Source organism: Paramisgurnus dabryanus, chromosome 10 (assembly GCF_030506205.2).
Source record: "Paramisgurnus dabryanus chromosome 10, PD_genome_1.1, whole genome shotgun sequence".
NCBI classification, from domain to species: domain Eukaryota; kingdom Metazoa; phylum Chordata; class Actinopteri; order Cypriniformes; family Cobitidae; genus Paramisgurnus; species Paramisgurnus dabryanus.
This window is the reverse complement of record NC_133346.1, coordinates 14,905,958-14,978,046: the sequence shown is the minus strand read 5'-3', so window position 1 is coordinate 14,978,046 and position 72,089 is coordinate 14,905,958. Positions and strand designations below refer to the sequence as shown.

The 72,089-nt window shown below is 37.1% G+C and overlaps 3 protein-coding genes across 3 annotated transcripts; all 3 read left to right on the top strand.

Annotated features, from left to right (window-relative positions):
* The first annotated feature begins 14,128 nt into the window (after positions 1–14,128).
* On the top strand, positions 14,129–15,864 carry LOC135779474 (uncharacterized). Its single transcript, XM_065290187.1, has 6 exons — positions 14,129–14,603; positions 14,711–14,831; positions 14,910–15,190; positions 15,310–15,437; positions 15,529–15,632; positions 15,744–15,864. The coding sequence occupies exons 1-6, from the start codon at positions 14,474–14,476 to the stop codon at positions 15,862–15,864; spliced, it is 885 nt and encodes a 294-aa protein (XP_065146259.1). The 5' UTR covers positions 14,129–14,473.
* An 11,005-nt stretch (positions 15,865–26,869) lies between these two features.
* LOC135779475 (uncharacterized) lies at positions 26,870–35,153 on the top strand. Its single transcript, XM_065290188.1, has 7 exons — positions 26,870–27,068; positions 28,012–28,260; positions 28,373–28,500; positions 31,369–31,386; positions 31,712–31,922; positions 34,606–34,887; positions 34,996–35,153. The coding sequence occupies exons 1-7, from the start codon at positions 26,987–26,989 to the stop codon at positions 35,151–35,153; spliced, it is 1,128 nt and encodes a 375-aa protein (XP_065146260.1). The 5' UTR covers positions 26,870–26,986.
* Positions 35,154–53,094: 17,941 nt separating this feature from the next.
* Positions 53,095–69,814, top strand: LOC135779476 (C-type mannose receptor 2-like). Its single transcript, XM_073816109.1, has 8 exons — positions 53,095–53,101; positions 54,529–54,689; positions 59,906–60,012; positions 60,123–60,244; positions 66,492–66,716; positions 66,837–66,964; positions 69,481–69,587; positions 69,677–69,814. The coding sequence occupies exons 1-8, from the start codon at positions 53,095–53,097 to the stop codon at positions 69,801–69,803; spliced, it is 984 nt and encodes a 327-aa protein (XP_073672210.1). The 3' UTR covers positions 69,804–69,814.
* The last annotated feature ends 2,275 nt before the right edge of the window (positions 69,815–72,089 follow it).

Genomic DNA, 72,089 nt, shown 5'->3' with positions numbered 1-72,089 from the left:
GTTATTAATAAAAGTATTTTTGGTTAAGAGCTGCCTGCAGTTGGGTTCTGCTCTCCTTCATACATGACATCATACAGTATATCAGAGCTCAAGATTTTTTTTTTACCATTTTCTCTCATTTCCATTGGTTGGTCTGACAGAGGGCACTTGTGATCATATAAGGACTCTTTTAAAAATACAAATTTAAATACTGGGTGTAAATGGGGTCTGAAATAATGTGTGAACTTCACACCTCTTGCTAAGTGATAACTAAGCTAGTAGCAAAATGCTTCTGCTTAAAAATGCTACTGCAGTTTAACATAACTAATAACTTTTGAAGTTGACTTGCCAAGTCAAGTGGCCTCAAAACAAAGCAAAGTTTTTCATTAGATAAAATCTCAAGAGATTTTTTTCATGATTATTACATTCAAATTATAATCATGGTATTCAAAGGTCACATGATTTCACACAAATCAGATTTAGAGGAGCATTTATCATTATCATAGTTTGGTGTTTGACTGCACCACGTCTTGTTCAAGACAACATAATCAGTCCCAATCAATAAATGATGATGATGATGATGATGATTTTTTTATAAAAGTAGATTCTTATAACCAACTTCATTAACTTTATTATATTGGAAGATTATACTGTAAGAACTAACATGAAAACCAGTCAAAGGGAACATTATCAATTATATTGCTACTACAGGTCATTTGGACAGAAGAGCTGGAGTGAGAGCAGAAGTTACTGTAGAGAGGAGCAGATCTGATCATAACCACAGACAGGAACAAGTGAGTGAAAGATACTGATGGTGAATATACAATGCCCTCACAAATATAGCAAAGCACTTCAAAAAACAACATGACATTTAAAGGACACTTTAAGTTGTCTTCACTGTAATGGTCATACATCTGTGAAACGTTACATTAAAGCTGCAGTCTGTAACTCTGCACATGCGATGAAGCGGACATAACCTCTTCTTTGTTTACAGATGTGAAGTCATCACGCAAAGATGAATGACTTTTTCAAACTTTTTACCAGAAAAACTGGTACTTTTTAAACACAGATTTTTTTCTACATTGTCAATAACTGATTTTGGTGTGCCACTTTAAACTATTGTTTCATGGTTTATGACTAAGCATGTGTTAAATTGTATTAACGCCCCTCCTCCAGAAATGCCTCTGCTTCACACTGACCTCCGATCATTTCCGTTATGTTTCACTGAAACATGTTAAACTTACAATCATAACACCAAGCTACACAGGAAGAACATTTGCCATTAGAAGAGTTTAATAGTGCTAGAATATAAAAGACTAGATAAACCTGAGATCATTAACCGTAAGTCAACATGGTCGGGACTGAGTTACAGGGATTGAATGAAGCGGAGATAACGGTGATAATTTATCAGGGTGTAGATTCTGTGAGTGATCACAATATTGAGACACATAGAAGCACACAGCAATCACTGCAGCATACAGGTAATGACATTCATTTTTTGTGTTAAAACATGAATATTAACAGACATATTGTTCAAAAACTATATCAGATACTATTCATGTTTAAATTGGTCTGTTCTGTGAAGAAAAATAGCACTTTTGAGAAAGGAAAACATAACATCGTGGCCGTTTTTCAATCCAAAGGTTGCAGCCAGCAGAGTGCATGCTGTATGTCATCAAGCCTGGTTTATTTAAGTTAACTGACCATTACATTCGCAAGTCATAAGTATATTAAACAATTTATTATTAACTAAGAATAACAGTTGTTAATATTCTGAAACGAGACAGTCTTGATAATGTATGCAGCCTAGAAATGCGACCTCCGGAGGCTGCAGCCTTCGCATTGAGACACAGCCCTTCTTTTGTCATCTTCAGGAAGTGAGTGTGTGATGAACAGCAGTTACAGATCGGTTACAGTGTGTTTGGTGCTGCTGTGTGTTCTTCTACTGACTGCAGTCATAGTGTCGTGTGTCCTCATCAATACAAACAATCACCAGTTTAACATCAAGACCAAAAACCTCACAGAAGAGAGAGACCAGCTAGTAACTAAATATACCAACATAACAGAAGAGAGAGACCAGCTACTAACCAAATATACCAACATCACAGAAGTGAAATGTCTGAATACAACAGGTAATTTTGGACTACACTACAATTTTTAAAAAACCAAGCAATCTTATACAACCTGTAAAATTTAGCTTGTGTCATTAAGTGAAGGACTGTGATAGATGATAGTTGAACTGTTTGTGTTTACAGATGGATGGATTTATTATCAATCCAGTTTGTACTTCATTTCTTCTGAGGTGAAGAACTGGAATGAGAGCAGAAGATACTGTAGAGAGAGAGGAGCAGATCTGATCATCATTAACAACAAACAGGAACAAGTGAGTGAAAGAGATTATGTATCTACTGCAGGTGTAAGGAAGTTAAAACTGCTGTCTGTTATAATATAAATGTGTTATTTCATTGTTACAGGATATTACTAAGATTTCTGGCAGAGAAAACTTCTGGGTTGGTCTGACTGACAGTAATGAGGAGGGCAGATGGAAATGGGTTGATAACAGCACACTGACCTCTAGGTGAGAAATCACAAAATTTAACTGATTATTATCCAATAAATGATTATCACAGTATCATATCACACAGAAAACAACACTGAAGATCTAATGATGATCTATTGTTTCAGATTCTGGGCACCTGGAGAACCCAGAAATGATAAAGGTAATGAAGACTGTGTTAAGTCAAATTCATCAGTATGGGTTACTTACGCTTGCGATGCCAGGTTTAACTGGATCTGTGAGAAGACTTGTTTGTAATGAGCTTTTGAACTATGCAGTGTTGATTAAAAAAAGCTGATTTGAAAAATGTATAGAGATATTTTATTATTTTGTCTGTTAGTAAATATAGTTGTCAATCTCAGCTACAGTATATGAACAGTTTATTGTCATCTATTTTGGGTAATATTTGTTTTAACTCCAGGTATTGGAAAATTTCTCACTTGTAATTTAGAATTGTTATCTGAATAATTCTAATCAGACTTCACAATTATTTGGAATTAAAGTACAATAGACTTAAAGATACTTATATTTAAAGTACAGTTACTCTATATTATTACAGATTCCTTTTCAGAATTCTACTTTCTTATTTTTTATATAAAGCATTGTAAAGATCCAAGAATGGAGAATTTGAAGTTACATGGAGTTAATTCTTATTAAATAATGTAATAAGTAGTAGTGTTACAGTTGTAGTTTATTGTCTTAAAGGAACAGGATTGTGGTCAAAACTGGTACTGCAATCACAAAACTTGTGGCTAAAACAACTGGGGCCCGTTTCAATAAGGAGGTTCAACCAACTCTGAGTTTAAACTTGAACTCTGAGTTGACTTACTCTGAGATAGGAAAATCTGAGTTTTCGGTTACAGAACAGCTGATCTAAGTTAGTTCAATCGACTCTGAGTAGGTTGACTCTGAGTTATGCGCGTGCACAGCCACAATGAAAAGCCATCATCAATTTAGCTCAGATATTACAATTTACCATGGCAACAGCACATGACAAAGAGGTCTTAATCATTTTTACTACTAAAGCTGAAAGTTACTGCAAGTGTACAGCAACTACGAGCATATATTTTTAAGAAAAGAGTTGTTTTTGTAAATTGCTACTCTAGTAAATGCGTACATTTAATTTTTCATCACAGTTAAAATATCCGAAGTAAATAAACTGAGGACTGTACGTTATTATATTAATTTACATGCAGATGCAATCCCATGGACAAAAAGATGACAGGTGCTCAGCTAAAAATGAAATCAAGCATAATACTTTGTAATATGAGGCTAATGTTTGTCATGAATAAAAAAAATTTGCCGAGCTGGGATTCGAACTTCAATCACCAACAGCACATCTGCCCAAACCACAGCGCACAGCACTACCCCCTGGACCAGCGATAATGACTAGTGGATTTGTAAGAAATGTCAAGACAACTGAATAGATGTAAGAGCACCACAAAGACTGATATTAGTCATATCTAAGGATATTTATATATCTAAAATGACTGCAAAAAAAATTATAATTTCGCTCACATAAATGTAAGTGGATATGACAAAAAAACACTCGGGGTCTCAAAATCCTCTCGTGACATAAATCTAACTTTCTACAAATGAATACAACATCATCATCTACAGGATTCTCTATAAAAGTACTTGACATTTTAGTCACTAAGACGATCTATGCACCTAAGTATATCATATTAGCTTTACAAATCATTTCAATTTACTGTTTTAATTACTTAGTTGAAAGTTTAGTGTAATATGTAAAAATATAAAGTAGTAAGTTAAAATGGTTTGCACTGGCAATTTAATTATAACTTAAAGACAGCTAAAAATATTTTACAGTGTACATAATAAAAATGTGCGCAATGAATGAATGCACTAAAGCAACTAACAAACACCGCTACTCCTTTAAAAAAGGGGAGGAGACCACAAGAAACTCAGAGTTTACAGGATAAAACCTGCTCCCGACCAGGTTAGGTTCACAGAGTAAGTTACCCCGGAAACAGACTCTGAGTATAAGTTACCTCTCCTTCTGAAACAGGTTTGACTAACCCGCTGTCTCAGGTTTAACCTACCTCCCTTTTTGAAACAGAAAACTCAGAGTTTCCCTCATTTCAGGGTTAACAAACTCAGAGTTTTCACTTAACCACCTTTCTGAAACGAGCCCCAGGTGGCCAATACACAACATGACAACATAAACATCAGTTGAGGGCTGCAACTCCATTTTTTAAATGATAATATCCTGGCCAGACCACTGTTATCAGTGATATAAGTATTTGAAATGAAAATTATTTCTTAATGTCGACATATCAGGGCCATTTTATGATTAATTGATATATGTCACGAGTGACTTCAGTAGGGCTGAACCTAATGAGAGTGTAGTGGTTCCGCCCGGACCTATTTGCAGTAAACACCAGCGCTTCCGGGTTTCCCGGGAATCCCCCAAATCACCGCAATGGGCTACAGCTGTGCCGATGACGTGGCGGATAGCGATTGGTCAGGATACGCTGGAAGGACGAGCATAAAAAGAGGAGTTAGAAGAGGCACAGGGCGTGTGTGTTATTATTGAACTGCTGAGTGTGTCGGGCAGACGCTGGGCCATCTCTGCTGGGATTACTCTGGGACTGCAGGAAAGGAAGATTAGAAAATCGTTGGGCATCTACAAAGCAAGAGAGAGAGAGATCGTGAGAATTAACGAAGGGTGAGCAACAGAGTATAGGGACGTATAAACGCTTGGATTGTTGCTGTGTGTACAGAGGTCGGGAACCGCTTCCCCACACGAAGCCACGTGAAGCTGGAAGAGACACCACGGAGCTGTGAGTAATTGCACACATTGTTGTTGGCAGACCTAAACATTAAAGGAGTGTGTGCTTTACCTTTCTAGCGGCCCCACCAAGGGAAGTTAGTGGGTGAGCCGGACACTGAGTGAGCTGGAGAGGAATTACGGAACTGTGAGTAACTGCCTATATTGTTGTTGTTAAACCTAAGTGTTAAAGGAGTGTGTGCTTTACCTTTTTAGCGGCCCCACCATGGGAAGTCAGTGGGTGAGCCGGACACTGAGTGAGCTGGAGAGAAATTACGGACCTGTGAGTAATTGCATACATTGTTGTTGGTAAATCTAAGTGTTAAAGGAGTGTGTGCTTTACCTTTCTAGCGGCCCCACCAAAGGAAGTCAGTGGGAGAACTGGATACCGAGTGAGCTGGAGAGAAACTACGGAGCTGTGAGTAATTGCATGCATCGTTGTTGGCAAACCTAAACGTTAAAGGCATGGGCGAGGCTAGCCCCTTTTTAGGGGTGCTTCAGCACCCCTAAAAAGGAGCTCAGCACCCCTAAAACTTGGGGCAAGAAATGTAATTATTCTAAAATGTTCGTTCGGGTTTGACCAGGTTAAATAATGTCCAAAACATACTCCGTAGTTTGTGGTTTAAAATGTATAATAAGGTAGAAAATGAAAACCTCCCCCCTTAGCAAATGGTGTCATCCTCTTCTACTTCTCTGTACCTGCATCGGCCCGTCCGTCATTCAGCGCGAAACACACGCAGAGTGAGAATCAGTTAAAAGTGTTGTGATGGAACTTTTTTGTTAAAATCTTACAAAATGTTTACGTTATGTTTATAATGAGCGAGTACATCACGAATCAATCTTTCAAGCCGTGTTTTTGTCTTAAAATGAATCACCATGGTACACGTATAATAAGTGTTTATTTTCGGATTATTTTAGTCCGGCGGGTACCCGCGCGCTGCGGAGTAGCAAAGTACCTGGGTGACTCGTCCATAGACTTAAACGGAGAGAAGTAGCGCCGGTTACAATGTTCTTCCGCAAGACGCATGCAGTTTTGCGTGTCTCAGTGGGAAAGTTGCATACGTGTGTCTCCGTTGTTAAAGTTTATTGTATGATTTATCGTTAATTTGAGACTCATTTTAACAATCGGGAGTCATGTAAACATGACATCACGTGCGTCTTTTCTGGTCAGTCGTCATGAAAACATGGCGTTTGGAAAAGAGTGAAAACAAACTACATATCACTGTATACCACCAGTAGGCTACCGGTAAGTTGTGTGAAATCTCTAACTGTCTGACTATCAAACTAGACAATAAATATTTTTTAGTTTGTCACATGTAGACTAATATGAAGGGGATAACGTTTTTAACCCTTAGTGCAGGAGTCACAAGTGTTTTGTTTTAGACATATAGTAAAGGTAATGGTTCAATTAAAGGACTGTTAAAAGAAAAGCTGCAAATTAACAAACTATTAATAAACCTACCATATGTTGTAGGCATAAAAGTTATAAATTAGGAGATTTGACATTTTGATAAAGGCTTAAAACGATACACTGTATATTCACATAAAACCATACCCACACTGCTGCTGTAGCCCACCTTTTGTCCTGAGACTTTAATATGGCATTAATGGCAAAAATGTGCTAGATCACCATTAATTAGAAATAAAAAGGTTGGCAAAAAATGCATCTGAAAACTCATCAGATTGATGCTTTAAAATATGTTATTTTAAAAAAAGTTCTAAGGGGGAGCATGCTCCCGGACCCTAGAGGGGTAATATTCTTCTCATCTTTTTCACCCCTGACCCATTTTCATGCCTGAAAGGTCTCCAAAAAAATCTTTATTTTGGAGTTAGTAGAACCAATGTTAAAATGATAGCTATTTAACAATAGACATATTATTGGTTTCTGTAGGAAAAAAGAGCGGGTGGTGGCAGCGGAGCTCATTGGGTGCTCCGCACCCCTAAAGCTCTAACCCTAGAATCGCCTCTGGTTAAAGGAGTGTGTGCTTTACCTTTCTAGCGGCCCCACCAAGGGAAGTCAGTGGGTGAGCCGGACGTCGAGCGAGTTAGAGAGAGAGACCACCGAACCATGAGTAATTGGATGTCCTGTTGTGCAAGGAATTTAAACTATTAAAGGAGTGTGTGTGCTTTACCTTCTAGCGGCCCCAACTGGTGTGGAGCCGGTGGGCGAGCCGGGGACTAAGTGTGCCTACAGGCAGCGGGCACTGAAGCTTTTGAGTTGATTGGTGTTTCACCAGTGCGACATCAGCGGCTGCCTTCCTCGTCCACGAGCTGGTTTTGCCTAGAGAGGGGCCCAGACCTTAATTATTCACCGGAGTGTGTGGAGTGCAGTGTGAAGAGTGATCGACTGACGTGAGTACACTAGGTTGCAGTGTGGTGCCGTGCCTTATTGTCTGTGTTCCCCCCCTCAGGGAAACGGAGCTCCTTGTGAGTACCATCGTTAGCAGCCGCGTCGACGAACACCCAGTCCACCCTACACACGCCAGGATATAAGCCCTGTAGGGACCCTCGGACGCGGTAAGAAAAGCACTGAGAGGGATGTGGTAGTCTGTTTGAGAACCACTGACGGAGGAGCCGCCAGGAGGAGGGCTGGGGGGCCCAGGAGCCGTGATTACGCTGTGTGTGGCTAGAGCACCGGAAAACAACTGCTATCGTAACGGCTATCTTCGCCTGCCCTAGGAGAAAGGGAAGAGGACGTGTGGATCCCGTTAGCTGGAATTCACGGGTAGCGAGGCGCTGCCGCGCCGGCCACAGCATCAGGAGGGACCCCCCGCTCCCGTGTCGGGCTCCATTGGTGATGTGGTGACGTATATCTTTTCCCCACTTCCTCCAGTGCCACTCTTACTGTACAACGTCTTGAATGCCTGTAGAGAGAACATACCTACTGCACCACGAGCTAAAGCTATACTTACCCAGCACGTCTTGAATGCCCTATAGAGAAACCATACTTACCGTACAACGAGCGAGAGCTAAACTTACCCAGCACGTCCTGAAGGCCCTGTAGAGAGAACACACCCATTGGATAACGAGCTAAAGCTATACTTACCCAGCACGTCCTGAAGGCACTGTAAAGAAAAAAACACACCCATTGGATAACGAGCTAAAGCTATATTTACTGCACGTCTTGAACGCCTGTAGAAATAACATACCTACCGCACCACGAGCTAAAGCTATACTTACCCAGCACGTCTTGCATGCCCCATAGAGAAAACATACTTACCGTACAACAAGTGAAAGTTAAACTTACCCCGCACGTCTCGAAGGCCCCGAGTTATCTGCGAAAGAATACTTACCGTGTGGTGAGGTGAAGGGACACATTCCCAGCTCGGCCCAAGGAATCTGAAACGGAGAAACGGAGGAAGGATTCAGAAACGATGAAGTGAGTTAGCCAGTGTAATATAACACTCACCTTGTGTTTTATTCTGTCCTCAGGAGGACGAAGCGGGCCGTGAGGAGACTGTCCACATAGGAGGTGGGTCGAGGACGAAGGAGCTCCGCCCGACCCTTGCCCTGTGATTCCTTGGCCCTACAGTGTTGACCTCTCCCCTCCAACGTCCCAGGCCCGTAGTATTCCCCCTGAGGGCGAGAGGCTATTTTAGATTCCCTTCCCCATTCCCTTGATTCTTTTAATTAAATTAAATAAAGTTGTTCATTATTTTACTTATCTTTCGTTTGTCTGGTCATTGGGGTGCTTTGGGGACCTCCTCGAGGCGGAACTTTGGTAAGAGCGTGACACATGTAGTCCGTGGTCCGCTTGGGCCGTGACATATACATTTCTTACATACTGTTCCTTTCAGCTAGGGCCACACCAAAAATGACGATTTAACACGTTTTTTCCTATAGTGTGTGGAGTGCCGCTATGTGTTCATGAACTTCACAAACAACACGAGTCTCAGTTGAGAACACAGGAAATCTCGCAGAGATCTTGCAATGTTTCTCGCGTCCAAACATGACTTTACAGTAAACAAACATGGTGAACAACGGGCATAAAGAAATGGCATTAACACAATTAACTGCTCCAATGTCCATCTCACTTTAGACTGTGCCTGCTATGCCGTGACTGTAGTTGTTATGGTTTCTTCTTTAATCATGGTTTCATTTATGTTCTGTCATTTATGTATTGAAACTTTTGGCCGCCAGTCTTGGCCAGGACTCCCTGGGAAAAGAGTAACTGTAACTCAATGGGACATTTACTGGTTAAAGGTTAAATAAATAAAAGAATCAGCTCGCTTTCTGATTGGGTATCGTTTCGTTTAACGTGATCATCTACGTGTGTGTGTGCATTTGTCCTCATGGTTTACCCCACACAACAAGATTTCTGATCGTAAATATTCAACATGCTTCCAAGCAGATTCAGACGCTCTTAACACACTGCGCACCACAGGAAAATCTGATAAGATAATCGGTGCAACCACGAAAACAATCAGGACCTTAAAGGAGACATATCATGCTAAATCCACTTTCTTAGCTCTTATATGCATTTTGTTGTATATTTGTAGTGTTTATAAGTACATAAAAGTTGAAATTAGTCTCTTCAGGTGCTTTGTTGATATCTTTATATTCTTTTTGGTCATATTTTCCAACCTGTTCTGATTTTTCTATTATCTATTACGTTTTTTGAACAGTTACGTCATAGTATTTGCAGCGGAACTGCCAAATAAGGATATCGATTCCCAGCCCACACTTCGAGCAATCCGCCATTTTTTATTTCTCGCTGCGATATTGTAGTCCAAGCTCAAGGATGTAGAAGTTACGAGAGCGTAAGAAATTTACCCATATCTGTGGGTAAAGTCATTTTTGTGTGCCGGAAGCACTTCAAGGATAACTAATTCACCAATCTCCGCCAGTATAAAGAAGGATTTGCCGATAGACTTCGTCTGATTGAGGGGTCAATTACTTCTATCTTTGGAGACGACGAGCAGAGCACTTCGGTAAGCTGTAAATAACTTTAAAAAAAGTAAAGTACATGGTGGTCATGGTTTAGCAGTGCCGTTTCTCAATCCGAAGGCTGCAGCCTGCGGAGATCGCTTTTTGGTCGTCAAGCCTGGTTTAACTAAGTTAACTGAGCATTAAATTTGCAAGTCATGAGCACATTACAACAACTTACGATTAACTAAGAATAATAGTCAACTTTATAATTGTAAATATTCTGAAATAAGACCGTCTTGATGACGTATGCAGCCAAGAAATGCGACCTCCGGAGGCTGGAGCCTCACACCATTGCGATACCTCCATATGAAGAAGTTGTTCTGCAGGTTCGTCATCTTCATTTTCATCTCGCTCCATTTCTGACTCTGGCTCGAACATGTACGGCTGGATGGACAAGTCTTCCGTGGTTGACATTTTGTGAATAACGAGTGAATAAAAAGTTTCTGGGCCGCTAGATAATCGTATCTCTGCTATAAAACTACAAAAATGTCCGAACGGGGTGGAGTTTAACCGAGTGTCACCTCTGCAACCTGGAGAGGGGGCAGGGTATGACGTGCATTTAAAAAGACAGCACCAAAATGAGTTGCTCTCAGATGCACATCAGAAAAGGGGTAAAAAGGGGGCCTGTGGAGCTATAATAATGAGGAATTCAGACCCAAGCATTGCAGTTCTGCTTTATATAGACCACAAATAGATGATTTATATGTAAAAAGGACAGATTTAAAAGCATGATATGTCTGCTTTAACTATGATTGTCGTAAGGGGGACAATCGGCCCAAATTCAGCACGATTATTTTGTAGTGGGATCCCGCCTTTAGTTTTCATTCTTGTCCTTGTTTGCATGTCATTGTTTTAATTAGTCATCAGCCTCACTCATATGTTTGATTAATGATGTGTTTATGGTCTCTGTATCAGTATTTCTGTTTGTTGTTTTTATTAAAGTTTATATGTTTTTGGAAATTCCTTGCCTCCTTGTCTCTCTCCACACATACTGTAACAAGCATAAACATTTCAAGATATATTATTATGAATATGGTCTAGGCTGGGGTACATATGGAGGTATTTAATTTTGTTAGTAATAGAACATATAGTATATGTAATACTCCAGATCCAAACTATATTCTAGTATTAACATAATTAACTAGTTAGTTATTAGGTTAAGGAATATTAGCAGGATGCACCGAATCCAGGATTCGGATTTGGCCGAATACTGTGCTTTTTGACGAGGTTCGGGTTCGGCCGAATCCTAGATTTTTTTCCACCGAACCGAACCCTAGGCTTGCGCTACGCTGGTCGACGTGACGCGGCCGTTGATTACACACATCGGGTGCTGATGTGGAGATGAGCTTTTTCTTTCGGTGAGCCTTGGGGGCTGGACACACCAAAACTTTTAAACACGGCTGAAAACACCTTGAGGACGCCGCATGCCAGCTGTTTTTCAGCCGAGCGCTTGGTAGCTGTGATGCTTCAGCTGTGAGCCGGTTGGTTGCTGTGGTAATGTCCCGCCCCTCCTCCACTGTAATTGGACGGCCGTGTGAAAACTAACATTGACGAGCGGAGCTTTTCACTCAAAGTTGAATATTTGTGAACTCTCTGCGCTCAGCGCGGAAAAAACCCGCTAGCTGCTTGCTTATTGGAAAAACGAGCGTGTCGCAACGCATCGCTTTCATTATGCATAGGCTTATGGTAATTTTCAAAATAGTTTTTCCAACTTGTCATCCTGGCATAATGTTGCCTATCCTTTTTTACAGTTAAAATTAAATAAAATGAAAAATACACTGCTGTGGACGTTGTTTAGTTCATTAATGTGTTTTACTGTGTTAATGGAATAAGGATGCGAGTAGGATTCGGTATTCGGTTTTCGGCCGAATCTTAAACAGTGGATTCGGTATTTGGCCGAACCCAAAAAATCTGGATTTGGTGCATCCCTATTAGCAGTCTCATAGTAAGCAAGCACATGGTGACAGCGGTTAAGAGAAATTGTTAATTTTTTTTTATTAATATTGTATAAAAATGTAATCTTTAGGATGTGGGTGTATGAGGATGATCTGTGTGCTTTTTGTTAAAAAATTCTGGTACAGAAGACAACCGATTTGATATCTGATTTGGTCTGAAAATGGTATAAAGGACCTGTTCCCAAGATGGCCGCCATGCCAGAGCCATTTCACAAGATAGTCGCCACACCAATGCCAGTTTCAAAAATGGGCACCTCACCAGCATCTCCAGTGAATATCATGAGCAGGCGGTTGATGTCTAGTCTGGTGGATACCCCTCTGGTATCTGTGGGGCCTGAAGTATGTCCTCTATCCATTACCTCCTGTGGTGGCAACAGTGTTATAGTGTGTGTGGGCTACGCTCTTTTCTTCAGTTTCCACAGAAGATGACCCTAAGTCCCCTGTCAAGGTGAAGGGTCTGAACCTGAATTCCCTCAGCTTCATGTTGCTGCTGCAGAGTATGAACCTGTATCTTCTGAACTTCCTGTCATGACTGAAGGGCCAGGCAATATGGTAACTTCCTAGACCCTCTACCCTTGCATGGCCATGAATGAGCTCCGTGGATGTTCTGCCCTTTCCAGGATGATTGTTCCTGAGCTCTCTAGTCTCCCTGTGAAAGTGACTGTTTCTGATTTCTCCTGTCTCTCTTTATTGTCCAAGATGGCCTTTCTCTCCTCTTTCCCTCGACCCAGGTTCCTGTCCCCACTGGCACAATAGTGGTTTCCAGTTCCACCCTGGTTCCTGTCACCACCTGTGCCACCCTGGTTTCCAGTTCCTCCCTGGTTTCTGGTTCACCCGGCGCCACTGTGGGTTCCAGTTCCTCCCTGGCCTCTAGTTCCACCGGCTCCGCTATGATCCTAGTCTATGCCCTACGGCTCAGATCTGTTCTGAGTCTCTGTCTCTGGTTCCTGCTCTGCAGCTCTTTACCCTGGCCTCCTGGTCCCAGCCTTATCCATGTGATTTCACAAACTTTTCTAAACAATTACAGAATGACTAAAATGTATTGACTAGTTTTGTTCTCTATTTGGTTGACACATTTATCCATTACAACTTGTACATTAAATGTATACATTTTTCATCAGTATGTGTGTGTTCCCTGGGATTTAACCCCAAAACCTTTGCAGTACTAACACAATGCTTAAAAATAAGCTAGAGAAGCACTGTCTAGGAAGGCTAACTAGTAAACAGTGTAAACTCTGATCACGTGACCTTCAAGTGCAGGAAATGTTTAGATCACACACTTAATCACACTTGAAACTGGTTTCATTTTGCTCTAATCTAAAGTTAAAAATACAATCAAGGAACTGAGAGCAGAAAGCAAAATACAAAAAAAAAATTACCATTGTGTCTGATCTCTATTGGTTAGTCTGACAGAGGGCACTTGTGTTCATATCAGGCAAAACTCATTTAAATATCACGTGTAAATGGGGCCTGAAAGGCAAAAATAATGTGTGAACTCCACACCTCTTGCTTAGAGATAACTGAGCTATAGCATCTCATGCTTCTGCTTAAAAATGCTACTGCAGTTCAACATAATCAAAACAAAGTCATACTGTACTGAATGTTGTTTCAGGTCTTGCAAATCTAAGTAACCTTCACAAAATGGATCCTATTGTGTTTGTACTATAATGATTACAAAAACACAAATAAGAGTCAGGACAACGATGGACAGTTCTTTTTTCCTTTTACATTTTACAATGGCCAAACAGTACTTTTACTAGAGTTTAATAACAACTCAATACACTACAGACCCAAACCATAATCTATTGACTTCATACTTGTTTAGAGACCCAATCATTCTTAATTAAATCTTTGTGTTATGCAAATGTTCACACACCACCATGTTAATCAACATATGGATAAACGCATGCATGATAGAGTAACATTTTGCTGTCATGGTTTTAAGAGTAACCTCACAATATAGTAAAGCACTTTAAACACCAGCACGACATTTGAAGGGCACTTTAAGTTGTCTTTACTATAAGGGTCATGCATCTGCAAAATCTGACATTAAAGTATTTGTGGTTTATAGCCAAGCACGTGTTAGCTTCTATTAACACCCTTGTACTTCCGTTATGTTTCATTAAAGCGTGTTAAACTTAGAGCATAAAGCAACCAACATAAACAGAGCTACACAAGACAAGAATATCATTCACCATTAGCAGAGTTGGTGCTATAATATAAAAGACTAGATACACCTGATATCATTAACCGTAAATCAACATGATCAGGACTGAATCACAGGGAATGAATGAGAGAGTGGAGATGATGGTGGATATTTACGAGAGCGCAGCTTCTGTGAGAGGTCATGACTTAACAGATACAAACACACAACAACCATTACAGCATACAGGTAATGATATTTATTTCAGTGTTAAAATATAAACATGATTCAAACTATCAGACACCACTCGTGCTCTGTGGAGAAAAAGAGCACATAACAATTTCTGTCATCTTCAGGAAGTGAGTGTGTGATGAACAGAAGTTACAGATCAGTTACAGTGTGTTTGGTGCTGCTGTGTGTTCTTCTACTGACTGCAGTCATAGTGCTGTGTGTCCTCATCAATACAAACAATCAACAGTTTAAAATCAAGACCAAAAACATCACAGAAGATAGAGACCAACTATTAACCAAATATATCAACATAACAGGAGAGAGAGACCAGCTACTAACCAAATATACCAACATCACAGAAGAGAGAGACCAGCTACTAACCAAATACAACATCACAGAAGAGAGAGACCAGCTACTAACCAAATATACCAACATCACAGAAGAGAGAGACCAGCTACTAACCAAATATACCAACATCACAGAAGAGAGAGACCAGTTACTTACCAAATATACCAACATCACAGAAGAGAGAAACCAACTAATTAAACAAAATGAAAAGTTAAATCAAGACATCAAAAAACTGTGGAAATGTCTGAATACAACAGGTAATTTGGACTACACTACACATTTTTAACCATATAATCTTATAAAATTTGTAAAATGTAGCTTTTGTCATTAAGTGAAGGACTGTGATAGATGATAGTTGAACTTTTTGTGTTTACAGATGGATGGTTTTACTATCAATCCAGTTTGTACTTCATTTCTTCTGAGGTGAAGAACTGGAATGAGAGCAGAAGATACTGTAGAGAGAGAGGAGCAGATCTGATCATCATTAACAACAAAGAGGAACAAGTGAGTGAAAGAGATTATGTATCTACTGCAGGTGTACGGAAGTTTAAACTGCTGTCTGTTATAATATAAATGTGTTATTTCATTGTTACAGGATATTACTAAGATTTCTGGCAGAGAAAACTTCTGGATTGGTCTGACTGACAGTGATAAGGAGGGCAGATGGAAATGGGTTGATGGCAGCACACTGACCACTAGGTGAGAAATCACAAAATGTAACTGATTATTATCTAATATATGATTCTCACAGTCAGTATCATATCACACAGAAAACAACACTGAAGATCTAATGATGATCTGTTGTTTCAGCTTCTGGGCACCTGGGGATCCCAGAAATGATAAAGACTGTGTTCAGTCAAATTCATCAGTATGGATTACTTACACTTGCGATGCCAGGTTTTACTGGATCTGTGAGAAGACTTGTTTGTAATGAGCTTTTGTACTATGCATTGTTGATTAAAAATTCGTCTGATTTAAAAAATGTACAGAGAATGTTTTTTTATTATTTTGTCTGTTAGGTAATCCACTTTCAGTCTCAGCTGTATGAACAGCACTGTCATTGTATCTATTTTGGCCTGTAGTAGGCGAAAGTAGTATCTTCTCTGTTTGACATCACATTGTGTGGCAATTTCTCCTTTGTTTGCATAAGTGTGCCATGTTGTTAGACTACTGGAATTGTTTTCCGGGTTCTGGTTGGCCAACATGCCTATACAAGTTATATCGCCACCTGTTGGTATGGCATGCTCTCGACAGTGGTCATTGTCTGTTTTTGTGTTTTCACGTGGACAGATTTGTTAAAACTGTGCTTTTGTGGACAATATTTTTTTAATGTAGGAAGAAAAACTTTTTATAAAAGTTCCGTGTACTTAATTTCAAGTAAATGTGATCTTTATTTTTTCTTTTTTATACATTTATAGTAATTTCTAAAAATTCTGTTTCCACTTTGTCATTATGAGGTACTGAGGGCAGATTTACGTATGATAAAAAACTGGATTAAAAAACATTTGATGTATCAGGCTGCATCATAACCAGTGTTGTGTGTAACGCGTTACTTTGTACTTTTGGTTAGATTTGACAGCGACACCATCTGCGTGCTTGCGCAATAGTCACAAGGTCCACACACGACAGAGGCTCGTATCAGTCTGCAAAGAAATCATGGCAAGCAAGAAGCAGCTGACGCTAACTTTTGAGGGATGGAGGCATCTTAATTTTAATCAATGTTTTATCAACCAATTGCCTGATTTGAATAAATAAGAAATAAATTAAAGAATGATGATGAGGAGGAGGATGATGCAATGGCCTTTAGTGCAGACTCGGAGGTACTAACTTGAGTACATGAAATCGGGCTTAGAGTTAGAAGTTCTCAACCGTTTCCCCCAAGTGAAAGCTGTGTTCATGAAATACCATTCAGTGCACCAGTGGAAAGGCTTTTCAGCCTGGTAGGTCTTGTGCTTACCCCCAGAAGAAACAGACTTTCAGATAAATCTATTTTAAGACATATGCCTCATTTTGAGGGTACCATGTTGTTCCTAAGGAACTTATTGATACTTTTTTATAATAAAGAGCACAAAAGAAATACCTGTTATGTCCTCCATAGTATAACTTTATTTAGGCCTACACATTTAGAAACAGATATTGGGTTCTGCCCAAAGTCAGGCAACATAAAAGTAACGTAAAAAGTAACGAGTAACGTAAAAAGTTACTTTCCAAAGGCGGTAACTAAGTAAAGTAATGGATTACTTTTAAAAAAAGTAACGAGTAACGAGCAAACACTACTTTTTTAAAGTAACTTCCCCAACACTGATCATAACAAAAGTAATAAAGTCAAATATCTTATTTTGTGTTTAACAGAAGAAGACATTTATATATTTATAATCTTTTATAAGTAAATTATGACAAAATTTTGACTTGGGTGAACTGTCCCTTTAAGGAATTATGGTAAGATGAGTTATGTTTCCATTACACATTCCAAAGTTATTATATTTATGAATTAAATGATTTCTTTGTCTCAAAGTAAATGTATTAAATCGCAGTAAATCTCATGATTTTGGGTTTTAAACCAGTTCAAAGTGCATTCTGCATTGATCCCCTCCTCCCAGACATTTGTCGGTCTATCGATTCAAGACACATTATGTAGGATTTCACCACTAGAGGTCGCTATTTCACAATAACAAAGGTGTATCTTAAAGGATTACTCAATTTTCTTAATAAATAAATTAATAAATAAAATCCTGATCATTTACTCATCCCTATCTCATCCAAAATGTTGATGTCTTTCTTTGTTCAGTCAAGAAGAAATTAAGTTTTTAAGAAAAACATTTCAGTATCTTTCTCTATTTAATAGACTTTATTGGACCCCAACAGTTTACAGTTTAAATGCGTTTTAAAATTGCAGTATAAATAAATAACTCTTTTTAAAGACTTGTATTGGTCAGACAAACAGATAGTCCAGACACAAACTCTATTGACTGAGACAATGTTCAAATGAAAGTCTGTTTGGTGTCTCTATTCTAAAGGTGACAGAGAATGAAAAAATGTTTTACCTTGTCCTAGTTGAATATCGGTAGTCTCCTGCATTCACGAACATACGAAAAGTGCCAGACATTCTGAACATCTCCATTTCATAGAAAATCCTCTTTTTAGAAATGTCCGCCAGAAAATGGCCAAATCTGAACAACGGATACATATTACTTAAATGCATCTCACTCCCCCTCACTCTCATTCAATTCCCTCCGCTACTAAATAATTAGCATACATCCGGCTAGAGGTCTACACAGAAGACCCGAGGACCCGGGACCCAACCGATTTTAAATGATCAGCTGGGTCAGTGTCGGGTCCGGGTTGGTTCAATGTAGCACATTTACAGTAAGGGTCTCTTCGGGTACAAATTTTTGGACCCGTGTAGAGCTCTACATCCGGCCTCTCGCCTCCAGTGGGAAGTAAATTGCAGCAGTGTTCACAAAGTTAAAGGCGAAATGCAAGTCATGTTCGGAGGTGTTCTCTTCTATCTGTAACATTTTGGTCTGTCCGTATTCTGAAGACGGCAAAGTTTACATTATTTTGAGTGGCAGCAAAGGCAGCCAATCAGCGTCAAGTGCTTGTATTTCATAATGGGGTTGCCAGTTTAGCCTAAAGGGATGCCAAATAGGTGTAAAACCACGCGTTTAAAATCTCCCACCCTAATAACGCTTTCTGAGAGAGGTTTTTAGGAAGCTTCTAAGACATTACAGACCCAACCAAAATTTTGTTGTCTACATGTCACATCACAGAACAAGGATAAATACCCCTTTCAATCATTCTATGTCACCTATAAGTCCATTATGAGGTTTATGTGAGAATTTGTCAGCTCAGGGTCCAGAAACATCACAGATCACTTTATGTGTCTGCAGCAGGACTCTCCTGACACATGCATGTCAAGTTATACTCAACATATAATAAAAATCTCTGATAAAAATGTACGTGCATCATTGTATCATCTCTAGACTTTTCTTGTATTTGTTGGATGTCACATAATCTCATAGTTTCATTTTTCTGTTTGAGCTGCTAGTATAGAAAATAAATGGGAAACAACAGCACTGAAATGCAGCCAATAGAAACAGAACCATAATGCATTTGTTTTACTGGTTGTATGTCACAACTGTAGCAGAAGATCTTGACATGTAGAAGTTGCTGTGTGCTGCTCATGTAGATCACAACCTTGATCTCCCATCAGTTATTTCCTGTTTGATCCACAGAGCTACACAGGAAAACCGTCACCATTAACAGATTTTATATTTGTGAGACTACAAAGACTAGAAACATTTATGATCATTTATAGCACCTTAATCAGGTCTCTGGGAATACAAATGGATCTATAGTCAGTCAGTTAATAATAATAAAAATAGCCTTTGTTAAATACATCACTGTCTATCTGTAATGAAAAATATTGTGCAGTAAAGCCTGTATGAACAGTTAACATTTAGTGTATACTTTTTGTGACTGCAAATGAGGGTCTACAATTAACACACACACATTTTATACAGTGATAAAGTGGACAAATGGTTTACGTTTTCATTCATTTGAATTTAAAAGATTGTTTTGTAGTTTGTAGACATGCAGAAACATGTTAGCTTGCAGAAACAACTCTAAACATTTCCTGTACTTGATCAGATTTCACATGCTTAACCACACTTCTTTTACTCTAAACTGGACACCATTCAAAACATAGGTTTTGGTAGCCCATATTCAAAATGTGACCTCTGCATTTAACCCATTTAGTGAGTAGTGAGCACACACACAAACACTGAGCTGTGGGCTGCTATCCCTGCAGTACCAACAGAGCTATTGGGGGAAATATAGTTCAAATAGTTTGAGTTAAAGGTCCCTTCTTTCTGTGTTTTTGAAGCTTTGATTGTGTTTAAAGTGCGCAATATAACATGTGTTCATGTTAATGAGACAAATCAGACAATTAAAAATAAGTAAACTGCTCTAAACATACAAATAGGTGCCATAGGATTTCTGAACTTTACACATTCTTCTTAGATTTTCTAGATTTAATTGGTTGTCTAAATTTGAATCATCTAAATTGATTGCTGTGTCAAATCATATAGCAGGAGATAAGCAGGCCACCTACTATTAAAGGAGCTATACAGGAAGAACATTCACCATTAAGACAGTTTAAAGCGCTGACTGCACCCCTTCTTTAGAAAACTAGAAATGTCTGAGCCTTTTCATGCCAATATGATCATCACTGAATCTCAGAAAATGAACAAGGAGTATTTAACAATGGTTATTTATGAGAGCGCAGATTCTGTGAGAGATCAGGACAGATGCAAACAGACAACAACCACTGAAGCATACTGTACAGGTAATGGCATTCATTTCTGTGTTAAAGATACATACAAAGGTTGTATATATAAAAAATAATAATGCATGTTTAATAACAAATTTTTTACTACTGAAAAATATTTCAATTTAATGTCCTGTGTCATTTTAAGGAAGTGAGCGTGTGAGGAAGATAAGTTACAGACCAGTTACAGTGTTTTTGGTTCTGCTGTGTGTTCTTCTACTGACTGCAGTCATAGTGCTGTGTGTCCTCATCAATACAAACAATCACCAGTTTAACATCAAGACCAAAAACATCACTGAAGAGAGAGACCAACTACTAACCAAATATATCAACATCACAAAAGAGAGAGACCAGATACTAACCAAATATACCGAACTCATAGAAGGGAGAGACCAGCTACTAACCAAATATACCGAACTGTTGTTCCCTGAGAAGGGAACGAGACGCATCGGCTCCTTTGCCATACTTCCTGTGCCCCCGTAACGGCGTCTTTGGCAATATTTCAGATAGCGATATACTTCCTGGCTCCCACGTCACCCTGTCTTCGTTGTTAAGCCTCACCATTGGTTGAATCTGATATACACATTCAGACGCACTTACCCTTGGAGGCGTCCCCAAAGTGTCACTGCAGTGACGCAGCGTGAATTCCCTCGAAAGGGAACTGTAACAATGTATCTTTAAAGGTAACACAATGTAACCTTGCTCTCACTTGAAATGTGTCCTCACATTTAGTCCTTGAATTCGAGGGTATTGGACATGGAAAGTCCTTGAAAGGTCATTGAAATTGAAGTAAACCAAGGTGTGGGAACCCTGTACTAACCAAATATACCAAACGGCAATATCAACATAGTGGCCAAACCTAGCATCACAAAACAAAACAAAGTATTCCAGCCAATAAACGACAAAAAGGATTTGGGGGTGAGCGTTGGGCGCATTTATGAAAGCATGGAAGGGAGGGGGAGGGCGAGGAGTTAGCTACGCTCCGTCTGTTTGAAAACAGTTCAAATGTCAACAATAACTAACGTCTCGCAGATTCGCTTAGAGAGCCTTTAATCTCTTTGATAAGTATACTCTCTAAGTGTAAGTTCAAGTATTTTTTATGCACACTTTATGCAATAAGTAATATCAATGTAATAGTAAGATACTAGGAAGTGTGGGGTATTTTAATAGTGCCTGAGACCAAATTGGCCAACTTTTAAGTATATTTTTATTGCAACATTAGTAATCTATGAGTGAACATACAGATATACCCAGACTTTACTTGTAGCACTTTTTTTTGTTTATGCAAGTACACTTTGAAGTTCACTCTCAGTAAACTAATCCTCATACCTATAGTTTACTATTAATATATTTTGCATATTCTGCTATGAGCCATCTGTATACATTTTTATAGCCTACTTAAAACATACCTTTAACTGTATCTGGGGTTAGGAGTGATGGCTGACTCAAAAGCATTACTTAGGTTGACTTTACATTTGTCTTTACCCTATAAAAAATACAATATTATGGCCTTAAAATGTCAAAGTAAGCTTAGCTGACAAAATAAGTCAAAACTTTTTTGTGGTCAGAAATAATAATTGCATCAAACATTTGTAGCAAATATATTTATTTATAAAGAGTGTTTCATTGAGAGATTTCTTGTAAATTGCACATTTAATGCATTCATACTCTCCCTGTCAGCAGCATTAAACACTGTTGCATTTTCATCTAATAAAATAAAGCATTACTTTAAATGTTGTTTGTAGTCAGCCTGGTTTGTGTACCGGTACGTGTGATATGTACATCATTTGTGAATGTAGGCACTGGATTACAGACAGCAATTTCCAATGGCACAAATGTAAACATTAAAGTCTTTTTATCATTTATAACCTTCCTACCTGAAATTTTCAGTTGCAATTCAGATAAAAGCCCACACAACATTAAGCTGAAAGTTTCTGTGGTATTACCTGCTGCCTGTAGGGGCATGTAATATTTTGTATGGGTCGTGTTTAAGAGGAGTGACAAATGACCAAGGCCAACACGAGTACTGGTTAGTTGCTATGTTCACCTGAGACCTGGTCTTGCATTTGGGTGTTAATTTCAGTTTGAGGGAAGTTCGACAGACAACCATAGATCCTAGTTTGCTTGTTAAGTGAGATATTTGTAGCTTAATTAATGATAAATATCTAAGTAATATGTATATGATCTGTCTTAGGCACTACCGTGAAGATGAGAACAGATTACCATAAAAAAGTGTAAAACCAGTATTGTGGAGTGAGGGCCTGTTTGTAGTTTTCAGTGTTGGGACCAGTGGCGGCTGGTGACCTCTTTTCTGAGGAGGCACGAATGAGAAGCACATCAAAACATCGTCGTGTGTGTGGCTCCTCATTTCAAACTACTTGCCTGCTGCAGATGCTTTGAAAGGGTTTATGATAAAAGAAATGCTTGCGTTTGCTAGATACTTGTTTAATCTCATCTGTAATCAGAGTGTCTTGTGAATGTGAACTTCTTTTTGATCATAAACCCTTTTGACACGTCTGCAGTGGAATGTATTTTGACATGATGCTTCACATAGGTTCACATGACGCACCTCCGGCTGACACTGGTTCGGACAGCTACTTTAAAAATTGTTTCGAGACTATAAACTTATTATTACGTATTATTAAAATTATTTTTAAAAGTATTTAGTTGTAGTACAAACCACTAACAAAACAAAAAAACAGCACTGAAACAAACATATACTGTCATGATCTGTCTTCAGGTCACAGTTGTCTAGTCATAGTGACAGGATCATGGCAGCCCAATGTTTTGTGTGAGAGCACTGGCTTTGTTTGTTCATTGCCATGTGCTTTCTGTCTCGTCTCCTGACCCTGCCCCCTTGTTTCCTCGTTAATTATCCCATTATTGTTTGATTCATGTCACCTGTTCCCCCCTTGATTTGCTCCCCTATTTAATGCCCTTGTGTTTGCTGTCCTGTGCTCGATCGTCTGTTTTCATGGAGTGTGTATTGTTCTTGTTTAGTTTTAGATTCAATCTAGTCAAGTCTTGTTAGTGTTTGCTCTTGTCCAACTCAGTGTTTATAGTTTAGTCTTGCCTTGTTAGTGTTCTTGTATTATCTGTTATTGTTATTTTACCCCCTCGTGGGTTTTTGTTTTCTTGTTTTGAATTAAATTTATCAGTGTATTTTCCCATCTCAGTCTGCGCTTGGGTTCTTTGCCTGCAAACCCTGACATATACTAAACTTGTCCATCATAAATAAGGGTTTTTATCATTAACTAAAACAAACTAAAAAAACAAAACTAAAACTATACTGAAATAAAATAAAATATGGTCCTAAAGTTTTTTTGAAAACTTAAAGTAAATGATAATTAGAAAACACTGAAATATGTTTAAGGTGAAGCACTAAAATAATTAACTAAAACTAAAGAACTAAACTAAAGCTTTATTTACATTTAATTTACATTTTATTCAAATAAGGAAAAATAATTTGGTGGAAAAAGCTAAAAATGACAAAATATTGAAGGTTAATAAAAATTAAAAGGAAAACTAAATATATAAAGTAAAAGCTTATTCAAAATATGAACAAAATTTCCAGCAAACTGCTTTGAGTGTTTTTAAATCTGTTGCACTGGATGTCACATGATCTTACACAAAATATATTCATCTCTGATATTTCCTGTTTGTGGTTAATTTTATGAATAAAAGCAAGATAAAAATATGCAAAAAGGCAGAGCATGTCAGGTTAAGCCAAGGAGCTCTGCAAGAACATATCACACAGTCCAGGCCACATGAAGATGATGATGGCCTGAAACAGATTGAGATTCAAGAAAGACTGGAGATGATGGAGAGGATGTATGAGAAGAGATATTGCTTCTGCACAAAAAAAACAGAAAACAACAACTACAGTGTTCAGGTAATGGCCTCTATAATCTATATTATGTAATTCTGTATTATGTAATCCTTAAACTTGCTAAAATAGTTTAAACCATTACAATGTGTACATGTTTGATAGTACTTTACAGAGTAAATCGAGCACTGACTGCACTTTTATTTTAGTTCAATCTTTTTAAATGCATTAGATCAGATCACCATTAATGTTGAATGGGATTTTAATGATAAAATGTGCTATTTAAATATCACATTTGCCTAGTAGTGTATTGTCTTCTAGAGTGAATAATAAGCTAAAATAGCAATATTTTAGTCTGTGGGGCAATGTTGCATTTTGATTGGTTGCTTGACTAGGTGTGTTCCCCCAAACTAACATTATGTACAATTTCTTGCACTACGGTAAGCAAATGCGAAGGCTACGAACATTCCATAATTTCAAGGTTGTATATTGCATTAACTAATTTTACCATGGACATTTCAATATGGATTAAAGGAAAACTCAATAAAAAAAAAAATCCAAATAATTTACTCACCCCAATGTCATCCAAAATGTTTGTCTTTCTTTTTCTTTGTCGAGAAGAAATTAAGTTTCTGTCTGTGGCCGTTTTGTCTGATTCCTTGTTGTGCGAGACCTGATGCAGTTTCGTCTGATGCCGTGTATTCTGAGGCCGTTTTGCCCAATGTCTGATTGAGTGAGACCTGATGCCTTTTTGTCCGAGGCCGTTTTACCGGATGCCTTTTAGTTTAAGGCTGTTTTGCCTGATGTCTGATGTGCAAGACTTCAGTCCTGACCATGTTTTTCTGGGAACTGATGCTTTTAAGTCTGAGGCACGATGCTGTTTCATCTGATACCTGAGTACTGACGCTAAGGTCTGAGGATGACCTAAAATGTACACCGTATGGCTGTAGATTGTCACATAGAAAGGAAACAATACCGCAAGAGACATCATACAATTTCATGTGTTCTCAGTTGAGTTATTTATTAAGATAATCTGTTGGTGTGTGAAGTGTTGTCATGACCACATAGTGGCACGCCACACACTATATAAACAAAACTTAAATTGACAATTTTTTTTAGCACCGCCTACTTTAAGATTCAAAAAAGCTCTTCACAAACCTATGGCTGACGTCACGGACACTAGTCCATATTTTTTACAGTCTATGTTCAAGAGACACAATATGTAGGATTTCACCACTACAGGTCGCTATTTCACAGCAACACAATAACAAAGGTGAAGCTTAATGATGTTATGAAGGAGAGTGGAACGGATTAGTTTATAAATTAATGTTTTAATACGTGTACATTTGACCACATTATTTTATGCCATCATAATGAATTAGCTGCAAGGCAAACAGCTGAATGTTAAATGCTGTAAAACCGCCACTCCTACACTTGTCCACACGTGCTGCTATAGTTTCTATAACCGGAAACTAAGGATAGTGCAAATATTAAGTATAAGATATAAAGGATGAGCCATTATTTAAAATAGGATTTAGAAATCCTTAAGAACTTTTGAGAGAATGTAGGTACTACATAAATATATCACACTGTGCACGTGCTTTTTGGATACACTGTAAAAAAATGCTGTAATTATGCAGCTGGTTGCCAGTAACTGTAGAAGATAAAGACTCAAAATGTTTCATGTTCATTTAACTTAGAACAAACTGTTGCCAGTAAATAACATAAATGTAAAATCTACAGTTAGTTACTGGCAGCTAGTTGCCAGTAATACCCAGTAATACTGTAATTTTTACAGATTTATTTACAGTGTATATTTACTATAAAAAGCTTACACATTGTGGCTTTAATAACTGGTTCTTTTTACTGGAAGGAGGGACTTCCGACACCAGAGCGGCCATTTTTATAGTAGCCTAATAGCAGTTTTTGTTGATTTTGTTATATCTGTTGTGTTTGACCAATCTTATCTTCTGCTGTAATTTGCTTCTACTGTTTGAGCATGACCTCCAATAAAAAATATAAAAAACCCTGCTAGGTTGTTTGTGCAAGCAGTTAAATAGTTATGTTTTATAGTTAAGCTTTTGTGCTGCTAATGTGAGGCTTTACCAACTGAGCTACAGCAATTTCCAAATGCAATTCATATGAAAACCCACACATTTATTCTGGCACCGCCTGCTGTTGGTAGGGGCACTAATGTAGTAAATGCTCTGGGTCGTGTTATGGAGAAGTTACAAATGATATGGTCATATGAGTTGGAGGACAGGTGGGTTGCTATTGTCACCGGAAGCCTGGCCCGCATCTGGGTGTTATTTTTAGTTTAGGGTTAGTTTTACAGACAACCCAGACCCTAGTTTTCTTGTTGGAAGAGGTATTTGTAACTAAATTAATACAAAATGAAGCTACATATCTAATTCATTTGTATATGATCTTTTTCAGGCACTACAGTGAAGATGAGAACTGCCTACTATAAAAAAGTAAAACCAATATTGTGAAGTAAGGGCCTGTGTGCATAGGGTTGGGAAGGCTACCTTAAAACTGCTTAAAAAGTGTTTAGTTATAGTACCACTAACAAAACAAACAAACAGCACAGAAAACAAAGGTAAACATATACTAAATAACTATTGTGTTATATCTAAAATTAAAACCTAAACTAAAATTAAAACTAATTAACTGTATAATAAACTGCTTTGAGTGTTTATGTTGCTCTGGATGTCACATGATCTTACAGGAACAGACATTCATTTATGATATTTCCTGTTTGTGGTTTTATTTTAAAGCAAGATGAAAATGCAAAAGGGCAAAGCATCAGTACAGCCAACCTAAGCAAAACATTCCAGGCCAATGTAAGATTAAATTAAGATTATTAATCACTGTCTAATAAAGACTGAGATTCAGAGAATGAACAGAGAGAGACTGGAGATGATGGAGAGGACCTACCAGAACAGACATTGCTTCAGAGGAGAACAACTGTGTCATTCAGGTAATGACCTCTATGTATAATCCTTAAACTCATTGAAATAGTTCAATGTGTACATGTTTGATAATACTACAGAGTTGAGCACTGTGTTTAAGTGTTTAATTACAATATTTTTATACAGTATGCATTTAAAAATTATTTTATAAAATCAAATCAATTTTCTTTTAATTGTTATTTTAAATTCAAATGTATCATGTTTTTTTAATCTTTGAAAAATGTATCAAATGTTTTATTTTAAAAATCTATTTTTTAATATGTTCCCTTTTTTTGTAAAGCACTTTGAATTTGCGTATAAAATGTGTTATGTACTGTACGCTGCAGGGGTTGACAAAATAATGTGAACACCATGGAAATAGTGGAAATCTCTTTGAATAATAAAGTGTTGGACCACCATTTTGTAATACAGCTGCAAATATTCTCACAATAGATTCACACAACTTCTGAACAGTGTCCATTCATCTATCAGATCATCATTTGTTTCAGAAAAGTTGGAGTAGCGAACCTGCTTCGAACTCTTCTCATAATTTCTAAAACAGTTGATCTCGGTCAAACAGTTGGGTTATAGATGCGCTTTCTAAATGAGCTCCTACGATTTTTCACCTTTGGAAAAAATCATTTCACACACACTCTTAGAAAGTATGTGTAAATTAAGCTTTTAACACATTATGTGTCACTTTGTGTTGATTTGTGTTAAAAAACTAACACAAGTTGTGTTAAAAGTAACACATGATGTGTTGTTTCAATAAAAACACAGAACACAGAGATGGGTGGATTCTGGGACAACACAATTAGTCTTACACAAAAAAATATTAGCCACTCTATCAACGGGTGTTCATATTATTTTGTCCACCCCCTGTATATAAATTTGCCTTTTTATAAATAATAAAATTAATTTAATTAAAAATTTTTTTTGGAAATAAATAAAAAATTAATCTGTCATCTTCAGGAAATGAGCAAGTTGGGATGAGAAGTTACAGATCAGTTTCAGTGTGTTTGGTGCTGCTGTGTGTTCTTCTACTGACTGCAGTCATAGCGCTGAGTGTCCTGATCTATACAAACAACCACCAGTGCCACATCAAGACCAAAAACATCACAGAAGAGAGAGACCAACTACTAACCAACAATACCAACATCACAGAAGAGAGAGATGAATTTATTGATATTAAAAGACTGTGGGAGGCTTTAAATGAAACAGGTAATCTAGAAAAAACACTAAAACTATGCACAATTTTTTGGGGGGTTAATAGCATCATTAGTCAGTGTGGGTGGGAATGATGGACTAAAAGGTGAACTTGTTGAGTTTACAGATGGATGGATTTACTATCAATCCAGTTTGTACTTCATTTCATCTGAGAAGAAGAACTGGACTGAGAGCAGAAGATACTGTAGAGAGAGAGGAGCAGATCTGATCATCATTAACAACAAAGAGGAACAAGTGAGTGAAAGATACTGGAGATAGAAAGTGATAGAGTTTGCGTTTGTTTTTGCCGGTTATGCAATGAACATAACTGTCTTCCTGGATTATTTTACTAGTTGTTTGTTCGCATGGTTACTGGATGTAATGGAGTCTGGATTGGTCTGACTGACAGTGATGAGGAGGGCGGATGGAAATGGGTTGATGGCAGCACACTGATCTCCGGGTGAGAAATCACAAAATTTAACTGATTATTATCCCACAGTCATTATTATATTACACAGAAAACAACACTGAAGATCTAATGATGATCTGTTGTTTCAGATTCTGGGAGCGTGGAGAACCCAACAGTTATGTAGGTGATGAAGACTGTGCTGTGTCTTATCCATTAGAGTGGGCAGATTTTTCATGCACTGATGCTTTTAAATGGATTTGTGAGAAAATTATTTTAAGCTAAATTATAAAGAAATATTACAGAAATGTGGGAAAGGAGATACATGTGACAACTTTAAATCATTTTAATCATAAACTTCTGTTTAATCATTTTTATATTGTGATTATGCAAATAATCTTTTTTTCACATGATTTTTCACATAATTGTGAGTGACATATGGAGCAACTGCTATGTTGTGATCATTGTTGTGCAGGCAGGCAATTAATGAAAAAACAAACAACTGGCAAAAAAAATACATGGCTGGTTGCTGGGAATCTGTGCTGGGAAATAACATTATTTTTCAAAGACATACAAACAGATCCTGACACAAACTCATGACATTGACTGAGACAATGTTCAAATGAAAGTCTGTTTTGCATCTCTATATTAAGTCCATTACAAGGTTAATGTGAGAATCTGTCGGCTCAAAGTGCAGAAACATCACAGATAATTTTATATGTGTGTGTAGCAGGACTCTCATGACACATGCATGTCAATTTACACACAACACATAATAATCATACAGTAAAAAATCTAAATTTCATTTCATGGCTAATAAACTGTTTGTGTAGCCTACGTGCATCATTGTATGCACATCTTTAAACTGTTCATGTATTTGTTGGATGTCACATAATCTCATAGTTTCATTTTGCTTGGAACTGCTAGTATAGAAAATAAACGACAGCAGAGTAATGCAACTAATAGATACTGAATGCATTTATGAGACTGGTTGCATGTCACAACTGTAGCAGAATATTTTGAAATATAGAAGTTACTGTGCTGCACACGTGTAGATCACAATCTTGATCTTCCATCGGTTATTTCCTGTCTGCTCTGCAGAGCTACACAGGTAAACCGTCACCATTAGCAGAGTTTAATAGTGTTAGACTCATGGAAACTGTGGGTGGGTGCTGAAGTAGATGTCGGCATTTTCTTGTATTCTCGTTCCTTAATTAATTGATTGCTTTCATAGCCTAAAAGCTTTGTTTAACAGCCATCACCAGAACATACAGAACTGGAGGGTTTGGGGGGTGTCCAGTCAACTACAACAAAACGTATTCCTTACGCCTATACACATTTTCACCAACAGTGCAATAATAATAACAATACATACCAGATAGCAACAAATGCATATCTGTAGCATAATAAAGTTTACTACTGAATATTTACGATCAGAAATCCTATTGTGTGGGGGGAACACAAAGAGCAAACGTGCATGCTTGCTGTAGATTGTCACATAGGAGGGAAACGATACCGCAAGAGACATCACAAACATTTCCTGTGTTCTCAGTTGAGACCCTCGTTATTTATAAAGAGAATCTGATGGTGTGTGGTGTGGTGTGCTGTCATGACCACATAGCGACACTCCACACACCATATGAACAAAACTGTTAAATTGACAATGTTGTATAGTCATGTCTGTGGTCCCTTACATTTTAAAAATCTGATAAGATTTTTAAAATCTTTTAATGTGGCCCAGGCTATAATTATGCACATAGTGTGTGAGAGTCAGACAACAAAATCAGCCCAAAAGCTTCCCAATGACCGGCCACAGGCCAAATACCAGCAACTAATCAACTAAAGGTTTTAATACATATTAACATTATAATTTCATTGTATTTGTGTGTTTTATTCATGTTTAAAAATGTGAGTAACATATGGAGTAATTGTATGTTTTTGCCTAATTTTACCATACCTTTATTGTTCTCAGATTTTTCTGTGTTTTTCTTGCTTTTAGTAATGTTAAGTCACTTTCTAATAATTATGAAACATAAAATGAAAAGCGCTATATAAATAAAATGTAATGACTGATTTATTGTTGATCAGGTTGTTGTTTAAACAGTATTAGTTTATAAAGGTGCAACTATTAACCAATAAGACTACCTTAGAAATAATAAATAATATAATATATTTATTATATAGTTTATATAATAAATAATACTGCATGATAGAACAAAGTCAAATCAGATCTTGCATTATAAACAGTTTCAGCAGCAACAACATAAACAAATGGCTTTTGTGGACTTCACTCTAAAAATTGTTGGGTTAAAAACAACCCGATTGGCAACCCAGCACTGGGTAAATATTGGACAGAACAGGTTAAAGTAACCCAGCACGTTGGGTAACACATTTTAACCCAGCAGGCTGGGTTGTTGAAAAAACCCAACATGTAGTAATTTTAATCATTTATGGGATAAATATTCTGGGTTTGGGTTATTCTTGCTGGGTTATTTTTTATCATGTGCTTTATTGTAAATCAAGACCATTGTGAACACCAAATAAAGGTTTATTTCACTGCAAAATAACTACAAACTCTAATTTTTACAGTTGGCAGTTTCAAAATCATTTAAAGGACTGCGTACTGACATCAAGTATAAACATATTTATTAAATATCATAAATTATGCACATTGAAGTAACAATAATGTTTAATAACCCATGTTCTGTCTTGTGTAGTTCCAGAAAAATATTAAGGTAAAGCACTAAAATTATTAACTGAAACAAAATAAGAACTAAACTAAAGCTTTATTTATTTAAATTTAATTAAAATTTTATTCAAATTACCAAAATGATTTGGTGGAAAAAGCTAATAAAGACAAAATATTGAAAGTTACTAAAAATTTACTAAATATATAAAATAAAAGCTTATTTAAAATATAAATAAAACTACAATAAAAACGCAACTGAATTTCCAGTAAACTGCTTTGGGTGTTTATTAATCTGTTGCACTGGATGTCACATGATCACATGATATTCATCTCTGATATTTCCTGTTTGTGGTTGATTTCATAAATTAAAGCAGGATAAAAAATGCAAAAAGGTATGCCCACCTAAGAGCACGGCAAGAACATATCACACAGTCCAGACAAGATTAAGATTAGATGAAGACCGTCTGATACAGATTGAGATTCAGATAATGAACAGAGAAAGAGTGGAGATGGAGAGGACGTATGGGAAGAGATATTGCTTCTGCACGAAAACAAACAGAAATCAACAACTACAGCGTTCAGGTAATGACCTTTATGTGTAATCCTTAAACTTGATAGTTCAGTCTACAGTATCACAATGTGTACATGTTTGATAGTACTTTACAGACGTGTAATATATTGAGCACTGTGCTGCCTCACACTGACTACACTTCTATTTTAATTTTTTTTCTTCTGTTTAATTATTTTCTATATTTTTATTTTACAATCTTTTCAAATGCATTTTAAAAGCATTAAATAAAATTGGATTTATTTTCTATTTATTGTTAATTTAAATATCTCTTTTTTACTCTAATAATTAAAGAGATAGCAGCTATTTCCAATTTCTAAATTCCAATTTTTTGTTCATATGATACGCCAGTCCTTCCAATTCACTTAAGATGGCACAAACCATTGTCGCTTTGGTTTAGGGTTAGATTTGGAATTTGCTGTAGGATGTCATTTATTAAGGGTTCACCATGTTTTTGTCTTTTTTAAACCATTGTCCCTTAGAGTTGGGGTTAGAATTGGGGTTTGGGTTGGGATGCCATTTTATGTAACAAAAAGTTGTTCTACCCCAAACCCAAGCGAAAATAGTTTAACGAACAGAAAAAATGAGAAACCAATACATAAAACAACACAAAAAGATGCGCCGTTTTAAATGAACGGGAAGGATTGGTGTATCATATGCACACAAGATTAGAATTTGCCGTGCACGACTTTTCACTTCGTGCTATTAAAACACAAATCATGAGAATGGGCTAGCTAGCACATCACAAATTCAAAGCGCTTTACATAAAATGTTTTCAAAGAGAAATAAGGATAGGCCTACATATAAAAAAAGTAAAGTGTTGGACCACCATTTGTAAGCTGCAAACATTCTCAAAAAAGATTTACAGAACTTCTGAACAGTGTCTAGTAAAATGTATGGGGGAGCGAGTATTATTTTTCAGAAAACATTTAAAAAAGATAACGTGTTAGAGATTTTTTTATGTGATCAATAATTTACAAGTGTGTGCTATCAATAACAGGTGGTATTTTGCAAAAATATAGAACGACTTCAGTATAATTTCACTTCAAACAGATGAAATCAGTTGGGTCAAAAGTAACACAAGTGCTGAATGATTCCATGAACATGAATAAATAAATAAAATATTTTGTGACTATACTAAAAAATGCCTTAAGATGGGGTTGCATATAAATTCTTGACATATTGCAAGAGTATAATCATGCTTTCTTCTAGTTGTTTTTATTCGTAAAATGTGCACAAAAACATTAGGTTTAAAATACTACAAAATCATAGGTGGAGGTAGAAAAGGTCAACCCAGTCTCACCCCATTTCGTCAATATTTGACGACACTTGACCATTCGTCAATATGTGACGCGGAGGGTATACCTTTCGCGTCATTTTTTGACGAACTGGGGACTTCAATACTATTACGTCCGTTGCATTCTCTTCTCCTATTTTCTTACCAATTTCGCGTCGGTTTAGGGTTAGATTTACATAATGACATCCCTACCCAAACCTAACTCTAACCCCAACGCCAGGTGACAACTGTTTCTAACCCCAACGCCAGGTGACAACTGTTTAATTTCGCGTACACTGTTTAATTTCGCGTACACGGTTTAATTTTGCGTAATCTAACCCTAAACCGACGCGAAATTGGTAAGAAAATAGGAGAAGAGAATGCAACGGACGTAATAGTATTGAAGTCCCCAGTTCGTCAAAAAATGACGCGAAAGGTATACCCTCCGCGTCACATATTGACGAATGGTCAAGTGTCGTCAAATATTGATGAAATGGGGTGAGACTGTGTTAAAAAGGTAAGATGTGGCTTTATGATATGTTTTAAGAAATGCTGCAACACAGAGAAAGTCGCTAAATTAGCAGCAAAAAGTAGCAATGGTTACTTTTGTCCCGACATGAACTCCTGATAATGAAACCCGATTTACTTGTATACTGAAAAACTCTGAGAAGTCAAACTTCAGAATGTGTTACAGCCAGTGGTGTAGTGCAGGGTATATGCAGGTATAGGGAGTACCTACTTGTTTATTAGATGGCATGGGGTATACCCACTTCTACTGTATTTAAAAAAAACTGGGGACATTAATAAAGAGTATACACACTTTTCCAGGCAGCACTACACCATTGGTAAAGTAAAAGTAGTCATGTCCCGTCAAGCGTTTGGGTGTGTTGTTGCAACAAGTTGACATGACATTATCAGGTTTTTTTATAATTATTGATATTCAGTGTAAGAATTATTCAACACTGGATTGGTTCTGATCCCCCAATAAACCTAGGACTATTTACAAAAGTAGATTTTTAGCATGATGCTGAATATCTTTACTTTGGAGACAGAAAGAAATAGCCAATCAATAGCATATATGAGGATGACTAGGAAGCCAAATGAGGCAATACTATAGCTATTGGGCTACAGTGTAATATGGCTGCTGCCATCTCTTTAAAAACATTGTGCTTAGTACATCACATTAGATCTATAGGCGGAGATTAGGCGGTCTTTTACACCACAAATGCATCTTTGACTACATCTAAATTTGTAAAATAAAAACGTTTCACACCCCGTTTACACCTGTATTTGCGTCATCCACTTGTGATCTGACTGAACAAAATGCATAGTGTTCACATTTTTTATCCACTCCCTGTAAAAAAAATTCCCTTGCCTAAATGGGGAAATAAAAATAATAAAATGCAATCTGTCATCTTCAGGAAGTGAGCTTGTGAGGATGAGAAGACACAGATCAGTTACAGTGTGTTTGGTCCTGCTGTGTGTTCTTCTACTGACTGCAGTCATAGTGCTGTGTGTCCTCATCAATACAAACAATCAACAGTTTAACATCAAGACCAAAAACCTCACAAAAGAGAGAGACCAGCTACTAACCAAATATACCAACATCACAGGAGAGAGAGACCAGCTACGAACCAATTATACCAAAGTCAAAGAAGAGAGAGATGAAATTAAAAGATGGTGGAAGGCTTTAAATGAAAAAGGTAATTTAGAAAACAAAACAACTAAAACTATGGAAATATAAAAATATATAATTTTTTCTCTGTGTGGGTGGGAAAAATGGACTAAAGCTGAACTGGTTGAGTTTACAGATAGTTGGATCTACCATCATTCCAGTTTGTACTACATTTCATCTGAGGAGAAGAGCTGGACTGAGAGCAGAAGATTCTGTAGAGAGAGAGGAGCAGATCTGATCATCATTAACAACAAAGAGGAACAAGTGAGTAAAGATACTGTGGACTGGAGATAGAGAGTGATAAAGTTTGCATGTCTGTTAAGCAATAGACATAACCATTTATTTTAATAGGTGTTTGTTAATATGGTTACTGGATGTAATGGAGCCTGGATCGGTCTTTCTGACAGTGATGAGGAGGACAGATGGAAATGGGTTGATGGCAGCACACTGAACTCTAGGTGAGAAATCACTAAATTTAACTGATTATTGTCCAATAAATGATTCTCACAGTCAGTATCATATCACAAAGAAAACAACACTGAAGATCTAATGAGATCTGTTGTTTTTAGCTTCTGGTTGCCTACAGAACCCAACAGTAATGGAGGTGATGAAGACTGTGTTCTGGCTGAGTCAACAGGGTGGTCTGATTACCCATGTACTGATACTTTTGAATGGATTTGTGAGAAAAAAAATTTAATTAAAAATTAAAGATATAAGTTAAATGAGATACATGTCACACCAGAACATTTAGTGTTTTTTAGTGAATTTAACAAGTGATCAAATTTAAATGGAATAAGTAATCAAAAACCAAAATGCAGTACAACAAACGTATTCCTTACGCCTATACATGATGCAAACAAGAGTTTTCAGTTCCACCAACAATGCAATATTAAAAACGTATGTCTGTAGCCATTAAAAACACAATTTTCATCTTTTCGGGTTTAAAATCACAGGTTGTGACGTGGCCCTGTGTATTATAGTATATCAATGTGACATGCTGAATATTTACAACCAGAAATTAAATTGTGTGCGGGGAACACAGAGAGCAAACACGCACGCTTGCTGTAGATTGTCACATATAAAGGAAACGATACCGCGAGAGACATCACAACATTTCCTGTGTTCTAAGTTGAGACCCTCGTTATTTATTAAGAGAATCTGATGGTGTGTGCCCTGCTAAAAAAACGATAGAAACCGTCACAGAATTTTTTTCAGCAGGGTGGTGTGCTGTCATGACCACATAGCGGCACTCCACACAATATATGAACAAAACTGTTTGATAATTTTATAGTCATGTTTGTGGTCCCTCACATTTTAAAAATCTCATTAAGTTCTTATTTTTTTAGTGTGGCCCAGGCTATAGACCATTTTGCAAGATGTAAACAACACTTGTGCAGAAACACTTTCCGGACAGAGATTAGTTTAAGCCAGGACTAGGCCTTAGTTTAATTAGGAAATATAACTAGTTTTAACAAACATGCCTTACTAAAAACATTACTTGTGTGCATTTTGAGGCAAAACAAAGGGCACCCATGTATTTTAAGATATGCCAATGCAAGTTGTTTTCAGTTTGGACAGCTCTTACATTTATTTTAGTCTAGGACTAGTCTAATCCCTGTCTGGGAAACCTCCCCTTTCTGTTTCATATTGTAACTGACAGTGATTGGAATGACGCCGTTATAAGTAATCGGCGTTACTAACAGAGTTATTTTTTTTAGTAATGAGTAATCAAATAAATTACTGTTTCCCCTGTAATAACTCTGTTATTGTTACTTACATTAAAATGATGCGCGTTACTAAAATTACTCTCACTGAAGTGATTTCCACCCATGTAGGCTCGCTCTCTCACCCAGACACTGTTTTTCTCTTGTGTGTGTGTTGGGAGAAAAATAACTGATGATGATTGGTGTGCAGGGGCGGACTGGCCACCTGGCAAACCGGGCAGTTTCCCGGTGGGCCGACGTACTTTTTGGGCCGATACATCTCATACTATATTTGTCTGAGCAGCCCAGTTAGCGTCTTTTTTTTCTAGACAGACCGGCCCACTGACATTTAAGCAGCAGCCCATTGGTTCTTTTTTTAAACGACATTAAGCTGGCCCAATGACTGACCAGTACAGTCATCATCCTTTCTTTTCCTAAACAGACCGGCCCACTCACATTTAAGCAGCAGCCCATTGGTTATTTTTTTGAATGACATTAAGCTGGCCCAATCACCACTTTGGTCTCTATGCAAGCGAGCATGAATCGTCGGTCAGTTCACGTGTCAAAATAGAGAGAGAGAAAAAACGCAAGGGAGGCGCAGAAAAACAGCGCGACAAAAAGAAGCAGGCTCTTCAGGCAGACGCTGCAAAATGTGTTAAAATAACACAAATGTTTTCTGCAGCAGCAAGACCTTCATCTCGCGTCGCTGGTGATGATGATGATGGTGGCGGTGGTGGCACTGTCAGCACCAGCACGCAAAGGGTCAGTGAGGAGAGGGAGACGAGGGAGAAGTGAGCGTAGTGCCTGCGGTAAGCAGAACTGCTTTCAAAACACAAGTTTAGATAGATGGATACCCCTTGATAAAGCTGAGTCAAAAACACAAAATATGGTGATAAAGCTGCAATAAAATAATTGCACTCTTTGCTCTGTCGCTACGAGTGTATCTGATTCGTAGATTTTTCGTTGATTGTCTGTTTCAAAACGTATCATTTCTCTTCAAGCAAAATCAAACAATCGAGGAGATCTGCTTACAGAAAAAAATTTGTTTATTGTATAACAACACACTTGACAGATAATGTTAAAAATCTCTATTACTATAATCACACTAGTTTAGTTCAGTGAATGTAGTGAATACTTTCCTGTAAGTAATAATCAGTTTTCAATATTACTGTAAGCAGCACTTGTATTTTGTAATAAGTCAGCAATCCAATGGCAAATTTTGCCAATTGCATGAAGCTTGTTTTAGGATTCATAAGTGTGGATTATACAGTTTTATTGCATTAATAAATAACACGTTCTAGAAGTGTTTGTTGTGTCAACTCTCACTCTTTTCTACCTGCTATTAATTGGGTTTAGTGCTTTTGTGGAATTGGAGTTGCTATTGCTATACATATTTAAAGGCGTGCAAAGATGGGTGGTATTTGTAATTATAAACTGCAAAAATTATTTTCAAGAAAAAAAATTCTTAGTATTTTTGTCTTGTTTTTAGTAAAAATATCTAAACATTCTTAAAATAAGATGTTTTTTCTTGATTAGCAAAATGACCCAAGAAAATAAGTCTAGTTTTTAGACCAAAATTTTAAAATTAAGTGATTTTGTGCATAAAACAAGCAAAAAAAATTCTTGCATTTAGTGTTTAAGAAAAATTTTCAAGAAATTTTTGCTTACCCCATTGGAGGATTTTTTTTGCTTGTTTTATGCACAAAATCACTTAAATTTGATATTTTTGGTCTAAAAACTAGACTTATTTTCTTGGGTCGTTTTGTTCATCAAGAAAAAGCATCTTAATTTAAGAATTTTTAGATATTTTACTGAAAACAGGACAAAAATACTAAGAAATGTTTTTCTTAAATCATTTTTTGCAGTGTATGTAGTGTGGGCCGGTTTGGGCCAAAATGCCAGGGCCGAATTTTTATCCCAGTCCAGCCCTGTTGGTGTGTGTGTGTGTGTGTGTGTGTGTGTGTTAGAGGGGGTGGGACAACCACATAGCTGATGATGATTGGCTTAATTTCCATCGTTAGCCAACCAGAGGCAGAGTTCACACACAAGCACGCACAGTACGACTCCGAGCTGGGTAAAAAAGTCTGAGCAACTTGGTCACTTAGTCGCTAGATTTAGCAACTTTCTATCACTTTAGCGATTTAATTTCAAAAAAGCGACAAGGACAAATCTAGCGATCTTTTCTGGCATGGCTGAAATGAAAACACGCGTCGTTCTCACTTCTCAACGAGCAGCGGGTGCTGCTGCTGTACCCCATTTCAAACGAAGCACTGACAGGCAGCCGAGTCATCGCACAGCAATCACTCAGAACACACCGGCGACAGTACCGGCAAATACAACGAGCTTAGAGGTAGCGGTCGCAAACACAAAGTATAATAAGCACTACTTTTCCATTGTTGAGGTGAAAGGCATGAATGTTTGTGTAATGTGCAACTTATGCCCAGGAAGAAAAAGTCTCTCCACGTCTGTGGCAGGTAATTCTGATCTAATAAAGCACCTCACATTGACCACGTTTACATGCACACCAAAAATGCGATTATTTCCAATAATGCGAGTAAGGTCTTAATCGCAGTAAGATGTTTACATGACTGGAGCTAACCTCTTCACTCCGGTTTACATGCAGTTTTTATTTTCGGATTATTCACACAAAGTTCAATGCAGAGCACAAATGATGAACTCACATATATGGTCCACTGTTTTAATTTACTTACGTTAAATGACAAACACGTTGTTATAGATGTATTTCATTATCCGGTGCCGTGATGAAGATATAAATATGACAGTGCCTGTAAAGGGCGTTCACATGATATAAAAATATAGTTTTTAAAATCGTTTTATATTAAAGATAATAGCAGAGCTCACACAACAACTATAACGATAGCGATTTTGGCACATGATGAACGATAAACCATTGACAGCCAATCAAATCTATTTGAACTTGAAGTGCACGCGCACTTAAAATGCAGCAGAAAGCTAATTCATTGCTGAGGTTTATAACATAAAATTACCTCAGGTATCCAGCGCTGATGCTGTGAAATTTTTCTACCACACTGACTACGCCAAAAGGTATGATATTATTACACAAACTACTACATTCATTCAGTTGAGGACATCTGCTGGTTTCCCGCTGTGTAAATGCAACAAGAACAGCATATGTACATATTCAGTGACATGTAAACAATTGCAAAAAAAGTTTTTATTACAAGAAATATCCAATATTAGGTAATGCCGCGCTCGTTTTATCGAATTAGCATTAAGTTATCATTATGATGTGGTCACTAATATATTTATTGTTATAATTATCGTTATAATGTCATTTAAAGGTTTTATACACTGCTGTCGTGTTATTTGAGCTGTTTCTGAATGAAGGCAGACTGCTGACAGCGAGTCGTGTTGGCAGAGTTCATGTAAAACTTCCTAATGTCAAGATTAAAACGAATTTGTGCTTAAGGTGCTTGACTAAAACACACGTGCACTTAATTAGTGCGGTATAAATGCGATTAAAGCGTTTACATGGACGCATACTGCGATTATAAACGGCGTACGCCACCTCTTTTAATGCGACTTTACTTATTGCGATTATGAGCTTAATCGCATTATTTTTATCGAATTATTGCGTTTACATGAGGTAAAGTATAATCGCAGTATTGACAAAATCCCATTATAATCGCATTATTAGGGTGCATGTAAACGCGGTCATTGTCACATGCTGCCACAAAATTAGTGGTTTCTCTTTAGTATCCATTTTATTAATTTAACATATTTAATTTTAAGGGGCATCCAAGTTATTTGAAATATTAGAATTTTTTTAAAGTAACGCAGTAATTACAAAAACAACAAAAGGAAACCAAGGCACTCTTCTAAATTATAAAACCGCTTTAATAAAGGTGCTAGTTCATAATGGAACTTAAAAATACCACCAACATGTTTCGGCCTACATCTAGGCCTTCATCAGGGCACAAGTAGCAAAAATGCTACAAACACAGTTAAAGAGCACAGTAATTAGCCAGCTGATCCACTCCAGAGTGGGTGGGGTCAACCTCTCCAAATCAAACAGGCCTAAAGTAGGCAATGTATCAGAGCAATCAAAAAACAGACAACCACAAAAAAAACAGACAACCACAAAAAAAAAAAAAAAAAAAAAAAAATTAAAAAAGAAGAAGGAAATTAAAGAAAAGTTAACATATCAATACTATCATTAAGACCCGGAAAAGTCATTGCATTAAGTCTGTGAATCCAGCGACTCTCCTTCTGATTAAGAATCCTTTGCCTATCACCTCTTCTAGAAGATAAAGGGACATGATCAATCCCCAAGGCAGAGAAAGAAGCCAAGTTACCATCATGTACCTCATTAAAATGTTTCACCATGGCATAATCACCATTCCCTACTCTGGCTGCATATCTATGCTCCGCGAGTCGGTCCTGAAAGCGACGTTTCGTCCGCCCTACATAAAAAGCATCACACATAGCACACTTCAAAATATAAATAACAAACACTGTCTTACAATTTATGAAATGTTTAGTGAGGTATGTTCGTTGTGTACCTGGGTGAGTGAACCCTTTAACCTTGGTGACTATATCACATTGTTTACAATGGCCACATTTAAAAGTACCATTCGGAACTTTAGGTAACCAAGTGGTCTGTTCTCTTGCTGGGAGGTGGCTATGTACCAACCGATCATTTAATGTGGGCGCTCTTCTAAATGAAAAAACTGGGGGTTCCTCAAAGATATCCCTCAAAATGTCATCACATCGAAAAAGATCCCAGTTTTTTCTTATTACCTGCCGTATGCGTACAGCCTCTGTACTATAACGTGTAGAAAAGTATACCCTTTCTTTCTTCAAAACAGCAGGCTTTCTTTGTAGTAGAGACCTACGCTCAAGAGAAGTGGCTCTTTCAAGTGCCCTATCCAGCGTAATCGCCTGATAACCTCTCTCCCTAAAACGACCATACATCTCTTTACTTTTCATGTTGAATTCATGATCATCATCACATATTCTCCGTAATCTCTGGAATTGACCAAAAGGAATATTTTTAATCAATGTAGAAGAATGAAAGCTTTTAGCATGAAGTAGAGTATTTTTATGTGACTCTTTCCTAAATATCGTGGTATGCAAAAAACCTTCTTCATCCTTGTAAATTTCTAAGTCCAGAAAATGGATTTTATGTACATCATATTCAAGAGATAACCTCACATTGGGATTAGCCGCATTCAAATACTCATGGAAACTCATCAGTTCTTCCTCCGTACCCTTCCACCATAAAATCACATCATCAATGTACCTTGCCCACCAGATGATCTTATCTCTGAACACATTCGTCTCATTAAAAACAAAGTCTTCCTCCCATTTGCCCATAAAGAGACCTGCATAAGATGGACTAAAGCAAGCCCCCATGGCACAACCCTTAACTTGTTTAAAAATCTTGTCCTGAAATAGAAAAACATTGTTATAAAGTGTCCATTCAGTTAGTTTGACAAGAAAATCTGTGGGGGGAAAGGAGTTTGATGGAAGAGGACGTTTGTCCAAAAAATGTCTCAGTGCATCAAGGCCTTGTGTATGTTCAATATTGGTATAAAGGGCCTCAACATCCATGGTAACAAGTAAAGACTCTGGTCCAATAAATTTGTGTTCATCAATTTTACACAAGACATCAGTGGTGTCCTGTATATAAGCCGGTAAAGTTGGAAGTAATGGCTTAATAAAATAGTCCACATATTTAGAGATCGGTTCCATGAGTGTCTCATTGCCCGAAATCACAGGCCGTCCAGGTGGATTAATCATGTCCTTATGTACTTTGGGTAAAAGGTAAAATGTCGCCATCCGAGGGTTAGGTTTAAATAAAAAATCAAATTCTTGTGTAGAAATCAAATTATCCTCTACGGCTTGAAGAAGCATTTTGTGAACATCCTGTGTTAATATTTGTATAGGGTTGCTGGTCAGAGGCATATAAAATGTAGTATCCCCCAGTTGTTTGAAAGCTTCTTGAATATATTGATCATAACCCCATACAACTGTAGCACCCCCTTTGTCTGCCTTTTTAATTACAAAGTCCTTGTTATTTGAAAGGTCTTGTAAAATCTTTCTCTCCTCTTTTGTCAAATTCTGATGATGTGTATTCTTCTGTGACAAAATGTTCTCTATTTCATAGTTAACCTTTTTCTCAAAAGTATTAAGTGTGGTGTTTTGTACCATAGGGCAAAAGGAAGATTTAGGTTTAAAAGGGGTAACTGATCTTAAAGCAGGCTGTGTAACATTCAATTTATGCCATGCCTTTAGATGAAGACTTCTGTAAAACCTAAACAAGTCTATTTTCACATCAAAATCTGAAGCATAATAAGTAGGGGAAAAGGACAAGCCCTTAGCTAGTACATTCAACTGTATATCAGAGAGAGGGGTACCTGTTAGGTTTATAACCGTGTCCGTTGGTGGTGCCGTGTGCGATAATAAGGTGGTTTTCTTACGTCCTCTTCTCGTCCTTGGTTTATTTGACCTTTGTTCTGTTGTTTGTTTGTCCCCCTTTTTCTTAGGGGGAGTTGGTCGTTTCCCGATGTATCACCTCGCCCACCATTGGAGGTGTCTTGGTCTTCTTCCTCACTAGTGAAGTTGAATGACACTGTACGAGCTCCCCTCCGATACACTGTAAAAAGTGATTTTGAGTTTTAGTCAGGTGGACAAGTAAAATCATGTCCTGTCAACTTGCAGTGTCTCACTACACAGAAGGATGAGTTATAACAACCTCAACTTGAAGGGAAATTGAAAACTTAAAATAAGGTGTTCATATAACAACAAAACATAGGTTCTTTCAATTTTTTTGCCTCATGCGCATGTGCCAGAATCTCTACGTCATAATGACGTACTACTTTAACGAATTTGAACAAGAGGCGCCATCGCCATTTTCTGCACGAGAGGACGAGATCACTACAGGAGTTGCTGACGGGAGAAAAAAGACGACGAAGGAGCTCTTATTTGAACGACTACAGATGGATTTTTATAGTAAGTATACCCCGATTTGTTCTTTCTTTCATGTAAAAAAATAGGCTTGTTTCGTTTGCGTATTAATTTAAGACAACTTGATTGGTAAGTTAACGTTAATCAGGAGCCACACACAGTGTTAGACACCGAGCTGTTGTCGAGACGTGAGCAGAAAGAGAAGTCGTCTTTGACTAGTGAAAGTTAATGTTGGTAAATAGATAAAAACATGTACAGTTACTTTTTAGCATGTTAATTGGTGTAAAATGGCCCAAAATAGCTTTTTCGCATGGTTTAAAGTTTTCAGGCACCGTGCCGGATCTCCGGCGTGCGGCGTTGGCCGCGAATTAAAACAATATATATAACGTTGATATATTAATATAATTTCGCGTTCATGCGTTCACCCACAAATAGGATGAGAGGAACACATATTTTACTCTCAACCAAACTAAACTAGCCAATCAGAAGTAGAATGGGGCGGGTCTTTAAAGGGTGGTTGAGAGATCCAGCTGCAGGTACCGTGCGGAGACCGGAGATGTCACGTAGCAAGGAATCCGCAGGATGGAAAGTAAGTTTATAAAGAACAGGAAAGATATGACCTAATTGATAAAGCACTTAAATAAGTGGCGCGCTGGGCATGGATAGAAGGAATAGGCAGAGACAGCAGCATTTTAGAAGAAATTAAGAGAAGCAGGTGCTTGCATTTCAAATGCTGTCTCACGATATCAATATAAAGTTGCATTTGTGTCAAAACGTTTTGCTTGCATCATAATATTCTCTACGCGCATGCGTTAACGCGCGCATCCACATGAATCAGATCCCACATAATCCTGACAAAAACACACATTCGCTGATGGTTTGTGAATCTAATTTTCGTGTTTGCGTTAACGCGTGCGATTACAAAATAGTAATGACACACTCGTAGATCTTGTTTGCCTGCATGTGTGTGTGAAACGCGTAGCTCTTGACTGTTATGCTTTGCCAAAAGATTAATGCAAAAAACAAATTGACTTGACTAAATTCCTGGTTGTCTGAAAAGGCAAAGTCACATCATCATTTGAATGATAAACTTTAATGTTGCAGTATCCACTTCAAATTTAGGGTGCTAAGGTTGCTTGATGTTCAGTGATAAATAATAAATCTGTATTAAATGCTACCACTTATTATTCTATAAACATGTTTTGACCAATGGTGAATCTCATTTGTGTGCCCTATTATTACCATGCATATATGCAACCAAAGATTTTTAAATTCCTCATAGATCTATGTCACTTATTTTTACTCTTAAAGTGCACTACATTGATGTAATTACCTTTAATTGTACAAAGTGACTGAATTTGTTCTGTCTGATCATGGTTTACTTTGTGGCATATAGCCCAAACGCGATTGTTCCCGGTGACCCCGCAGCGTTGGTCTGGTTTCAAACTAAAATGGATTCGATTTCGATCGAACCCTGGTGCGTTATTACGTCATCACAAACGTGCATGACACATGATAGAAAACAACACAGGTTAATATATAGCTTTTTTATTAATTCGGTGCTGTGTGTGTGTGTGTGTGTGTGTGTGTGTGTGTCATATAATGTGGGCTTCTGCTGCTTGCAAATTAACTCTTTTAAGGAGGCAGTGGATTTTTAGATTTGTTGTCCTGGTTCCACATGCTATGCACAAACACACTGAAGGCTCATTCTCACTCGTATCCAAGGTAAATCATCAACACTATCATCCCTTACATGTATTATATTTAACTAAATGCATCATAATAAGCTAAAACGGATGTGCAGGTCACATTTCTTCCTGAAACAGTGCACATCCGAGTCCACATGACAGTGTCACAGTATGATTTTGTCATGTGGACTTGGGTGTGCACTGGGGTACCGAAGCCAAGACTACCTGGAGGAAGTGGTCTTTGTTCGGTTGCACTCAAACCGTGCCGCGTGCGCACTTGTTCAGGAAGTAATGTGACCCGCGCATGCGTTTTAGCTTATTATGATGTATTTAGTTAAATATAATACATGTAAGGGATGATAGTGTTGATGATTTACCTTGGATACGAGCGATAGTGAGCCTTCAGTCTGTTCGCGCATAGCGTGTGGAATCTGTTTTCTATTATGCTTCATGCACGTTTGTGATAACGTAATAACGCACCAGTGTTTGACTGAAATCAGTTGAGTGTGAAATCAGACCAATGCTGCCGGGGTCGGGAACAATCGGGCTAGGAGTTCAGATCACAGCAAACGAGCCCAGTGTGAACCACCCTTAGACACTCCTGGTTTAAGTGACATCAGCTGGTTACATCTACTATTAAATCTTATTTTGGTGCTGAACAAAAGGTAACAAACAACTGTTGTACCACATCACTGGTAAATTATTTACAACAAAAGCATGCAAAAAGTGTACATATTTGAAATTAATGTTTTTATTTTTCAAGACAGAGGGAGGGGGTGAAAGGATAAATTAAAAGAAAAACAAAGGATTGAACCAATAAATGAGGTACTTTAACCATCATATATTTTACAGACAACAAACCCAAGGATGAGGACTGCAGCATTGCTTGGGCTGCCGTGATACATGCGAGAGACTCCTTCTAAATTCATGAAGATATGCGAGGTAAGCTGAAACCTTTAAGGCAAAACGAGGGAAAATTGAACATTAGATCTCTTAATTTGCAGGGGTCTGGGGACTTTAAATTGTTTGTGAAATTGGTTATAAGTAATAGTAATTTTGTTTTCATTCTACAAAGCCCAGTGACCGTGAAAAGGATGTGATCAAGGGCGTGGTGATCGGAGTCCTAGTGGTTGTGGAAAATGTGATGGAGCCTCTCCCAGAATTCTACAATGACGTTGCCCTGGTGATTGAGGAAGAAGTGGTGATGCTTCACCTGAGTGACATACCTAATGCTTTTCTGAACCTGATGGGCCTGGTGTACGCATTAAACATTGACTTTCCAAAGGAATTAAAATTCACTTTTGAAGTGATACAACGCCTGTTCATTGGAGTTGGATCACACTCTTGCACCGCAAGAGTTCACTCTTTGAAGAGCAAGTTGCTGAGATAAGAAACTCTTTTCTTCTCCTTGCTACTATAAGCACTTACACTGTTACACTGTTTTAAAGTTTAAGACCATTGTTATTTTAGATATTATTGTTTTAAAGGGATACTCCATCGTTTTGTCATATTAAACTGTTATTACCTTAAAGCAATAGTTCACTTTGAAATTAAGTTTTGATATGTTTTAGCTTACCTCAAGGGCATCCAAGATGTAGGTGTCTTTGTTTCCGTGGTAGTTTCACTTTTGATGTTTTTAGGTCAAACCGTTCTTGTCTGTCAGTCATATAATGCAGGTCTATGAGGTAAACATTACCTCAAAGAGCATTCACAGAGAAGTCCAAATTAAGCAACTGTCCATCGTAAGTACACATTGATGGCCTTAGACACGAAACGAGCGGTTTGTGTGAGAAAACGAACACTATTTATATTGTTTTTGCCCCTTGTACACAACCACATCTGTGCTTAGTCTGCGCATGCGCCGGAAGTGATCTCTCGCACGTGTACGTCACTCATTGTTTACACAGAACAGAGATTGTAGGTAAGACAGTTAATAGAAATTGTACTGATTTGCGCTTATCCGGGATGTTTAAACCGACGTGAAAGAAAACAATTACGTATGCTCGCGCAAACTCATCCAGGATATCTCTTCCGGCGCATGTGCAGACTAAGCACAGACGTGGTTGTGTACAAGGGGCAAAAACAATATAAATAGTGTTCGTTTTCTAACACAAACTGCTCGTTTCGTGTCTTAGGCCATCAATGTGTACTTACGATGGACAGTTGTTTAATTTGGACTTCTCTGTGCATGCTCTTTGAAGTAACGTTTAGTAAGTGACCATAGACCTGCATTATATGACTGACAGACAACAACGGTTTGACCTAAAAATATCAAAAGTGAAAGTACCGCGGAAACCAAGACACCTACATCTTGGATGCCCCTGAGGTAAGCTAAAACATATCAAAATTTAATTTCAAAGTGAACTATCCTTTTAACTAAGATGAGTCAATACATACCTCTATCATCTTAGTGCGTGCACTTAAGAACTGTGGCGTGTGGTGACACTTTGATAGCATTTAGCTTAGCCCAGTTCATTCAATGGTACCAAACAGAGATAAAGTTAGAAATGATCAAACACATCAACGTTTTCCCTATTTAATACGAGTAGATATACGATCAAATATGGTGGAACAAAATAAAATGTGGTGCTTTTAAAAGTGGGTTTAAAAGGGTAACTATAATCATTATGAGAGGGAGAAGGGGAGCAGATTTTTCAGGCTAGTCGAAGTACTCCCAAAAGTGCTATTCCACCATACAATATAGTTACCCTTTTTAACCTGCTTTTAAAAGCACCATGTTTTATTTTGTGCCAGCATATTTAATCGTATAAATACTCGTATTAAATAGGGAAAACAATGTGTTTGGTCATTTCTAACTTTATCTCTGTTTGGTACCATTGAATGAACTGGGCTAAGCTAAGTGCTATCAAAGTGTCGCCACACGCCACAGTTCTTAAGTGCACGCACTAAGATGATAGAGGTATGTATTGACTCTTCTTAAAGTTAAAGTAATAACATAGTTTAATATGACAAAACGATGGTGTATCGCTTTAAGTGTAACATTGGTATTCTTAAAATTTTTTTAAACAGACTGTTTACTTGTTACCTTGTTCTGCTTCCTCTTTCCTTGTCATGTTTGTCATTTGATTGGGAATTAAAGACACTGTTTTATTTAAAGTTGTTAAACACAGGAACAACTGTACATGAATAATTCACTATAAGCTGTTAGGAAAATATCTGATAATGACAAGGAGTTATTTGTACTATTTTGGCTCTTAAATGGTTCTGTGCATAGTAGGGCTGCACGATAAATCGCATGCGATACCACGCACATCTCGTCAGTTCCTGGATTAGTAGTAAATCGCCATCAGCTGCTTTCAGATGGAGCGGCATTTACTACACAGAGCCGTAGTTCACTGACAATCTGGGCCATATCGCAGGCGATACGTCCGCGATAATAAATGCGAAATTGCCCCAAATGTCAGTGAACTACGGCTCTGTGTAGTAAATGCCGCTCCATCTGAAAGCAGCGGATGGTGATTTACTACTAATCAAGGAACCGGCATTACTTACAAGATGCGCATGACAATCACATGCGATTTATTGTGCAGCCCTAGTGCATAGAGAAGTTTGCACGTGTTTTTGTGAGGTGTATATTTTAACATTGGTATTATAGAATTTTTTTAAACAGACTGTGTTCTTGTTACCTTGTCCTGCTTCTCTTTCCTTGTCATGTCTGCCATTTGATTGGGAATTGAAGACTTTTATTTGAAGTTGTTAAACACAGCTTATAGTGAATTCTTCATGTACAGTTGTTCCTGCAATGAAAATATCTGATACTATTCTCTAAGAATGGGTCTGTGCATAAAGAAGTTTGCATGTGCTTATGTGAGCTGAATATATGTGAGTGTTTTTCGTGTAATGTTTTCATATCTTTGCAAGGAAAAATAAATGCTGAGAGTTTCAATTTTGCAGTTGTGTTGATTTCATTTAAAAAAAATCTGGTTTCAGGCAGATATCTAGAACTTCTTGTCAAAGAAAACAATGAAGTCTAATAAACTCAAAAAGTTAAGTTGTGATGTTGAGGGAAAACTCACTATTTTATGTCAATTAGACTTTGTTAATGGTTGTGAAAACATGAAAAATTAAGTTAAACCAATATGTTTTTAAGTTTACTTAACAAAAAAATCTAATTGCTTATTAATTGATATGGTACGTTGGCCCAATTTACTGCAAGTTATTTCAACAAATACATATAAGTTGAGTTAACTTTACTCCTAATGTTGGCTAAACTTAACTGGGTCAATGCAATAAGATGACTTGACCAAGTCAAGTTGGGTCAACAAATCATTTTTTACAGTGTATGGCTCCTGATAGAAAGATTTAGTTCCTAGCCAAGAATAGACCCGATTCTCCTTGTAGTCCTTTTCATCACGCTGGAATTTACGGAGTTTATCCTGAACAAGTTGATCTTTAAATTTTTTCAGATTCTCTGTGAGTTTCGCATGTAAATCAGTCCATTGGTCACTCCTAAATTCCTCCAATTTCTTATTGATTTCTTCAATCTCTTGTTGGATAAACTCTCTATCTTTCTTAGCTTCTTCAATTAACAAAAGTATCAAATCAAATGAGCATTTGCTTAAAATGGCCTCCCATTTCTTCTTAAATTCTCCATTAACTCCTGAGCCATATGCTGGAAACTTTTTAATTCTAAGGCCACGTGGAATAAAACCCTTCCTCCAATAGTCAGAAAGGGTGATGGAATTGAGGTCCAATTTAATGTCCTTCTCTTTAAGTCGTTTGAGTTCATATGATAAACTTCTTAGATCAGAATTGTCTGGTACCTTACTAGCTGTGTTCTCTTCATCCAGCAATGATGCAGTGGTAATGATCCGTTTACCCTCTTCTTCTGAATATGCAAACGCGTCCATCTTCTTAAGCTCCAAAGAGTAAAATGGAGAAGGCTTCCGATGTAGTAAAAAATGACGCACAACACTAAGTGGAGCACCTCCAGTAAAAAACAACCACAAAAACAATCACCCACAAAGCAGGGGCTGGAGGGCTACGGCGTTCAAAACAGTATACAAAATGTCAAAAATATATGTAAATCGAAGGTGCTCTTTGGGAAATAAGCTAAATTTCAAAAACAACAAAAGGAAACCAAGGCACTCTTCTAAATTATAAAACCGCTTTAATAAAGGTGCTAGTTCATAATGGAACTTAAAAATAACGCAGTAATTACTTTCCCTGGTAATTAGTTACTTTTATAATGATGTAACGCAGTTACTAACTCAGTTACTATTTGTGAGAAGTAATTAGTAACTATAACTAATTACTTTTATTAAAGTAACGTTCCCAACACTGGTAACTGTTTTCTTTATTTTTACATTTATCTTAAAGTTAAAGTTTAACTTTGTATTTTATCCCAACGTTTATGTAATGTTAAAAAAACTGGACCAGTGTTGTTTACATCTTCAAAATAGTCTATAATTATTCATGACAGCACATACCTGTAGTGTGTGGGAGTCGGGCAACAAAATCAGCCCAAAAGCCTCCCAATGACCATTTACAGCCCAAATACCAGCAACTAATCAACAAAAGGTTTTAATACACATTTACATTATAATTACATTGTATTTGTGTTTTATTGATGTTTATAAATGTGAGTAACATATGGAGTAATTGTATCTTATGTTTTTTGCCTAATTGTATAATACCTTTGTTGTCCTCAGATTTTTCTGTGTTTCTCTTGCTTTTAGTATAGTATATAGTCACTTTCTAACAATTACTAATACACAATTGTGAAAAGTGCTATATAAATAAAATTTAATGAATGATTCATTGTTGATCAGGTTTACACAGTATTAGTTTAAAAAGGTGCAACTATTAACCAATAAAACTACCTTAAACGAACGGCTTTTGTAGACTTGACACAATGTCCGGTAGACAAAGTCCTTTAACGGTAGTTTATTTCAGATAACAACATTTGTTTATATATCATATTTAACGCGTATAAACTATTGCTAACGCTTGCTACACTAAGCTAACGTTACTGTGTAAAAAATGTATACAATGTTAGCTACAGGTCCTTAAATGCCTGGCTGCCAAACCTCTCTGCATAGTTGTGATCCAAGCTTGTCATCTCCCATTGTCTTTAGCAAACCAAAACATTTTATTTTCGACAAGGTATTTGTTTCAGTGAGTGCGTTTACATGCACAGTCTTACGCCGATTATGCTTAATAAACTGATAACACGTGGGGTCATGTAAACGCGTAAAGCGGTTTTCTTTAATCGGGGAAAGCCCATAAACAGCGTAAGCAAAAAACGATCGGCACAGGTAGTTTTTTGCTCATTACGCCGATTTCGCGTGGCATGTAAACACCTTAACCCGCTTTCTCACGGTTTTGTCTGTGTGCACATGTCTCCGCGTATGAAAGATAAACGTCACACGCGGAAGTAAGTGCAAAGCAACGCATAAAAGTCTCCGCTTGACTAAAGCAGTTGGCAGAGAAACTGTGAAAATAAAAGCTCATGTTACATTTACAGGTTCTGCAGACACGAGGAGAGATACAACAGTACAGCTTAAGACAGATATGTCGTTGACTTTTTGATCGACTATTGTGTTCTATAGGCGGTGACGTCACTGCCTGCGAGAAAACTGATAATTCTCCAAGTCCCATGTAAACGCAGTTGACTGCATAGCCGGTTATTGATTTGCATGTAAACGCATGAAAACAGTTTTCTATAATAAGCAGATTTTTAATAGTTATCCGCTTATTCTGTGCATGTAAACGCACTCAGTTATATACAGTTTAGCCACTATTCAGGCCGATAAATAAATTCAGACTGGAAGTTCAGTTCGGTTCAGACGCGGTTCAGAGTCTGACAAAACTGTCTATACAGTATTTATTTTACTACATTAACAAGCTGTAACCTCATTCTACTGCTTCTCTGATTGGTTTCATTTTTCAAGAAAATGACTATATAAGGAAGTAATGATTCTTTAGAAAAATATAAAAAAAAAACAGCCAATAGGATACCACACACTTTTGAACACAGTAGTGGTACAGTATCTTATAAGTAAAAACTCAAAAGCAGAACTCTTTTCGGCAGCGCAGAACATCTTAACATAAAACACACTGTCAAAATATTTGGCAATATGAACATTCCTGGGACACAGGATATAGACACAGAAGATGGTGAGGAGATGAGTATCTATGTCAATGTAGAAGAAATAAACAATTATGATGTCTGTAGAGGAACAGAGGACACCGTCACCAAGACAAAACCAACATCTCAACACACAGGTACTGTACATAGACTCTTTCACCACTTTTACTATTACAGCTGTGTTTGTATACTAACTTTATATGCCATTTTTTAAATGTGTATATATTTGCAAAAATGGGAACATTGTCAGATTTTGCAAAAGACAATAGAAAATTCATAATTCATAAACATTGTAGTATTTTAAAACAATATTTGTATATTTGTCATCTTCAGGAAGTGAACGTGTGATGAGAAGTTACCGATCAGTTACAGTGTGTTTGGCGCTGCTGTGTGTTCTTCTACTGACTGCAGTCATAGTGCTGTGTGTCCTCATCAATACAAACAATCAACAGTTTAACATCAAGACCAAAAACATCACAGAAGAGAGAGACCAGCTACTATTAAAGTACAAAAATTTGACAAAAGAAAATGAAAGATTTATCCAGCAGATAAAGGCAATAATGAAGACAGGTATTCTTCAAATGCACTAAAATTACACAGATGAGCCATATGACCACCTGCTTTATATCCTTTAGAACATCCCCTAGCCCACAAAACAGTGACCATGCGGCAAGGCATTGATATGATCAACAATATGGAAGTAGGTTTCCTGGGGTATATGGTACCATAATTTCAACAGCAGGTCCTCCAAATCCCATAGTTACCATAGCAAAACTAAGTCCATGTCAGGTAAATTTAGCATTAACAGAAATTCATAATTATGTTCCTCGAGCCACTTCTTAATGATTCCTTGATTTTTTTGTTGGTAATGGCCATCACTGACAGGGATTCATGCACCACTGTTGATGTACTCACTACAGTGTCATCTGAACAACCCATAGGGCGAGCTGTTCAATCTGTCCTCTTTAAAAATTTGATAAATCGTCAGCTTTTCCCATTCACATCAAACACTCTACTGAAAGCTGGTCCTTACAAAGTATACTGCTCTAGGAAACTTGGTAGTCATACTCTTAAAGGATAATTCCGGTATTTAACACTTTGAGTCTCATTTCTGGTTTGTTTTGGATGAACTACAGTGATGGACACTGAAATTTTGACAATGGGTCGTGTCTTGAGTTTTTGACTCGTTTAGAAGCGTCTCTTGACTCAGAATGGAAGTCAATGACCATGCACAAACATGTCATTAAAACAACACTTAATGTTCATTTTCAAAACTGTACTACTCACCGAGTGGTTCGTGGTGTTCGTTGATGATTAAAAACAAGTTGTGTAGCGAAATACAGTTTCTGTCGTGTTTTATTTGGCATTTTGTAAAATTCCATTGACTTCTCTTGGAAGACTCATTGCTCACTGATATATCACTCCGCCGCCGGGAAACAGAAAAGGGTCTGTTTACATGTGGTTGTAGTTTTTTCGCTCGGTTTCTCTCAGAAGAAATTTTTTCCATATTTGATGGCTCATTGACCAGCTTTAGGTTTGAAGTTGAGCTCGATTGTGACTGTCTATACGCTAGACACCGAACATACTTGTATGGCAAAGTGGTTGTCGCCATCAAGTGGTCGGGAGTGTGCTAACGCTTCACCCCGGATTTCCACCGACTGCGGAACGGCTGCGGATCCACTGCGGAACGGCGGCGGAGTCAGTCGGTTTCCATTCAAGTCAATGTGTTTATTTCCACTGACTGTGCTCCGAATCCATCACAGCTCCGGCCATCCGCAGCCCTCCGGCACAAATACGCAGAGCTTCTATTTTTGACGGATGCCGGACAGCAAATAACACGGATTGAAATCATACATTGCGCCAATATATTTGTTTTTAATCATCAACGAACACCACGAACCACTCGGTGAGTAGTATAGTTTTGAAAATGAACGTTCAGTGTTGTTTTAATGACATGTTTGTGCATGGTCATTGACTTCCATTCTGAAGCAGTCAAGAGACGCTTCTAAACGACTCAAAAACTCAAGACACGACCCATGGTCAAAATTTCTATGTCCATCACTGTAGTTCATCCAAAACAAACCAGAAATGAGACTCAAAGGGTTAAATACCGGAATTATCCTTTAACATTATGGCTTATCGGTGTATATCAAATATTTTATATCATACACAAAAGTATAAAAAGCATCATAAACGGCATAATTTTGTGTGGGTAGGAAGTGTTTCAGCTGAACTGTTTGTGTTTACAGATGGATGGATTAACTATCAATCCAGTTTGTACTTCATTTCATCTGAGAAGAAGAGCTGGACTGAGAGCAGAAGATACTGTAGAGAGAGAGGAGCAGATCTGATCATCATTAACAACAAAGAGGAACAAGTGAGTAAAACAGGATATCTGCTGCAGGTGATAGGAAGTCAGAAAAAACTATGTTTCAATACAAAAGTATATTTTTATATTTTTAGGATTTTATCCAGAATAATTCTGGTACGGACCTACTCTGGGTTGGTCTAACTCACATTAGTTACGAGGGCAGATGGAAATGGGTTGATGGCAGCACACTGAGCTCTAGGTGAGAAATCAATCAATTAAACTGTTTATTGTCCAATAATTGATTCTAACAGTCAATATATCACACAGAAAATAACACTGAAGATTTAATGATGATTTGTTGTTTCAGTTTCTGGGTGTCTAATAGACCTAGTGGCCTTAGACCAAAGAACTGTGCTGCATCCTATATACATTGGTGGTATGATCGCTCATGTGCTGAGGCTTATAAATGGATCTGTGAGAAAAACTTTTTTTTATTCTAAAATTTCTAGGGGATATTATATTGCCTTAGGGTCCAGATATGTCATAGATCACTTTTTGTGTCTGCAGCAGTGCTCTCTTGATAATAATCATACAGTATAACATCGACATATTGTTTTATTGCCAATAAATTGATTGTGCACATGCATAACTTTATATGCAGCTTTAAGCTTTTAGTACTTGCTGGATGTCACATGATCTCAGGTGGTCACACATTGACCACTAATGGTTTCATTTCATTGTTTTAACTACTATTTAAAAAATGGGGATAAAAAGAAAACACTGGTTACATGAGTTTCTCTGACTGTAAAAAATATTTGATGGTTCAACTTAAAAATGTAAGTTACATGGTTGCTTTAATTTAACTTTAATGCAAAATATTAGTTGACTGTGATTGTTACACAACTTTTTTACTCAACTCAAAATTTTAAGGCAACCAGGTAAATAACTTTGAGTTAAGTTCGCCAACCCTTGCTTCAGATAAGAGGCAGCACAGCTGCTGTGCTTCTCCTTTCAAATAAACAGGTTGTGAAACTGGCAAATCATGCAGAATAGCCAAGTGAATACAATTTTATTTTTATTTGTAATAAAATATATTTTTTCTTATTAACATGTCCTGTAATTTTGGATTCATTTTAATTTTGAAAAAAAAAATACAAATGATGGGCTGAAGCCCCCTAAAATGGACTAAAACTGAATCAAAAGAACAATACACTGTGGAAATGTTTTTATGCAAATAGTAATTTTCGATCCCAATATACTAACATTTAATATTAGACTGGCAAACCGCATTATGATTAGGTAACCTATGTGCAGTAAGGACAGATTGATACCAGAGACAAACAGTCCACTTATACCATAGGTGCCCCAACTTAAGATGTTTATTTTTTATTTTTAACATGTTTAAAATTCCTTTGTGTGTAAAAGCGTTCTTACAGTGTGAGTCAGCATTGCTAGAATGATTAAAAGCTTATTGCAAGTTTGAAAAACTCAGTCAAACTCCCATATAGAAAGTATCAAAAAAATGCTGGGTGATTTTCAACCCATCTATGGGTCAAAAAGAGACAAACCCAACCCATTAGGTTATGATTGATTAAACCTGGGTTTTTTTATCCCATTGTTGGGTGAAATCTAAACATTTTCTGGGTTAATTGAACCCAACGGCTCCATCTTTTGACCCAGCACTGGGTTAAAAATAACCCAGCAGTTTTTTATGCAATACATATACCATTTATAAATATATAAAATTCATAAAGGGGTTTTCAGTTTTTGTTTGTCTTCTATTCATTCTGTAACTCATTTTGTAATTTGTCATGATTAAACAGTGGGATACCTACAATTACTTCAGTGTTTTGCATATAAATTCTTATTGAATCATGACAAACTATATATCGTTGGAAAGCTTCAAGAGTGTAGTTTTCAATATGCCATCATAATTTTGGGAAAAGATTGACATAATGTCATTTTCTAAAAGATCATGGGGCCTCTAGTGGGCCCACATTGTTTTTAGATATTTTTAACACTAATACCCTATCCTTCACCTAAAAATCTTGACAAACTATATATAATTGAAAAGGTCTAGGAATGTAAGTACTCATATTTTAAAGATTTAGCAATAATAATAATGCAGGGACAGTAATTTATTAATTTGTGACAAGAGTATGCAGCAAACCATTGACACCTAGTGGCCGTTGTTGGTAAAACCACTAAAAGTATGACTTAAACCTTATTTTTTGTGATTTTAACTTGAAATTTGGATCCCAACTACTTGAAACTTATGGCCTCATGTTTACATTATGACTTTTGTAAAATGTTTAAATTTTTATAATTTTATTTATCAAATTAATATGTTATTTCATTTTTTTTTATTAAAATAAATTCAAACTGCTATAACAAATTTTCTGTGTAAAATGAGACCAACAATCTTATTTAGGCTTCTAGACCAAAAATGCCAGCGTTATATTAATTTGAAGGTGCACATCAACTTTTCACCACCCACTCAAAAGGGTGAAAGTAAAGTGGTTAATTATATTACAGTAGATTCAGTCACATACAGAACCTGGAAAAGTGTATATATTCATTGTAAAGCATTTTCATGTTGATGGTAGAACTAATTGTAACTAAACAAATGAGTTATTTTATTCAAAAGTCACATGCATTCACACACTGACCTTAGATCGGTTTTGGTTTTCTGATCAAAAATTTGAGTTAAAGTTGAGCAGCGAACCTACCGTAAAAAACAACACAGGAAGACCATTATCATAGTTCAGTGTTTGACTGCATCACTTTAACGTATTTCTGTAAGTTCAGAAATCTCTGAGATTTCTCTGACATTTATGACAACATGATGAAGAGTTCTCTGAATATGGTCATGGATTTTTATGAAAACATAGATTCTGTGAGAGATCACAACGTCAGGACAGATACAAACACACAACAAACACTGCAGCATACAGGTAACAACATTCCTTTCTTTGTGAAATTATAGATACTCAGTATTTATCCTGTTACTTATGAAGAAACTTCAGAATAGTAAAATGTAGCATCTTTTCATCTTCAGGAAGTGAGCGTGTGATGAACAGAAGTTACAGATCAGTTACAGTGTGTTTGGTGCTGCTGTGTGTTCTTCTACTGACTGCAGTTATAGTGCTGTGTGTCCTCATCAATACAAACAATCAACAGTTTCAGAACAAAAACATCACAGAAGAGAGAAACCAGCTACTAACCAAATATACCAACCTAATTAAGCTAAATGAAAAGTTAGGTCAAGAGAACATACACTCTAAAAAACAAACGTTGCTATATAGCACCAAAACTGTTGCTTTGGATCGTAATCATAGAAGAACCGTTTTTAGTGCCATATAGCACCGGTGAAGAACCAGTGAAGCACCTGTGTAGAACCATATAGGGGCCATATAGCACCACTATAGCACCACATATGGTTCTACAAAGCACTATTATGGTTCTACACAGGTGCTTCACCGGTGCTATACGGCACTAAAAACGGTTCTTCTATGATTACGATCCAAAGCAACAGTTTTGGTGCTATATAGCACCGTTTGTTTTTTTAGAGTGTAGAATTGTGGAAGTGTTTTAATGAAAAAGGTAATCTTGAACTACACCAAACTATGTTAAAATAAAGTAATCAACTATTGTTAAATATTTTTGTATCATTTAGCGAAGGAATGCAAAGCTGATAACTTGCTTGTTAACAGATGGTTGGAAATATTACCAGTTCAACTGCTACTTCATTTCATCTGAGGTGAAGAGCTGGAGTGAGAGCAGAAGATACTGTAGAGAGAGAGAGGAGCAGATCTGATCATCATTAACAACAGAGAAGAACAAGTGAGTGCAAGACAGACCCATTTTAAACTGGTATTAAGATTTACAATACAAATCTATAATGTAGAATGACAATCACACTCTTTAAACAGATCAGTGTACATTTTTAAGATTTGCTGTCATCCACTAGAAAGAATTCCATTGGTTGCCTGGTACTACATTATAAATAAAAAAGTATTCAATGCCATTGTCGATCTATTAAGATTTGACAGATGAATGCCCTCACGTATCACCAAGTCCAAAACGAAGTTGTGTTTGACATCATGCAATGTATAATTACAATAAACTCCATCGTTGATATTTTCCAGTTTTCTTTAAAATAATCGCATATTTTAAAGGTCCATTCTTACTGTGTTTTTGAAGCTTTGATTGTGTTTACAGTGCACAATATAACATGTTCATTTTTCATGTGTAAAAAATGCTGTATTTTTCACACAATTTACTTATCTGTATAGGGCTGTTTTCACTGTCCTAAAAACGGGCTGATGTCTTCCTTGTTCTATAAAGTCCCTCCTTCAGAAATACATAATGAGTTCTGATTGTGTAGTTTGTTTAGTGTGTTGTGATTGGACAGCAGTTTAGCTTAGCAGAATCATTTGAGTTTAGCTGGTGACTGACGTATTCAAGTGGGCGGAGTTTAGTCAACGAACTGTTTTATTGATGTCATTTAATCGGGAAGTAGAGGGCTTTAGTCCCAACCGGCCGTTCGCTGTATGCTTTGAAAGGGGAATTCTGTTAAAGAAAATATATCGCCTGGCAGTGAACTTTGAGCTTTATCATTTAGCAGGTATTATTTATGCTCTAACAGCAACATTACACACTAACTTTCTTTTTTTAACATTACACACTAACTAAAGTTTGTAAAATGGAATCAGGAAGAACGTGACCTTTAATGACTTTAGCATACTTGGGTACAGATCAGAAAGTATAGTGTGAGTGAAGAACAGCAGGGGACAATTGTAGCCTACTCTGGTACGGATCCGTATGGTTAAGTATGTGATTGCGCCCTTAGTTACAGTAACTATATTTGCCGGTGATATTCATGCTCATCTTGAAAATTGAAAGACAATTTTAGTTTGGTTATTTTTGGTTATGATTTAGCTATTGTCATACGTACGATTATACAAACAGTATGTAAACTCTTGCTGTAAGCTGTTGTATGATTGGCACAGCTGTTTAATAAATACAGTAATAAACCCCAAACACTGACTGTGTGAATGTAGCTACAGTAATGCAGATCATGTATCTGAATCTGAGGTTCACTTAATATAGGTACTAAATTTAAACTAATGATCATGAAGTAGCACATTCGACATATCAGGCATCTTTTTCGTAAAATGTGCACCTTAAACACACTTTAATAAGCTAACGGGTTTAAACAGGGCCGTAGTGTGTTAATGTGTGAGAGGAGTTATAAATGTGCTACCTTTTCAACTTCTCAGGATTTTATTAAGAAGATATCTGGTACAGCGAGATACTGGATTGGTTTGACTGACATTGAAGTGGAAGGCAGATGGAAATGGGTTGATGGCATGAAACTGACCACTGGGTGAGAAATCACTAAATTTGACTGATTATTATACAATAAATATTGTCACAGTCAGTATCATATCACACAGAAAACAACACTAAAAATCTAACGATGACCTGTTGTTTCAGATTCTGGGTGACACCACAGCCCAATGGCAAAAGGAATGAGAATTGTGTTGTGTCGACTTCATCAGGATGGTTTGATTATCAATGTTCTAATTCAATGAAATGGATCTGTAAGAAGAACAAAACATAAACACTATTATATGCAAAACATGTTTATTCAGGATATTTTAAACATCCTTTAAGGGTTTTAAAGGCCCACTGAAGTGCCTTGCAACGTGTAGAATTGTTTGATGTGGCCACGTCATATTAACTGAAACAGGAAGTCAGTGCAGAACTATCGAGAATGCCCTCCCACTTTTTTTTTAAATACCCAATAGCATTTCCTTTATGTTACAGTCCAACAAAGCTGCATTTGACAGCTTGTGAGTGCCACAGTTAAAATAAAGTCTGATAGAGTCCTGATTTAGATATAACATTTTTCTACAGAATAAAAACAATGATAACATTGATGTGTAATATATGTGTGTGTATATGCCTCAGTGTTTGTTTTCTTGCTGTTTATAATGTTGAGGCTGTCTAACCATTTTTGATGTTTGATCTCCTTCACACTGTTTTCATTGTAGATTAACACATCCCTTCTGACTTCATTCACCCCAATGGAAAGCAAATTTACACAGTCTGAATCCCTACACAAGAGCTAATAAAGCTTATATCAAATGAAAGTGAGAGAAAGTGAGACTTGCCCATGTTTATCATATTTGAAAAATATGAAATATGTGAATATTAAATGATAATAAAAATGAAGGGGAGGTGATAGTGTACATTAAGTGTAAATAACTTTCTTACAGTAAAACATATATTAAAGTGATGCATATCCGCAGAAAGTAGAGATTCTAAACTTTCAAACAGTATCTCATATGTGGTCATTTATTCTGACCCTATACAGGGTCCGCAGAGTTAAACAAGTTTACAGCTGACATTAATATATTTTTAGAAGAAAATTTCCTGAAAGGCATTTTGTGAAACTAGTGAAAATCACAAAAAATCTGGCGGGCAACTTTTCAAAAATTGGCTGGCAGGGAATGAGTTAAATAGTATCAGTATTTTGCTTGCTGCTGTGTGTTCTTCTACTGACTAAGACCAGCTACTAACCAAAAATACCAACATGACAGAAGTGAGAGACAAGCTACTAACCAAATATAGCATCACAGAAGTGAAAGAACTGCTAATAACCAAAGTCAGACCTGTAACTCTAAATCTTGGCTCAAACTAAATACTTTACTCAAGTTATGAATGAAAAAAGCATGTAAAGCCACTGTAAATTAATTTAGATTTGATGAACTTGAGCCTGAAAACTGTTATATGAACAGGACAATATAAGTTTACTTGTGGTCTGTATGAACAGTTTTCTGTCAGGGTATCACCCCAGAGATCTAAAATACCATGGCGCAGCTTTATTTATTACATTATAAATAAAAAGGATAAAAAGAGCCTGTTTTAGTTTACTTATATTTTTGCTTTTGGCAGACACATTTATCCAAATCTACTTACAGCAAATTAATGTTTTTTCTATCAGTAGCCTGTATCCCTGGGATCCAACCACAACCTTTGCACTGCTAACACAATGCTCTACAGTTGAGCTACATTAGCACTAGCTAGAAACACTGACTAGCAAACAATGTGAACTCTAAACATTTCCTTTATTTGAAGGTCACATGATCAGACTTCACACATTTTAACCACACTTTAAATTGGTTTCATTTTGCTCTAAACTAAAAATAGATTAAAGAAGCAGACAGCATAAAACAATCTAGACTGAAAAATAAACATCAGCATTTGTGCATTGTGACAGCTAGATGCAGAGAGTGAGAGCTTGTGGACAGGTGAGAGAAATGGATCATTGTAAAGATTTGAGTGATTCAGATGATCTGATTTGTAGAAAATAGACAGTATAACACAAACAATATTGTTATTTTACCAGGCTCTTTCAGCTTTTTCTAAAGTTATGACTTCTGAAGATGTGTTGCTTTAGACTTTATGATAAGAGATCATTCAAACAACTTCATAATAATTTACAATCAAGCTTACTGTAACTTAAAAGCTCTAAAGACTTCTTGTATTGAAAGGTCACATGATTTCACACACTGACTTCAGACCAGTTTTGTTTCTCTAATCAAAAATAAGCGTAAAAGTTGAGCTGCCAACCTACCCTAAAAAACAACAACACCACAGACACCACAGGAAGAGCATTCACCATTACCATAGTTCAGTATTTGACTGCACCACTCTATCATAGTTCTTTAAGATCAGATATCTCAGATAATTTATGACAACATGATCAGGGCCGAGTCTCAGAGAATGAATGAAATGGAAGAGATGATCGTTGATTTTTATGAAAGTATAGATTCTGTGGGAGTTCACAACATCAGGACAGAAACAAACAAACAACAACCACTGCAGCATACAGGTAATGCATTCATTTCTGTATTGAGGTACATACACTGTCTATTTGTCCTTTAAATAATGGAGAAAAACTTTCAGGAGAGTACAATGTAACATCTTGTGTCATCTTCAGGAAGTGAGCGTGTGAGGATGAGAAGTTACAGATCAGTTACAGTGTGTTTGGTGCTGCTGTGTGTTCTTCTACTGACTGCAGTCATAGTGCTGTGTGTCCTCATCAATACAAACAATCAACAGTTTAACATCAAGACCAAAATCCTCACAGAAGAGAGAGACCAGCTACTAACCAACAATACCAACCTTAAAAAAGAAAGAGACCAGCTACTAACCAACAATACCAACCTTAAAAAAGAAAGAGACCAGCTACTAACCAACAATACCAACCTTAAAAAAAAGAGAGAGCGGCTACTAACCAACAATACCAACCTTAAAATATAGCTGCAAGCAGCAATCACCGGGGTCAAGCCAAAAAGGGCACAGCAGAAAGTAAAGTTGAATTCGGATGAGCAGTTTAAAGAACCTGGGAAAATCTCTTGATTTCAGACTAAATAATATAACAGTTATCAGCTAAAAAGCTGTGTTTTCATTCAGTGTCATCTCTCCCTCTCTTTCGTCGAGCATTGATAACTAGAACACTGACGTAAAAATGAGTGGTGCTTCTAGTGGCAATACTCAGCTCACAAAATGTTACAGTGGTGTTAATGAGTCAAAAGAGCCCACCCCCATGTCTCTGCGATGTTCTGATGCAGAGAAAAAGCTCTTGCAAAAACAGTTGATAACGTATTCTCATTGGTTGCTAGAGAGTAAATGGACATCCACTAGTGATTATAGTCAAAGCCATGAAAGGAATAATCCATGATGACTTATGGTTTTAGATGTGTTGTTGCAGTAGTTTTAGGCAAAAAATGCGTTATTCTATCTCAAAACCAGTAGGTGGCGCAATGACAAAATTGTGCATGCAACCTCAGGTCATAACTGTGTTACATCTAGCTAGTTTTATGACTATACACTTTAGTTTAGTGAAGAAACAGTTGTATGACCATAGGGTGGCTTGATTTCAAAGGTTTTGTTAAATTATAAGGCCAACTAGTGGTGCAACCATACAATTTTTTTTGTGTAGCCTCAGACTGTGGTCGTACATCAGCGTATCAAATATGGTGAAAAAATCTCTTTGCGTTACGAAGTTATAGCCATTTATGTGTAAAAACACAAAATTTAAAGGTAATTTTTCGTTTTTTGCGATTTTCAGCCATTTCTGATGAAAATTTTAATACAATGCCAATAGAACTTTTTGTTCAGAAGGTAATGCAATATTCTTCCTATGATGTTTTCGAGTCGATCAGAATTACGCTCGCGGAGATATTCGCGCGTGTTTTTTAAGTGCTATTTTGCCGCGCAGGGTTAACCGTAAGGCCAATTCTGGCATGTTTGGTATCGTTGGACTCGGCAACTATTCAGGACTCCAAGGAAACAAGTCCCATGAAAATACGTCGATCACAGCCAAAGTTATAGGTGTGTAAAACATTCGTCTTACCACTAGGTGGCGCTGCGACGAAACTGGGCATGCACTCTCAGTTCCTGACTGGCATCACAAGTACCAAGTGTCGTTTCAATAGGATTAAGTTTGGCGAAGATACAGCCTCAAATCCGTTTTTTTGCACTCTACTTAAAATTTGTTGACGCGGTTTACGCAAACAGATTGGCGAATCGACATGAATTCCATAACTTTTTGCCGTGAGAGTCTGTAGATGCTACATATCGATTTTCGTGGAAATCGGGCAAAAGCTCTAGGACGAGTTCGCAAAAGTAGGTTTTACGAATAATTCAAAATGGCGGAAAAATTTTCATGACGGAAAATTACGTCATAGGGTCCAGTCGAATCGTCTTGAGCCAAGGAATCAGAGGAAACAAGAATTTCGTTTCTAGGACGTACGGGTCAGAAGTTATAAACAAAAACGTAAGTGCAACTTTAGACTGTTGGTGGCGCTAGAGGGTTGGAGTTAGAGACTCCAAATTTGCTGTGGGGACACATTGGACTGTCCTTTATCAGTGTGCCAAATTTCATAACTTTCCTACGTACGGTTCTATGGGCTGCCATAGACCGCAATGGCGGAAGAAGAAGAAGAAGAAGAAGAATAATAATAATAATAAGAAAACTAACAAATACAATAGGGGTCTTCGCCCCTTCGGGGCTTGACCCCTAAATATAGCTGCAAGCAGCAATGCCGGGGTCAAGCCAAAAAGGGCACAGAAGGATGTAAAGTTGAATTCGGATGAGCAGTTTAAAGAACCTGGGAAAATCTCTTGATTTCAGACTAAATAATATAACAGTTATCAGCAAAAAAGCTGTGTTTTCATTCAGTGTCATCTCTCCCTCTCTTCTCGAGGAGCATTGACAACTAGAACACTGAAGAAAATGTGAGTGGTGCTTGCAGTGGCAATTCTCAGCTCACAAAATGTTACAGTGGTGTTAATGAGTCAAAAGAGACCACCCCCATGTCTCTACTATGTTCTGATGCAGAGATATAGCTCTTGTAAAAAGGAATGATAGGGTATCCTAATTGGTTGCTAAGGAGTTAATTGGCATGCACCAATGTTCTCCAAGCCATGAAAGGAATAATACATGATGACCCAAGATTTTAGATGTACTGTTGGAGTAGTTTTAGGCAAAAATACCATATTTCTATCTCAAAACCAATAGGTGGCGCAATGACAAAGTTGTGCATGCAACCTCAGTTCATAACTGTGTTACATCTAGCTAGTTTTATGACTATACACTTTAGTTTAGTGAAGAAATAGTTGTATGACCATAGGGTGGCTTGATTTCAAAGGTTTTGTTCAATTATAAGGCCAACTAGTGGTGCAACCATACAATTTTTTTTGTGTAGCCTCAGACTGTGGTCGTACATCAGCGTATCAAATATGGTGAAAAAATCTCTTTGCGTTACGAAGTTATAAGCATTTATGTGTAAAAACAGAAAATTTAAAGGTAATTTTTCGTTTTTTGCAATTTTCGGCCATTTCTGATGAAAATTTTAATACAACGCCAATAGAACTTTTTGTTCAGAAGGTAATGCAATATTCTTCCTATGATGTTTTCGAGTCAATCAGAATTACGCTCGCGGAGATATTCGCGCGTGTTTTTTAAGTGCTGTTTTGCTGCGCAGGGCTAACCGTAAGGCGAAATCTGGCATGTTTGGTATCATTGGACTCGGCGACTATTCAGGACTCCTAAAAATCAAGTCCCGTCAAAATACGTTGATCACAGCCAAAGTTATAGGTGTAAAAAACATCTGTCTGGCCACTAGGTGGCGCTGCGACGAAACTGTGCATGCACACTCAGTTCCTGACTGGCATCACAAGTACCAAGTGTCGTGTCAATAGGCCTAAGTTTGACGAAGATACAGCCTAAAATCTGTTTTTTTGCGCTCTACGAAAATTTTGTTGACGCGCTATACGACAACGGATTGGTTTATCGAAATTCTTTTGATAACTTTTTGCCGTGAGGGTCTCTAGATGCTACATACCATTTTTCGTGGAAATCGGGTAAAAGCTCTAGGACGAGTTCGCAAAAGTAGGTTTTACGAATAATTCAAAATGGCGGAAAAAATTTCATGACGGAAAATGACGTCATAGGGTCTATTCGAATCGTCTTGAGCCAAGGAATCAGACGAAACAAGAATTTCGTTTCTAGGACCTACGGATCAGAAGTTATAAGCAAAAACATAAGTGCAACTTTGGACTGTTGGTGGCGCTAGAGGGTTAGAGATAGAGACTCCAAATTTGCTGTGGGGACACATTGGACTGTCCTTTATCAGTGTGCCAAATTTCATAACTTTCCTACGTACGGTTCTATGGGCTGCCATTGACTTTCGGCGGAAGAACGAGGAAGAAAAATAATAATAATAATAATAAGAAAACTAACAATAACAATAGGGTTCTACGCCCCTTCGGGGCTTGACCCCTAAAAAGAAAGAGACCAGCTACTAACCAACAATACCAACCTTAAAAAAGAAAGAGACCAGCTACTAACCAACAATACCAACCTTAAAAAAGAAAGAGACTGGCTACTAACCAACACTACCAACCTTAAAAAAGAAAGAGAGTGGCTACTAACCAACAATACCAACCTAATTAAACAAAATGCAAAGTTAAGTCATGAGAACATAGATCTGTGGAAATGTTTTAATGAAAAAGGTAATCATGAACTACACTAAACTACACAAATGTTGTCCAATCTTCTTAAATATGTTTGGATCATTTTTTGTAAAAAGGAATGTGATGCTGATACTGTAGTTGAACTGTTTGTGTTAACAGATGGCTGGAAATATAACCGGTTCAGCTACTACTACATTTCATCTGAGCCTAAAAACTGGAATGAGAGCAGGAGATACTGTAGAGAGAGAGGAGCAGATCTGATCATCATTAACAACAAAGAGGAACAAGTAAGTGAAAGACAATGTAAATCTATAATACAAAGTGACAACCACATTCAGCAACATTTATTGTTGCACTATTTGCTTTCGCCCCTGTGACCTTAAGGTTAGGGGTGGAGTTTCTGTATTGTTTTTATTATATAATTTTTTTAAATAATCAGGATAAATGAGGCCACATTTATAGACCATTTCAAAAGATGTAAACAACACTGGTCCAGAAGCACTTCCTGTTTCATTTTGTGACTGTTTTTTTTTATTTCACACATATATCATTATCTTTAAGATGTTTGTTTAACTTTTTGACTCTGTTATATGTGTTCTGTTGGATGTATTTTATCCCAACGTTTATCTAGTGGTAAAAAACTGAAACAGGAAGTGCTTCTGGACCAGTGTTGTTTACATCTTTTGAAATGGTCTATAAAACGGTGCCTAGGATTCTTACTAAAAGTCTGCGTACGCACAAAAGGCAAAAATAGCCCACCAGCAAGCCATGTTTCTGTTTAAATCACAGATCACATGCAAATGTAATATGCAGGTAAATGAATCTGCCTCATATCCCGTCCTGTACATGCCCATTTTTAACCATAAATAATCCACGCAAATCACCTCTTGAATGCTGATCCGCATATTACAGTAATGAGACTAGCAACCAATTGTTAGCTCGTAAGCTAAATGGGCCCGGCCAAAAATGCAAGCCATTGCCCTAATCCTCCAGCATTGGAATCACGCAGCATTACACATGGGGGTCACCGCAGCATTTATATAATTTTACAGCAATTTTATTGTACACCTTGCCAAAATCACATCATAAATGAGAGGTATCACTAAAATAAAATAGATATGAGTTTTCTGCTTGCTTTTGTGGACACGTCTGATATATGCAGACTGTTCTCCAGCAGCACGAGCGTTCTCCTCTGCTCTACAAAGGGCAGCTATATAAACAAATGAATCATTTAAATTTAAAAACATAAATAGTAATTTCCTTTTACCTAACAACTTGCATTAACTTATACATGTGTGAGTAAATATTTATTTTATTGTAATAGGCAAACATCATGTTATGTTTTGTTATGAACATCATAATTAGGACTATTTTAACGATAACTTAAAGAGCAACAATTGTCCAGGAGCTTAATGACTGAATTTCCACACTTTAACATTTGATGATAAAAATGCACAGTAATTAATTGCCGATTTATACTGTGCTCTGTAGTAGCTGTATCTAGTGGATGCGTGTTTGATGCTATACTGTTTTCCATGCTCAAGTAGTGGACAATGTGATGGTGAGATAGCGCTGATTAAATATTTAAAATGATTTTTCATTTAAGATTGAATTTTACAAGGTATATATGAAACAATTATCACTCATCAGTACATGCACAAATAACGCTGCTGGATTTCATCGTCATAATAATGTGGATCTAATGTATGATATAGTGAAATTAAACTTCCTTGCCATGTGTGTCACCAATTACCCTTAAATGTCTCTAGAATGCGCGTACGCATCGTTCAGAGTTTGCTTACAGGTGCGCACATTAAATATGCAAATAATATGCAATCAAAAATCAGTATACCAGAAAAAAACTCACAAATGTCTTACCAAAAAGAGCAGGTGAGGACAAAATTGGTTAAAGTAAGGCGACAGTGACCTATTATGCCGATGTAAACAAATGCGTGCTGCATCTGCATTTCTCTAAATATTAGAAACAGTTCCAATCTGGTGATAAACACTTCTATAATAATAATAATAATTCATTACATTTATATAGTGTTGTTTTTGCAGCAGCACTCAAAGCACTTTACATAATAAGGGGGATTCTTCTAAACCAACACCAATGTTCAGCATCCACCTATATGATGCGACAACAGCCATATTGAACCAGAATGCCTACCACACACCACCACATAGCCAATAAGTATAAATGGGGATGATTAGTAGGCCAATGGGCAAATTTTGCCAGGATGCCGAGGAACACCAATACTCTTTTTTTGAAGGACAACCTGGAATTTTTAATGACCACAGAAAGTCAGGACCTTGGTTTAACGTCTCATCCAAAGGACGAGTTGGTAGCTGGGATCAAACTCTAAACACAAAATGAATACAAAAAGAGTAATGTATCATACAGACAGTATGTGAGCTGTTGCTGTAAGCTGTTGTATCATTGGAATACTTATAGTCACATTTGTAATAAATACAGTCATGTACCCCAAACACTTACTGTGTGAATGTGGCTACAGTGATACAGATCATGTACTGCTTCTGAATCTGAGGTTCACTTTATAAAGGTAGGCCTACTGAACTAAAACTTATAAAAATTCTGCTTTAAAGTTTATGCACATTTTATTTGTGCTTTTTTGCACTGTATTAGCGTAAATTAAAACATTTGACAAATTAAAGCAGGCATCCTTTTCTGAAAATCTGAACATTGCCTGATACACACTTTAATAAGCTAAGGGTATAAAAAGGGTTATAGCCTGTGTTGTGTGAGTGGATGTATAAATGTGTTACCTTTTCAACTTCTCAGGATTTTGTTAAGAAGATATCTATTACAGCGAGATTCTGGATTGGTTTGACTGACATTGAAGTTGAGGGCAGATGGAAATGGGTTGATGGAAGCACACTGACCACTGGGTGAGAAATCACTATAAATGATTGTCACAGTCAGTATCATATCACACAGAAAACAACACTGAAGATCTAATAATGATCTTTTGTTTAAGGTTTTGGGTGACACCACAGCCTGATGGCAAAAGAAATGAGAACTGCGTTTTGTCAACTTCATCAGGATGGTTTGATTATCAATGTTCTGATTCAATGAAATGGATCTGTGAGAAGAACAAAATATAAACAACTATAATATGCAATACATGTTTATTCAGGACATTTTAAACATCCTAAAGAGGTTTTAAATAGGAAGGGTTTCAACATCTAGCTTTTTTAATTTACAAATAAAAGTAAAGTTACCGTTGTTAATTTGGGTTTTTGCTCTTTGCTGATCCAGGCAGTTTTTGCTGTTGTTGTTATAAAAGACGTCTTTCATTTTGTGGCTCCTGTGCAGGTTGTCAATTCAGGAGAAAAGTTTGCCATTCTCCCTGTTTACAGACAGAAGGTGAGCACACGTGAACGCGCCAATGACGTATGGTGTCTGCGTGAACAAGCTGCACGGTGGGCATTCAAATTACGCTTACGGGACAAAAAAGGCAACGTCCGTTCGGAACTAGATCTATTATTGGTGGAAATTTTTTTAGGTCCTACGCCTTTCACAGAAGACAAATCTCTACAAAAACATTTAAACAACTTAACATAGTGATTGCTATCAGGATGTGAGGAGACTTTTAACCAGCATAACTAAAAATGTTTCAGGATCAAATCTGGTACCCTACCTTTAATGGCTAATATCACATAACACTGTATTCAGCACATACTGTGCTACAATTATATGTAAGTAACATATGTGTACTTGTTTGTATTTTTAAGTAAATGATGTTTATGCATGGTTAGTAAAAAATATATATTTTAAAAGTTGCTGAAATAAGGCCAATGAACACAATCTTAACATTTGTTCACAAACAAAAAAAGTACTGGATCGTGTAGAGTTGAGAATTTGCTACAAAAATGTGTAAAAATCATTTTACCCACTCATTCACATGAAACAATATATTGATTTAACTTTTGTAAGAAACTTTTTGTTGTGTAAAGGCAATATGCAAGAGAATGTCACAGTGTACATTTTAGGACATTCTCAGACCTCAGCGTCAGTGCTCAGGCATCAGATGAAACGGCATTGTGCCTCAGCCTGAAAGGTATCAGTTCTCAGAAACAAAAAGGTCAGGACTAATGTCTTGCACATCAAACATTGACATCTTAACGGGATCAGACGAAACGCCATCAGGTCTCGCACAACAAGGCATATGACAAAACAGCCTCAGATAGAAAAGCATCAGATGATTTTACACGTGACCCCGCTCCTTCGCATGACATCATTATCTCAAACTTACGGAAGATCAATAAAGACTTATGAGGGCATTTTTGTTTCTTTAACCTGTGTATTTAATTGTAGCCCTGACACAAATTGTTGTTGTTTCTTTTCTCACTCATATACCTCTGTATAATATGATGTAAGCTGTATATGTTTGTACAAATTCTGTATACTATAGCCTAATAAAACAACCTTTATGAAAGATGGAGACTGGTAAAGATGAAAGAAGTCCTTGATGATATTATTTTGTATTGTTTTTTTGTGAATTGCTACAGTCCACTATAGTGTAGAACATATCGATTAAATTATTAGCAAGTTTAATTGTTTAATTATTTTATTTGCACAACCAAAGGCAAAAAGCATTTTGTCATTTCACCTTTTATCATCTACTTTCATCTACTTCCTAACAGAAAACCATTGTAGCTAGCTACAGTAAAGAAAGAAAACATATGGCAATATGTGTAGTTCTTTCTAGCCAGCTTAAAATGTTATTTTAAGGGAGAGAGAGAGAGAGAGAGAGAGAGAGAGAGAGAGAGAGAGAGAGAGAGAGAGAGAGAGAGAGAGAGAGAGAGAGAGAGATGTTAACTCTTTTCCCACCATTGACGAGTCAGGACTAAAGTCTTCCACATCAGACATCGACATCTAAATGGGATCAAACAAAACGGCATCAGGTCTCGCACAACAAGGGATCAGAAAAAACGATTGGAGAAATCAGAAGAGGAAGGTGTCATTTTGCTTAGAAGAGTAGACTGATCTACTGGCTCTACTCTATACTCAGTTATGAATAAAAAGCATTCAAAGCAACTGTAAGTTAATTCATATTTGCTAAACTTGAGCCTCAAATCTGTTATATGAACAGGATAACATAAGAGTCTGTATACCTGTATAACTGTATGTTGGTAAAAACAGCTGTCAATCCCAAAAACTGACTGTGGCCTAGTCCACATGTACAGAGAATTTTTTTATAAAAGTGCGGTTTTGGTTACCTGATACTGCGTTTGCTTGTTGACGAATAGGAAAACGTACGGTTTTGAAAAGACCTGTGTACACTAGCCTGTGTGAATATAGTCAATATTATTACATTTATCCACAGCAACTTGCAGCACATTAAATGTACTGTATACATTTTTTATCAGTAGCCTATTCATGAATAT

Bases quoted from the DNA above. Each gene is read 5' to 3' on its own strand.
- LOC135779474 (XM_065290187.1), top strand. From the start codon at position 14,474: ATGATCAGGACTGAATCACAGGGAATGAATGAGAGAGTGGAGATGATG. The intron at 14,832-14,909 runs GTTTAAAATCAA...AACAGGAGAGAG, and splicing joins ATCAATACAAACAATCAACA to AGACCAGCTACTAACCAAAT. The intron at 15,191-15,309 runs GTAATTTGGACT...TTGTGTTTACAG, and splicing joins GAAATGTCTGAATACAACAG to ATGGATGGTTTTACTATCAA.
- LOC135779475 (XM_065290188.1), top strand. From the start codon at position 26,987: ATGAACAGAGAGAGACTGGAGATGATGGAGAGGACCTACCAGAACAGA. The intron at 27,069-28,011 runs GTAATGACCTCT...TGTCATCTTCAG, and splicing joins AGAACAACTGTGTCATTCAG to GAAATGAGCAAGTTGGGATG. The intron at 31,923-34,605 runs GTAATGACCTTT...TGTCATCTTCAG, and splicing joins TCAACAACTACAGCGTTCAG to GAAGTGAGCTTGTGAGGATG.
- LOC135779476 (XM_073816109.1), top strand. The intron at 66,965-69,480 runs GTAAGTGAAAGA...TCAACTTCTCAG, and splicing joins TTAACAACAAAGAGGAACAA to GATTTTGTTAAGAAGATATC. The intron at 69,588-69,676 runs GTGAGAAATCAC...CTTTTGTTTAAG, and splicing joins GGAAGCACACTGACCACTGG to GTTTTGGGTGACACCACAGC.